The 72,089-nt window shown below is 39.6% G+C and overlaps 3 protein-coding genes across 5 annotated transcripts; 1 reads left to right on the forward strand and 2 right to left on the reverse strand.

Annotated features, from left to right (window-relative positions):
• Positions 1-2,211: 2,211 nt before the first annotated feature.
• LOC129776405 (acetylcholine receptor subunit beta-like 2) lies at positions 2,212-32,885 on the reverse strand. The gene is made up of 9 exons (XM_055782032.1): positions 32,715-32,885; positions 32,141-32,652; positions 31,943-32,075; positions 31,748-31,875; positions 31,516-31,691; positions 29,696-29,848; positions 14,907-14,986; positions 14,450-14,559; positions 2,212-2,645 (listed from the first exon to the last, which is right to left on the reverse strand). The coding sequence occupies exons 1-9, from the start codon at positions 32,758-32,760 to the stop codon at positions 2,430-2,432; spliced, it is 1,554 nt and encodes a 517-aa protein (XP_055638007.1). The 5' UTR covers positions 32,761-32,885; the 3' UTR covers positions 2,212-2,429.
• Positions 32,886-40,655: 7,770 nt separating this feature from the next.
• On the reverse strand, positions 40,656-53,727 carry LOC129778810 (importin-11). Of its 2 annotated transcripts, none has more exons than XM_055785921.1 (13): positions 53,559-53,727; positions 53,126-53,308; positions 52,787-53,060; positions 52,185-52,731; positions 51,940-52,118; positions 51,690-51,878; positions 43,078-43,289; positions 42,753-43,023; positions 42,474-42,687; positions 42,168-42,405; positions 41,755-42,087; positions 41,517-41,691; positions 40,656-41,452 (listed from the first exon to the last, which is right to left on the reverse strand). In XM_055785921.1, exons 2-13 carry the CDS (start codon positions 53,182-53,184, stop codon positions 41,330-41,332), a joined length of 2,814 nt encoding a protein of 937 aa, XP_055641896.1. In that variant the 5' UTR covers positions 53,185-53,308; positions 53,559-53,727; the 3' UTR covers positions 40,656-41,329. The 2 variants fall into 2 exon arrangements, with proteins under 2 accessions (XP_055641896.1, XP_055641895.1); XM_055785920.1 differs by having other exon boundaries at positions 53,126-53,375.
• A 4,446-nt stretch (positions 53,728-58,173) lies between these two features.
• Positions 58,174-71,191, forward strand: LOC129779873 (recQ-like DNA helicase Blm). 2 transcript variants are annotated; one of them, XM_055787616.1, is made up of 5 exons: positions 58,174-58,616; positions 58,676-58,805; positions 58,867-61,269; positions 61,330-61,882; positions 68,987-71,191. In XM_055787616.1, exons 1-5 carry the CDS (start codon positions 58,504-58,506, stop codon positions 70,180-70,182), a joined length of 4,395 nt encoding a protein of 1,464 aa, XP_055643591.1. In that variant the 5' UTR covers positions 58,174-58,503; the 3' UTR covers positions 70,183-71,191. The 2 variants fall into 2 exon arrangements, with proteins under 2 accessions (XP_055643591.1, XP_055643592.1); XM_055787617.1 differs by lacking the exon at positions 58,174-58,616 and having other exon boundaries at positions 58,691-58,805; positions 58,853-61,269; positions 68,987-71,190.
• Positions 71,192-72,089: the final 898 nt, after the last annotated feature.

Consider the following 72,089-nt stretch of genomic DNA (forward strand, 5'->3'; position numbering starts at 1 on the left):
TCAACCACTTGCAAATAACATGTTTCTCCATTACATGGAATAAATGTTTGATACAGAAAATATGATAGAACAAAGACAGACCCCTCCCCTCCTCTCCCCTTAGAGAGGGAGAAGGAGTGTCTATTCACCATAGAAACATTTCGTGCCCCCTAAATTCTTCACATGCCAAATTTGGCTCCATTTGCTTGATTAGTTTTCGAGTTATGCAGAAATTTGTTTCTCATTTGCATTTGCATTAAATTTGTCTCTATTAGGGAACACATTTCGGTGGGAACAAAAGTTCCCCCTACTTTCTTGTACTTGCAATGTCGATTTCCCCCAGCCAACTTTGGTTTTGATGTCTCTGTTAGGGAACACATTTCGGTAGGAATAAAAGTTCCCACTACTTTCATGTATTTTCAATGTCGATTTCCCCCCGGCAGCTTGGTTTTGATGTCTCTGTTAGGGAACCGCCACATGTGTCGTCAATTTCGACCAATTAGAAGTGGATATTTCCGTTAGGATAGGTCAAAAGCTGCGGAAAGTCATCGCATTTTGGTGGAAGTTTATGGTGACCATGCTCCAACTGAGCGAACGTGTCAGACGTGGTTTGCACGGTTTAAAAGTGGTAATTTTGACTTGGAAGACGAAGAACGTTCCGGACTGCCAAAAAAATTATGAAGATGAAGAATTGGAGGCATTTACTCAATCAAGATCCGTCACAAACACAACAAGAACTTGCAGATACACTTGGAGTAGCTCAGCAAACCATATCCGATCGTTGAAAAGCAATGGGAATTATCCGATAGATAGGACATTGGGTGTCGTATAAATTGAAGCCACGAGCCGTCGAACGCCGTTTTTTCACGTGAGAACAACTGCTCAAAAGGTATAAAAGAAAGCGTTTTTTGCATCGAATCGTTACTAGCGATGAAAAGTGGGTCCATTACGATAATCCTAAACGTCGGGCAACGTATAGATACTCCGGCCATGTATCAACATCGATGGCCGCGCGGAATATTCACGGCCAGAAGGTTATGCTGACGTGGAGGCGATCTGGCGTAGTGGTAACATCCATACCTCTCACGCAGAGATCACGAGTTCAATTCTCACTCCCGACATTCTTCCAAAAGTGGAAGTAAAAGTGATGAACCAGCCGAAATGTGTTGAAAGTCACTATAATAAAGAAAAAAAAAATGCATTTGAGCCGTGCACTGAAGGAAAAATGGCCACATTACGAGCAAAGACACGATAAAGTTGTTTGGCAGCACGACAATGCTCGGCCGCATGACGTGAAACCGCTCAAAACATACTTGGAAACGCTGAAATTGGTGGTCCTATCCCACCCGCCGTATTCTCCAGATATTGCTCCGTCCGATTACTACCATTTTTGATCGATGCAACATGGCCTGGTTGACCAGCACTTCTCCAATTTTGAAGAAGTCAAAAATTGGATCGATTCGTGGTTAACCGACAAACCGGCCGATTAATTCCGCAAAGGAATCCGTGAATAGCCAAAAATATGGGAAAAAGTTGCGACTAGTGATGGGCAATACTTTGTATATTAAATTTGTAACCATTTTTGTAGAATAAAGCATTAATTTCTGAAAAAAACAAGACAATTACCGGTACTTCTATTATTATTCTTTATTATTACTCCTTGTATTATTTTTTTTCAATTTCAATTCATTTTCTAATTCAAGTATCTCCTTCATCCATAGCTCATTATTGAATGAAAAAAGTGAATTGGAAAAACGCGTATTGCGAGATTTAATAAATTTGATACATGTTAAAGTAAATTTTCTTTCTTTATTCCGTTAGCCAGTCTTGTTCTCCAGTCTTTGTTTACTCGTTTTAACAGATATGATACTGACGACATTGACATTGCTAAAAATGAAAAAGAAAACATTTTTCATGTTTTCTTGTAATACAATTTTATTGTGAAAAACACTATCAAAAAGTTTTAAGATACAAACGGAAAAATAACACTTTTCAGCCTGCTTCCATCGGAAAAGGAACGCACAGAAATAGGTACATAGTTCAAATTTAAAACAACGTGTTTTACTTGGATTCAATATTGGTCGGACGCGTTGGAACGCGCTCAGCATATATTAATAATAAATAGAAATAATACAACTTTTTTTGTCTTTCAAAAAAAAACATGTGATAGTATCCGTATAAAAACAGCATTTAATTAGTTAAAGTATGTCAATTATGAGAAAAAAACAACAGTCTGGAAATAGTACGATAAGTTTATTGCAACATCTTACAGCTAAAATAACGTGATACAAATATTTATTGGGGTCGGCATTCTCTTGAAATATCCAATTTTAGTAATTATTCTAAGATGCTTATTTCTGTATGTAATCATTATAATGTTTAGATAATGTGATTCGTCTGAGTGAAAATACTTTATGTAATATCCAAACAATGATTCGATTCAAAAAACTTTAGTTCAATGTGATACGCACTATGTCCGGTGGCAGCATAAAGTTATTCTTCCGGAGAGGGATTTCACTCAACTGCTGATCGACCGGGGAACGAGTATCATACAGCGATGGACTTTGACAGATAATTCCGAACGTACCGAAAATGCAGGAAATCGTGAATACCCACAGGAAAAATCGATCCAACACCATCGATACGAATTTCCAATCTTCGACAATCTGAAAATAAAACGGGGGAAAAGTGTCGATAAATATGATATGATAAGATGTGATGTTAAGTTAGTGATAAAAATTCAAAATGAGATTGATAGAAGAAGAAAACCATCGTTATTGACTATTTAAACATCGGATGATCTCCGGATGACTTGCAGATCAATCTCAAGATCGAGTTTTTGTCAAAAATCAACACTATGGGACTGTGAAAGGGTTAGGGTTAGCGTGCCACTAACCAGTGCGTTCTTTGCTTTCTCCGATTTTTTTTGAAACTTGGTACTTATGATGGAAACTACCTAAATCACAATTTCCATTGCTATATGCTGGCGTTCTACGTATAGTTGTCCCATGTTTTGACAATTTTCACTTTTCTTCATAGAACGATATTTTCATCCATAATATTCCGGAAAAACACAAAAAAAACTATTGTTTGTTCCCAGTGTTTTAAAGAACAACAGCTCAATTGTCCCATGTTGATATTCGAGGCATAACTGTCCCACCATGTATTTTTTCTAGATCCATGATGAATGAATCGGTACAAGAATTTTATGTCACGCTTTTAGCCGGGCTAATGCACTCGTTTCTGGTTTGGAAGAACGAACTAATTCTCGAACAAGCGAATGTTAGCGAATGCCTAATAACATCGGGATTTTCGATCGTGAGTTCAAAACTCAGGACCCTCATTGACCATCTTTGTGTTGTTACAGAATAGCTACGTCCACGCAACAATCATCAGCGATGGAGATCGATCCACGGTCGAAATAAGATCGATTCATCCATACAACTGCTCTGCTCTGCAAGACACATCGGGCTGCTGTTCTATAAATAACTCAACAATGATCAATCAACTGTCTCCGCTGTCCGGTGGTCCAACTGGATAATGGAAGAACAGAAAGAATACTCTTACGCCTAAATGGCTACTGTGTGAATGTACCATATGTAATGGTATAGAAGGAATACTCATAGACCAGCAAAACCAAAGCTTCAACTTTTGGGTAAACCGATCACTCATGCTATATCATTCAAGTATCTTGGGGTCTGGTTCGACTCTAAATGTACTTGGGGGCCCATATTAGGTATCTGAGTAAAAAATGCCAACAAAGAATAAACTTTCTCCGTACAATTACCGGCATCTGGTGGGGAGCCCACCCAGAAGATCTTATAATGTTGTATCGAACAACTATTCTCTCAGTGATGGAGTATGGCAGTTTCTGTTTTCAATCAGCTGCCAAAACACACCTCATTAAACTCGAGCGAATTCAGTATCTTTGTCTCCGTATCGCGTTGGGATGTATGCCCTCAACGCATACCATGAGTCTCGAGGTTTTGGCAGGCCTACTCCCACTAAAAGATCGCTTCAATTTATTATCTCTTCGGTTCCTCATCCGGTGTAAGGTTATGAACCCATTGGTGATCGGAAATTTTGAGCAGCTGATCGAGCTAAATTTTCATTCTGGATTCATGGGCTCATATCATGAATTCGTCTCCATGCAGGTTAATCCTTCTTCGTATATTCCCAACCGTGTTTGTTTTCCTGACTACATCAATTCCTCTGTGCATTTTGATCTGTCCATGAAGCAGGATATCCATGGAACATCAGACTATCTTCGATCGAGGATCGTTCCAACGATCTTCGATGCAAAGTATGGGGATATCAATTGTGATAATATGTACTTTACTGATGGGTCCTCTATGAATGAGTCCACAGGATTTGGAGTGTTCAACGAATTTTTTAGCACCTCACACAGTCTTCAGAATCCTTGCTCAGTGTATATTGCTGAATTGGCAGCGATACACTGGGCGCTGAACAGCGTCGCCTCACGACCTGTTGAACACTATTACATTGTAACGGATAGTCTTAGCTCTGTCGAAGCTATCCGTTCAGTGAGGCCGGAAAAGCACTCGCCGTACTTCCTTGAGAGAATACGAGAAATTTTGAGTGCTTTACCCAGACGCTGTTATGTCATTACCTTTGTCTGGGTCCCTTCACATTGCTCAATTCCGGGTAATGAGAGGGCTGACTCATTGGCAAAGGTAGGTGCAATTGAAGGCGATATTTATCAGCGTCAAATCGCCTTCAATGAATTTTATTCTTTAGTCCGCAAAAATACCATAGTTAACTGGCAACGCAAATGGAACGAAGATGAATTGGGCCGGTGGCTCCACTCGATTATCCCTAAGGTTAGCCTCAAACCATGGTTCAAAAGTCTGGACTTGAGTCGGGACTTTATTCGCACCTTCTCCCGACTCATGTCCAATCACTGTTCGTTAGATGCGCTACTCTTTCGTATTAATCTTGCCGACAACAATCTTTGTGTTTGTGGCCAAGGTTACCACGACATCGAGCACGTTGTTTGGTCGTGCGAGCTGTATCTTGTCGCCAGATCGAATTTAGTAGTCACCCTTCGGGCCCGAGGAAGGCAGCCCATGATGCCGGTGAGAGACGTGTTGGCTCGGTTAGACCTTGATTACATGTCCCAAATATATGTATTCCTTAAAGCTATCGATCTTCGTGTGTGATTATCCTTATACCCTTAGTTTTTCCTTTTCCTTTTCCTTTGTGAGAGATCGGATCCCTTCTTAAGAATAAGATGAAATGTAAATACATATTAGATATAAGATAGGTTTAAGAATTAAGTGTGATGAGTGTGATTGAGAGTGTGATTGAGAGTGTCAGTGTGATCATTGTCAATATATCCTCATATCCCCTCCTTTTCCTGAAGAAAATATGTCACCCTTCTAAACTCGAGTCGACCGCGAGTAATCGGTTTCCTATATTATTAACATTAGAATTAAGGAAAAATGTTTATATACTAGTAACAATACAGTAAGGAGTTCGGCTCCTTTAAACCTATGTAACTGAGCCTGTAAAAATAAACGATTTAAATTAAAAAAAAAGAAGGAATACTGGCGAATGGCAACTGTGTAATGTGCTATTTATAGATATATGATAACCATGTGACATGTACACGATTAAAATTCGGCTCTGTTACAGCTAAAATGCTAATGAGCTAATGGGATAAAAAAAAACATCGGGATTTATATTCTGCAAAGGTGTTGCAGAACACTCACTGCGCTCACACCACTGTGCGATTCACAAGCGATATCACTACCATATACTACATACCGATGCTACTTTGCTACGGCACTAATTATGTTTAGTTTTTTATGTAAGTAAACTACCGTTTTGCGCATAGATCTCACATGTTACTTTTTGGAAAATTTCACGTTTCTTCCTAAAACGATGTTTCTTTGCATAACATTTCGTAATAAAAGCACAAAATGAATTATTGTTTGTTCCTAGTATTTAGAAAAAAACACCTAGTTCAATTGTCATATGTTAATATCCTAGGTATAACTATCCTACCATGAATTTTAAGCCTTGTTAGAGGCGAATGAACTGAAAAGTTTGAAGCCTCGTAAAGCCAAAAAGAAGAAGAAGAAGAAGAATTTTAAACCCGTAATCAAACTTGATTGATTCACGTGAGCGGATCTTGCCACATTTTATTGAACAATAAACGGATCTTGCGCCAACTCGTCTATGGGATTGGCATGACCCTCTCGGAAACTCTATGGGATTGGCATGACCCTTCTAAATTCCAGTCGACCGCGAGTAATCGGTTTCCTATTTTATTAACCATAGAATTAAGGAAACATGTTAATATATGATAGTAGATTAAAGTAGAAAAAGTAGAATAAACGATTTAATTAAAAAAAAATATGGAAAGGCCTTAACATTTTGATTATTTTTTTATATTTTTTTTACTCAAAAATGAGTCCTACAAAAAATTATATATGGAAGAGTTTTAGGAAAATAATTGAATATTCCAAAACAAATACTGAAAATTTTTTTTTTTATTCTACACTACATCGATTTCAAAAACTAAAAGTCGATTTTCTCAAAATGGTCAACTCAGATAAATTGTAGATAAATATGTGCCCTACAACTCTTCCATACATCGCAACTTGTGCATATTGAGGCAAAAAAAAATAATGCTACAGGGAAACTTCGATATAACGTCACTCGATATAACGTACATTTTACCTCGATATAACGTACACATTTCCAAAGTGTAAAGGAAATTTTTTTTCAATATTTTTTTTCTGATAAAACAATGAATTACCTGTATTGTGATGCTAAAACAAGTTTTGTACCTTCAATAAATCCCGAAATAACGCTGGTTTTGTGATTCTAAATGAATCAATCTTTAATCAACAGTACGAAGGAAAACATCATGAGAAAGGCTGGCTTCGTCTTCTGATTGAAGTTATTCATTAACTTTACTAAAACAGCAACACAATAATGTATTATAGACTACGTTTGTGAGTACTTTATTATGCTTCGATATAACGTACAATTCGAAACAACGTACAATTTTGAAAGTTACGTTATATCGAAGTTTACCTGTATTTCTTTTCCGCCACTTTACATTTGCTGCCGGTCACGACTAGTATTTTTCAAACAACTGCAGAGCCATTTTAACCAACCCCGGTGGGATCTTGGTCGTATGCTGACAGGGAAGGGGGCCTATCCGAGCGTCTGTTCACCATGGAGGTGCGGCTCAAAACAGCGTCTGATCCCCATGTTAGGGGCGGCTGATCACTGTCTTCGTGCCAGCGGGGACTCTAAAAAGAGCTGTGCACGACGGTCCTCCGGCGAGACAGGGGGTTGGTGCAGGCCCTGCAAGCCATCCGTAAAAATAAAACGCACAGGAAAATTCACAAAGAAATTCGAGACAGGACAATCGGACTAGACCTACGCAAAGAACACGGACTAGAGATTGGAAACTCGGAACATGGAACTGCAAGTCTCTCAATTTTCTTGCGAGTACCCGAATTCTTTCGGAAATATTAAGAGCCCGCAATTTCAACATCGTAGCGCTGCAGGAGGTGTGCTGGAAAGGTTCGATGGTGCGATCGATCCATGGTGGATATACCATCTATCAGTGCTGCGGCAACACACACGAGCTGGGTACAGCTTTCATCGTGATGGGGGAGATGCAAAAACGGGTGATTGGTTGGTGGCCGATCAATGAAAGAATGTGCAGATTGAGGATGAGAGGCCACTTCTTCAATATCAGCATTATCAACGTCCACAGCCCCCATCTAGCTAGCACCGATGACGATAAAGAAGAATTCTACGCGCAGCTAGAGCGTGAATACGATCGCTGCCCAAAACACGACATCAAAATCGTCATCGGTGATTTGAACGCTCAGGTTGGCCAGGAGGAGGAATTCAGACCGGTAATTGGTAGGTTCAGCGCCCATCAGCGAACCAACGAAAACGGCCTAAGACTTATCGACTTCGCTGCCTCCAAGAACATGGCCATACGTAGCAGCACAGCCATACGCAGCAGCTTCCAGCACAGCCTCCAATACCGTTACACCTGGAGATCACCACAGCAAACAGTAACACAAATTGACCACGTTTTGATCGACGGTCGGCACTTCTCGGATATCATCGACGTCAGAACCTATCGTGGCGCTAACATCGATTCAGACCACTACCTGGTGATGGTCAAACTGCGTTCTAAACTGTCAGTCGTCAATAACATAAGACACCAGCGCTCACCACGGTACCACCTACGACGACTACAGGAGCCGAACGTTGCTGCAACATATTCGCAGCGTCTTGAAGCTGCGTTACCGGGGGTAGACGAACTGGATGCTGTTCCCCTCGATGAATGCTGGAACTCCTTAAAATCAGCAATTAGCAGCACAGCAGAGACCGTCATCGGGTATGAACAACGAGGACAACGGAACGAATGGTTTGACGACGAGTGCCGAGCGCTCCTGAACGAGAAGGATGCAGCACGCGCAGCCATGCTGCAACGAGCGACTCGACAAAACGTGGAACGATACAGACTGAAACGAAGGCAGCAAACACATCTCTTTCGGGGAAAAAAAGCGCCGCCTGGAAGAGAAAGAGTGTGAGGAGATGGAGCTGCTTTATCGTTCTCGAGAATCGCGGAAGTTCTTCAAGAAACTAAACGCCTCGCACAAAGGCTTTGTGCCGCGGGCCGAAATGTGCAGAAACAAGGAAGGAGGCATCTTGACGAACGAACGCGAGGTGATCGAAAGGTGGAGGCAGCACTACGATGAACACCTGAACAGCGCGCAGACAGGAGACCTAGACGGCGTTGAGGAGGACTACACCGGTGCAATGAACAACGACGACGTACCACCCCCGACGATGGGTGAAGTTAAGGAGGCCAATAATCAGCTCAAGAACCACAAAGCAGCTGGTAAGGATGGCCTCGTAGCGGAGCTCTTCAAGGGAGGTCCGAGAAAACTCGTAGAGTGTATGCACCGGTTGATAGTCAGGATCTGGGACACAGAACAGCTACCGGAGGAGTGGAAGGACGGGGTAATCTGCCCCATCTATAAAAAAGGCGACAAGTTGGATTGTGGGAACTATCGTGCCATCACAATCCTGAATGGTGCCTACAAAATTTTGTCTCAGATCCTCTTCCGCCGCCTATCGCCAATAGTAAGTAGATTTGTGGGAAGTTATCAGGCCGGATTCATGCCCGGTTGCTCAACGACGGACCAGATTTTTACACTGCGGCAGATCCTCCATAAGTGCCGCGAGCATCAGGTCCCTACACACCACATCTTCGTCGACTTCAAGGCCGCATATGATACAATCGACCGACGACAGCTATGGAGGATCATGGACGAACACGGCTTTCCCCGAAAGCTGACAAGACTGATTCAGGCAACGATGAACGGTGTGCGGTGCAGTGTGCGGATCTCAGGTGAGCTGTCGGAATCATTTGAGACTCACAGGGGACTTCGACAAGGCGATGGAATCTCCTGTCTGCTCTTCAACGTGGCGCTGGAAGGTGTTATGCGGAGAGCGGGCTTCAACATGCGGGGCACGATTTTCAACAAGTCTAGTCAGTTTATCTGCTTCGCCGACGACGTGGACATAATCGGAAGAACACATGCGACGGTAGCCGACTTGTATACCCGACTGAAGCACGAAGCAGGGCTGATTGGGCTTGGGATCAATGCGTCTAAGTCTAAATACATGCTAGCTGGAGGGACTGATCGCAACAGAGTTCTTCTTGGTAGTAGTGTTGTGATCGACGGCGACGAGCTCGAGGTGGTAGAGGAATTTGTCTACCTTGGCTCGTTGATAACAACTGACAACAACAACAGCCGTGAAATTCGAAGACGCATTGTCAATGGAAGTCGTGCCTACTATGGGCTCCGCAAATCCTTGAGGTCCAACAAACTCCGGCCCCGTACGAAGTGTACCATGTACAAATCCCTAATTCGACCGGTTGTTCTCTATGGGCACGAAGCATGGACGATGCTTGAAGAGGACTCACAAGCGCTTGGAGTTTTCGAACGCCGAGTGCTCAGAACAATATACGGTGATGTACAGGAAAGCGGAGTATGGAGAAGGAGAATGAACCACGAACTGGCGCAACTCTACGGCGAACCCAGCATTCAGAAAGTCGCCAAGGCTGGACGAGTGCGATGGGCAGGGCATGTTGCAAGATTGCCGGACAGCAGCCCTGCAAAGATGGTGTTCGCATCGAATCCGGTAGGAACAAGAAGGAGAGGAGCCCAGCGAGCGAGGTGGTTGGACCAGGTGGAGCAGGACTTGGCAAGAATCGGTGCAGCCGGGAGTTGGAGAACTGCAGCCATGGATCGGGACTATTGGCGAAAAATTGTGAAGAAGATCTAATCTCTCAATGGGATGTAGTATCATTATAAATAAATAAATAAAGTTATCTGTACAATACACTATTACCATATCTACAGTAACTTACAGTGACTCTTAATAAATACCTAAATCTACAACATCTATTCGATACCTGACCGACCGATCAAGAGATTTTTGGCAGATGGCTATGGTTTGAGAGCTGTCGTTGCTCTCTGAATTGAAACATATTGTATTTGACTACAAAAACAAGCTGAAAACTGTACTTTAGCATCCAAGGGTCGCCATAAATCCGTTTCTACCTGTTATTGATTCTTGCTATAACTGTTCACAAAAAAAATTGAAAATTGCCGAGAAAAAATCTTGAAGCAGTTTTTGTTAGGAAAACTTTTTTGCCTTAAATATGCAAAAGTTGCGATGTATGGAAGAGTTTTAGGGTACATATTTATCTTCCATTTATCTGCCATTTCATCAAAATCTAAGATGACCATTTTGAGAAAATCGACTTTTAGTTTTTGAATTCGATTTTTTTCAGTGTAGAATTTCAAAAATTATTTTTTTTGTATTTTTTTAATTATTTTCCTAAAGCTCTTCCATAGATCACTTTTTTGTAGGACTTACCATTTTTGAGTAAACAAATTTTATAAAAAAATAATCAAAAATATTTAGTCCTTTCCATATGTTAGTCTAGATAAATTTTCGGAAAACTAAGTTTGCCAAGTTGCTTAATTAGGTAAGGTCTTCACGCCCAGAAAGTTTCATTGAGTTATGAGAGGGCCATGCCAACATCTGGTCGAGTTGGCGCGAGATCCGTCAATAGTTAATTATTATAAAAAAACGGTGTATTGCTAAACTGAAATACTTATAGCTTCTGGTATAAAATAGATAAATTTTCGGAAAACTAAGTTTGCCAAGTTGCTTAATTAGGTGAGGTCTTCACGCCCAGAAAGTTTCATTGAGTTATGAGAGGGCCATGCCAACATCTAGTCGAGTTGGCGCGAGATCCGTCAATAGTTAATTATTATAAAAAAACGGTGTATTGCTAAACTGAAATACTTAAACTTCTGGCATAAAAATATGACAGAAAACTTCGAATGCGTTTCTCTCATTTTTTTTCCAAAATATATATTTTTATCAAGGCTCATATGGCGTTAGGCTGACGGGGCCGGAGTTCAATATTTTGACAATTTTTCTTATTATCAATGTTCGTAATATTTAACCGATTACTCGCGGTCGGCTTGAGGTTAGTATTACAAGTGTTCTCGTAATTGGGATGTTGCTGTCTTCAATGCTCTGTACGTGTACCCGACACGGGATACTTCCTATTGGGATGCAGCTGACCATTAATCAGCAACGCCCCCTAGTATGTACTCCATATCTAGCGTGGTACGTCTTCTCGACTCGAGGAATCCAGGATAGAATGGTCACTAGCCGGCGCAATCATCAGCTCATCAGAATATTTTTCTCATTTGTTTGCAATTTTAATTCCGATTGGTTTAGGGCGTATTCGAAATCATTGGTATTCATTTCAAAAAATCGTAACTCAAAAACCCGATATCTGATTGGAATATGATGTTTGACAAAGTTTTTGGAAAATAGATGAACTATTTAGAAAAAATCATATTTTAAATCCACTGTTAAACAATCTGGTAGAGTGAGTGCGGGTAAGACGGATAGTGGAGGTAATATGGACATTAGAGTGCCAATGAATGTATCCGAAAAAAGTAACCTTCGAACTTTTGAACCGGACTTCCTGCAAAATGTTGATTCCCGCGATAAAATACCCTAGGAAAATTTCAACTAAAATTTCAATCGGACTTTATTTACTAGTGTCGCAAAGACGTCAATGTTTGAGTTTTGGACCCATATTACCAACATCGAAAAAAAAATCTTTCCTGTCTGTTTTAATTTCAGTAAAAAAAAGATTAAAAACACTTTTTTGTGAACATTTGGCCGATTATTTCGTATACATAATATATAATAATATATAATATTTCGTATATTGAATTGCTAGAAACTGCATTTCAAAGGTGTACCGTTTAAGAACTGCCCACACTCAAATTGCTCTAACTTTTGTTCGGTTGGGTAAAATTAATTGAAATTTTGCGTAGATATAGGTTAATATGTATTATTTACACTCTGTGCATTGATTTCATCATGTGCGCAAAAGTTTTCAAAATGACGACGAAAGACTGTGCGTGCGCGATAAAGTTTCGCACGAGTACTTCGAGAAAAAGGATCTGTCGCATCGTGCTATCGGAAAAAAAGTTGGGAATCGCGAATTCTACGTTGTCTGTGGAGGCGAATTTAAACCAGATTCTAGGAAACCTGTATGTGGCTGCTAAGGATAAGTTGGATGTTCCAGAGAACCTCCGGACACAGAAGATGTCGAAATTTGCCAACAAGTTGTTGATTTGGCGAGCGATTTTTACTTGCAGAAAGCGGAGTACAGCTTTCGTTGCATCAAGCACCATGAAAGGACAGGTGTGGGGGGGAGCGGTTTGAAGCAAAAAAGGTTGAAAACCACTGGTCTATCACACTGTTATTTTTGAGATAAGCGTAAATGTCATCCTTGGCAGACAGTTTTCAAAGACAATACCATAAAAATTTTGGACCATCGGTTAAATTTAAAAATCATAACTTAAAAAAGAAAATAAACGCCTCTCTGATTTTCGGATATGTTGTGTAAAGAAATCTCAGCCTTCAAGAAAAAATATAAAAATATATGGCGCCCATGGTCCCGAGTACATGTAAACTATAAAAAACAAATACAATCAATAGTTACAAAATCCAATTCCATCGCAAGTTCGATATTTTTTCAAAGTAGACTAGCTTCATTGGCTTCAATTTGGTATGTCGATCATCTGAATCCGTAAAGTGGTTCAATAGTTTGAAAAAGTCATTTTTGGAAAAAAGGGGATTTTTTTTTCGGACCACCCTAAAATGGAAATGTACACCCTAATGAAAAAATAAAAAAATACGGGTCTAATATTTAGCCATTCCCTATACACTTTTTTGAATCCATTAATATCAATTGATTCTGTCAGATGTGTTTCAACCACAATAATTTTTTCAATTTTTAGCCAGATAACAGTATCTTCATTCAACGCTAAAAACGAATCTCATATACAAAATTCAGGTTTCTATTTTGTTTCAGATTATAAAACGCATAAACGTAAAAATTAACCCCCGCGTCCATCCGATGAAGTGATACATAATCCTATAATAATGTCTGCACCTAATTTGTTAAAAGCACCCCTCCATGTTAGCGAGCTTCCATCGCGATAACTGTACACAAGATAAGTAAGAAAGACGTTTGTGGGGAATGAATCTGTCGATTAAAATGTAATCTCACTAGCATAGAAAACTGGTAATTTTCTACTTTTGTTCCGAGAAGATGAAACATTCTCGAGAACCTTAGTTGAAATGAAAAAAAACACTGAGTTATGTACGATCGTTTTATCCTAACGATGGATGAAGAGTTTCGTGGAATTGCATTGCATCATGCTCACGGCAACATGGAAAGACAACCACGATCATTGATGTTTTCTAACAAGAAAATGTAAACGATAACATTTGTATCTTTCATATTTTCCATGAAACATATGTATGAGTTATATTAGAGGAGAGCAGATATATTTTTTTTATTTATTTACCAGTGTAAAACGTCTTTTATAGTGATGGAACTACTTTGGCCTTTGTTTCATCTTGCACAGCCCCATGTGAAATTGTTTGTGAATTTTTCGAAAACAAGCAATTCGTGACACCACAATATATTGCCACCGGCAGACGAAGGAAGACAAAAACATTTCTTTTGATGTCTCAAACCGATTTGGCATTTCTCTGTCGCTTGCGATGCATCGCTTGCTAATGGAAGGAAGGAAGGAAGGTATTGAATTAGAGAGACTTTAAACTCTGAGAGTTCATTCGTCTCTCTTGCTAATGGAAATCATATCATTTCCTTATCATCTCATTTAATAATTCGTATGCATTGACATCACTGAATGCAACCCTGTTGGCAACTTTTAAAGCATTTAATAACTATGCCATAACTTCAATCGAAATTATCTTATCAATAGCTTCATCCTTATTCGAGATAACTATATGCAACTGAATGGAAAAAAAACAAACTCACCTCATTATCCTTATCAGCGTCCTTAATATGTTGAGCAATAAATCTCACGGCCTGTATCGCGGAAAGCACCTCCGGCGACAGTTGCTTCGGTATCATGTTATCTTGGTCGACTGCAGTTCGAGCCCAGAAGCAGCGAAGGTGTGGATAATCACACAAACACGAAATAAAGCAAATTTTAATTATAAATTATCACGCAGACGCTATGCGGAGCAAACTTTATTGCTTTGTGTTGAAATGTTAATAACATCGCTCTCAAATATGTTCAAATATCCGAGCAGAGTTTTGTGCATATAACCGGCGGCCACGCGCGACCGGAACCGTAACAACGGTAGCCAACGGGATGACACAAGACTCCGAAGTTCCGCACTGCTTACTCACGGGCGAAAAGAGTACTAATTTGGCGTGGCTGACCTGGGGATATGTGCGGCATAAAGTGGATCTTTATTCAGATGCTTACCTGAACCATGTGGAAGATTCACCCCAATGTTTTCAAAGCTGTCGCCGCCTTCTTTGAACTCGCCCGGAAAATCACTGACACTGCAAATAAAAACGGTAAAGTGGTGAAGGAAAAGCGTTAATGAACTCATTGCTTTATAGAGTCGGGAGGCAAATGGAACTTTTCCGGGCGACATCACAGGAGAAAGGACCAGATTCATGATTTGGTATGTGTGATTATATGTATCTTTTACGGCAGACACTTATATTATGTTATTATCATTAAACTTTTACGAGACCACGGAGCGTTCGTCATTTTCAAATTCGTCTTTACACAAGCCACGAGGGCAGTAGGTATATTAGAAAGAGAAGGACAAGTTGATTAATTTAGTAACGATAGCACGTTTATGAATCAATAAGAAATCATAAATAGAAATTTTGGAGTAGAAGCGTTAATTTTTTCCCCAATGGAAAAATGATTCGTTTGTTTTACTCTATTATCTGAACTCTTTTCAAAGATTTTTTAATAAATTTTGTATTTTTAAAACTCAAAGTATCTAATATATCTTGAAATCGGATCCCTCATGGAAATAGCATTTATTTACTGGGATGTCAATCCTCTAGTTTTGTTCTCTCGTTTCCATCCTACTTCATCTAGTTTTTTATTCATTTAAATCAAATGAAGCCAGACTCTAGAAAACTCTAGCGAGAGTTTCTTCGAAATAGGGAGAATGGTCCCTACCATGGACGAATTTCATGCCAAATCGTCTCAGGAGTTGGCAGCACCATCTCAGATAGAAGTGAAACGCAGGTGTAAAGGTATGGGTCATATAAGAAACTTTGCATACTTGAAACCTTCAAAAAAGAATTAGACTACTTTTTGCAAAGCCCTTTTTTTATTTTTTTTTCACAAAATTGATAATTCAAAAACTATGATGCCTGTACAATTCTGGTCAGAAGGTGAAATGTATAAAATTGTTTAAATTTTCATGAAAAAATACAAAAAAAAATTGAAAAAATTTCGCCGAAACAAAAATTACTTGAAAAATTAAAACTCATTTTTCTCAAAAACGTATTTTTTGAAAATTCTGGAGAAAAAAATATGTTAATAGCCCTTACAAGTCCTTCTATTCGGATATGAACTTTTGTCGAAGACGTCAACTTTTATAGTTACTGGAATATAAGGCAGATTCCTGAAAAAATAATGTTTTACTCGTAACATTTTTGTGTGTAAATTCTCACGTTTCACATGTTCTTAACATGTTTCTAAATAGAAAAAAGTTTTCAGAACATGTAAATTGCAATAATTTATGCATAAAAATGTTACGAGTTGAACATCAATAGCAATTTTTCGAAGAAAACATGAAAAAGTTGTTTTCAGAAGAACTTTTTTCCTTTTTATCTTTTTTCGGAATTTTAAAAACACATGTTTTCGAGAAAAATAAAAATTTTTAATTTCCAAAATATTTTTTTTTATAGAATTTTTTGTCAAAAATGTGTTTGATATTTTTCAATGATGCTATACAAATGAAACACACATTTCTTCATTGCTCCAGAATTAATCAAGCAAACGAAACCAAATTTGGCATGTAGAGGTTTCAGGGTGCAATCAATGATTCTATGGTGGTTAGATACTCCTCCCCCTCTCTTAGGGGGTGCTGCCATACAAATGAAACACAAATTTCTGCATTACTCGAAAATTAATCAAGCAAACGAAACCAAGTTTGGCATGTGGAGGTTCTAGAGTGCAATAAATGATTCTATTGTGGTTAGATACTCCTCCTCCCTCTCTTAGAGGGTGGCTACCATAAAAATGAAACACAAATTTCTGCATTATTCGAGAACTAATCAAGTAAATGAAACGAAATTTGACATGTATAGGTTTTAGGATGCAATAAATGATTCTATTTTGGCTAGATACTCCTCCCGCCTCTCTTAGGGGGGGCTGCCACACAAATAAAACACTGCATTACTTGAGAATTAATCAAACAAACGAAACCAAGTTTGGCATGTGGAGGTTTTAAGGTGCAATAAATGATTCTATTGTGGTTAGATACTCCTCCCTCTCTTAGTGGGGGCTGCCATACAAATGAAACACAAATTTCTGCATTACTCGAGAATTAATCAAGCAAACGAAACCAAATTAGGCATATGGAGGTTTTAGAGCGCAATAAATGTTTTCACGGTGGTTAGACACTCCACCCCCTCTCTAAGGGGGAGCTGCCATACAAATGGAAGACAATTTTCTGCATAACTCGAAAACTAATCAAGAAAGTGGAGCCAAATTTGGCATGTGAAGATTTTAGGGGTCACGAAACGTTTCTATAGTGAATAGACACTCCTCCCCCTCTCTAAGGGGAGAAGAGGGGAGGGGTCTGTCTTTATTCTATCATGTTTTCTGTATCAAACATTTATTCCATGTAACGGAGAAACATGTTAATTGCAAGTGGTTGAAAAATCTTGAACGAGAATTGTATCTGAAAATTATAATTATAATGATGAATTTTGGTAGAAGTACTAGGAATTTTATAGTAAAATGAAAATTCAACGGGGTCGATTAGAAGATCAATCAATGAACAGTTTTGCGATTGGACGCATGAACTTGCGCTTAGTAAAAAAACGTGAATGTTTGAAGGTATTGATAACAAAAAACAAATTTTGGGCGGGACGAAGCTTGCCGGGTCAGCTAGTCTCTATATATATAAAAATGTTGTGTTCGTTTGTGTGCGGGTCAAAAACTCGAAAAGTGCGGAACCGATTGAGCTCAAAGTTGGACAAAATATACATGACTCCGAGGAATGTTGTTATGGCATAAAAAATTGAGAAAAAATGGAGAAAAATTATCTTCTATATGGCCATAGTACGTTTCTGAAATTAAGTTTCTTTTGAAAATCGACCATTTCGTATTAAATATGAATTCTATGTGATGGAAACATCTTTTTTCCAAGTGTTTGACAAAATCGTGAACTGAAATTGTGTTTCGGAATGATTTAAAATTTATCGATTTCCGTAATCCATCTCTATCTCTATATATATATATATATATATATATATATATATATATATATATATATATATATATATATATATATATATATATATATATATATATATATATATATATATATATATATATATATATATATATATATATATATATATATATATATATATATATATATAAATGCTGTGTTCGTTTGTGTGCGCGTCAAAAACTCGAAAAACAATTAAAAAAAATGAAAATTCGACTCAACCATGCCACCACAATGTGCCACAGCAAAGCGTGGCAGAATACAGCTAGTATTTTATAAATGAGAATTTTTCGAAAAAAAAATTTTAAAAATATAAATTAAAAAAAAACTCGCAAAAAATCTATCAGACCTCCAAATTTTAGTCGAACGATGAAGTGAAATTTTTAAAAAAAAACTCATTTTTCTCGGAAACATGCTTTCAAATTAAAAAAAATAGATATGAATAGCCCATACAATTTCCAACGAGTCACACATACATCGGAAGATGATATTTTTTATGAAAATATAATTTCCTACATTTCATCTTTTGACTAAAATTTTGTAGATATCATAGTTTTTAAGTTATAATTTTTTGTAAAAAAATCAAGAAAAAATTGTTGGCGCTCTTCAAAAAGTGGTATAATGCTTTGTTGAATATTTCAAGTATGCAAAGTTGCTTAAAAGATCCATGTGTTCACACCCACGACGTTTCGCCGCTATCTAAGATGATGCTGCCAACAGCTAGTCGAGTTGGCATGAAATTCGTTCATATCTACATAATAATCTGGATTATTATAGATTTTTTCGACTTTTTAAAACCAGATACAGATTACAGATTTTTCAAAATAACGTTCCCATAATAGTAACTACTTAATGTTAATAATATTTTTTCCCATTTCACCTATTCAATTAACCTTTAACGAACGAGCGCATTTTTCTAGAACCAGTTGGTCGACGGATTTTTAAGAAATTGATCGCTTTATTTCCAGAGCGAGAAAAGGTGGATTTTATGGAAACTTCCAATAATAATAGGTAGTATACGAACAGGTATGTCGAAAAAAATTATAATGAAATGAAAATTTCAGAAAAATTATGGGAGTTGAAATAAAGAAATAGATTGTGTATGTAATGTATTTATTTATACACATTTATAACCTAACCGAATTCCTGGAATATAACGGAATGCCGCATGTATGGCGGCATTCTATTTTTTTAGAATATTTGCAATGTCGCGAGTATGGCGGCATTCGTTCGCTAAGGGTTAATATAGAGCAATTCCACCCCTAAATCAGCCGAAAAACAGCAAATTTTGACACGACTTTCTTCTGTTTTATTGAAACTTGGTACAAATGGTGGAAACTACCCGATATCAAAATTTTCATCATATGATCAAATTTAATAACGATTGATTTTTTATAAGGGCGTGTTCGGACGAGTGTTAAGAAAACGTTCTTTTTGGCAATCTTTTTTGATGCAACAGATCAAACTGCAAATATATTTTCCCATTAATTCGATATCACATAATTTATTATTGATCTTACATTTTTAGTTTCCTTCGCCTTCTGAACAAAAACGTTTCCCTACTGTTTGGTGAATTTCAGTTCAATGTCGTGGATTCGTATTAGTGATCTACATTAGACAATGAAAATGATCTATTCAAAACCCATTATATTCACAATTTGAATTCATTATCTACCTGCCGTTCTACCGCTAATTCAAATTTGAATTTCAGCCCAGTAAACTTTGCAAACACCTTTCTTCCACAATTACACGATCTTTCAAGCTTTCTTAAATTTCCTACTAACTTTCTCCAACTTTCTCTCTTAAAACTTTACACAATTTCCTTTTCACAATTTCCCAATGGCTCTTTTGTGCAACTCTCAGGTTTTCTTCCAAATAGCGAATGTTTGTTTTTTGTTTCCTCTATCTGTCTTTGACGTTTCTCGCTCCGTTCTTTTCCCCATCGGCCAAAGTCTACAGCGATGCGGCAGGAACAACACCAGTGTGGCCAGAACATTCCCCGGCCCGTAACCCTGTCCCGGGAGTCAAATCCCGATCAGAGTTACCTTCCTCACCGATTTCCATCACTGCCAGTTTCGCTGTCGCTCGCTTGAACCGTCCGCTCTTTGTTCGAATCCAAGCCTGTCGGATTCTTCCATCTCCAGAAACGATGGGTTCCTCCACTACTCCACGAATCCAGCACTTCCGGTTATTTCCTTCGACGACATATACTAAGTCTCCAGCTCGTAACGGTCTTGTCTCACCAAACCACTTAGTCCGCGTATTCAGCGATGGAACGTACTCCTTAAGCCAGCGTTCCCACATAATGTTAGCTAGCTGCTGCGAACGCTGGAAAGCGTCTCGAAGCGCCACCGCTGGGTTCGAGGTTGGTAAAACAGCACACGGTGAATTCGGTGAAGCACCCTTCAAAAAATGATTCGGCGTTAGTGCTTCTGCTTCGTCAGACTGTTGAGAAACGTAGGTGAGTGGACGAGAGTTGACTATGTCCTCCGCTTCAACGATGGCAGTCTGCAGAATTTCGTCCGTTATTCGTCTACCGTCGTCAAGAACAGTTCACTGAACGTACGAGGCGCCGTACGAGGCCATATGAGGTGCTGCTGGGGGGTTAAACGTCCATTTCGTTCTCGCACTCGTAAGTTGATCAGCACAGTCGTCTCCGATATTCCTCACAGCCTCTATTATTTCTTTGCTGGCGCCTCGCAGATTCGTCCCATTGTCGGAGAAGAACTCGAAGGGCCAGCCTCGGCGACTGGTAAACCTATCGATCGCCATCAAACACGACTGGGTTGTCAATCCATGAGCCACTTCCAGGTGAACCGCACGTGTAACCATACAGGTGAACAACGCTATCCACCGTTTCTCCGTCCTGCGACCAACGGTCACCTCGATCGGTCCCAGGTAATCCACACCGACGTAACTAAACGGGCGAAGATTCGTCGTGAGCCTCTGCACCGGCAGCGGAGCCATACGTGGAACTTGAGGTCGACTACGGTGTACCTTGCACCAAACGCATAACGACGACACCTTCCGAACTACTGCATCCACGTGCGGAATATAGTACAGTTGCCTCAGTTCGTTCTTCACCGCTTGACGGTACCCATGACCGCTCTTCTCGTGGTAGTACTGGACAATCAATCTGGTAATCCTGTGATCGCTTGGAAGAATCACTGGAAATCGCATATCAAACGGAAGGAATTCCGCTCGCTCGACTCGGCCTTCCATTCGTATTAAACCTTTTGCATCGACCAACGGTGTTAGCTTGTACAGCGGACTGGACTTCTCCAGCGCCATCCACTGATTTACCGGGCGATCCTTGTTCCTCTTGAGTACCTTCAACTCATCTATAAAGCATTCCGCCTGCGCCGTCTTCATCAGAAACAATTCCGCTTTCTCATACTCGTTCTGCTGCAACGGTATGTGAACCGACGCAGCGGACCTCTGCTTCAGCACCTTTAACTGTCTGCCTGTTGCTCGCAGAGTCTCAATCGGCAGCCCTTGAATCTTCCTCCTGCCGTTAGACACAAAACGGAATACGCAGGCCATCGTACGTACCAGTACTGTCCACTTTGAAAAGCGAAGAGCGTCCACGAGAACATCCGGTACCTTCACATCGTGCAGCAACAAATGAACGATTAGCTCCTCCGTTGAGTTTGCTGGCGGTAATTCCTTTTTCGGCCACTCTTCTACTCTCTTGTACAAAAAGGAAGGACCTCGAACCCACGTACTATCCGGATGCATTTCTGGGTCCTTACCCCACTTCGTAAGCTGGTCTGCTACGTTTAACCTTGTCGGAACCCAGCGCCAGTCCGTCAGCTTTGTCAGGCTAAGTATTTCTCCGATCCTAAATCCGACAAACTGTTTGTATCTGCGCTGATCAGACCGAATCCACGACAGTACCACGCTTGCGTCGATCCTGTATACCACTCTATCAACCTTAAAGCTGTGGCTCTCCAGCACCGTCCGTGACAACCGAGCTCCAAGGACAGCCGCAAGAAGTTCTAGGCGAGGGATCGAGATTTGCTTCAGTGGGGCCACCTTGGACCGACTCATAACCAGGGCACACCTCACCTCTCCACGAACAATGGCGCGAAAATACGCCACGCATCCGTACGCTGTCTCACTCGCATCAGCAAATACGTGAAGTTGCAAGTCCGTTATTTCGCCTGACTTGGCGTTCCCAAAGTAACTCCGAGGCAGTCTGAACGATCCAATATCTCGCATCATCTGTATCCAACATTGCCACTTCGTGAAAGATACCTCGTCGATTTTATCATCCCAGTCACAACCAGTCCGCCAAAGATCTTGAACCAGCATCTTCCCGCACACGGTGATCGGAGTGAGAAATCCTATAGGATCGAATTGCGCCATCACGAAACTGAGGACAGTCCGCTTCGTCGGATGTTCTTCTCCACAAATAACTTTCAGAAACTCTGACTTAGATACGGTGGCAAAACAGAAAATGTCTTCCACCGGCTCCCAAATGATGCCCAGCACACGTTCGTACTCCGTGCCTTTGTCTCTGGAAAAATGTACTGCTTCGTTTGCGCTACGCTCGCCGAGGGCCTCTAAGAACTTCTCCGAGTTTGACACCCAGTTTCGTATGTGGAAACCTGCCCGTGAATGTATGTATTTCACTTCTTCGGCTCTTTGGATCGCCTCCTCGATGGTGTCTGCGCTGTCGTAATAGTCATCCACATAGTGCTTTTTTGTAATTGCTGCGGCTGCCTCCGGGAACTGCTCAGCAAATTGTTCTGCATTTAGGTTCTTCACAAACTGCGCCGAACAGGGGGAGCACGTGGCGCCAAAGGTTGCTACGTCCATAACGTACACTTATGGTGCCCCTGAATCGTCGGTTCCAAACAGAAATCGAAGCGCTTGTTTATCCATAGCTCGAATTTTCATTTGGTGGAACATTTCTTGTATGTCTCCCCCGAAAGCAACCGGGCCTTCTCGAAAACAACATAACACTTTCGGTAGGGGCACTAACAAGTCCGGCCCCTTCAGTAATTCGGAGTTCAGTGACACACCTCCGACAGACGCAGCCGCGTCCCAAACCAGACGCACTTTGCCGGGTTTCCTCGGATTGACCACCGCGTTCATCGGCAGATACCACACCGCCGAACAAGAAGTATCTTTCATTTCTGCCGCTGTTATTTTGTGAGCATAACCCTTAACTTGATAATCCTCGATCTGCTGGCACACGTTTCGCTTTAGTTCTGGATCTCTTTCTAATTTCCGATCGAGGGACTTCATCCTCCGAACAGCCATTGGGTAGCTGTCGGGAAACTTCCGCTCATCTCTTCGCCATATCAGCCCCGTTTCGAAACGATCGCCTACCCGTTTTGTGGTAGCTTCTAGGATTTCTCGAGCGCGTTTCTCGTCAGCTGGCTCTGGCATGGCGTACAATGTAACCGCTGCTTCTTCCATCGCATACTGCTCTCGAATAGCGTCGTGTAGTTCTTGGTTGCTCACTGTTGTGACGGAATGCAGATTCAAATACGTGTGAATACTGGGTTTCCGCTTCTCCAAACCATAAATCGTCCATCCGAGTTTTGACCGATCTGCTATCGGTTCGCTAGGCTTTCCAACCCGTGAATCTAAGGGTACGAACAAGTACAGGTTGTCTAACCCAATCAGAATCGTAGGCGTGGCTGATGAATAGTTATTTACCGGTACGCCAGCCAGATGCTGATACTGTTTTGCCACTTCCGCAATTCGTACATTCTGCTTTGGCAACTGTAGTTCCGACACCGTTCTAGTGTTGAACAGTGGAAACCTTTCTCGTGAACCCTTCGCTGATATCATCAGTTCAACCTTTCTTGAGCCATTCTCAAAGCGATTAATATTGCCAGTCCAAGTTACAATCAGAGGCTCCACAGCGCCCTGCGCCCTCAGCAGCTTGGCTACCGCAGCATCCACCAACGTAGCAGATGACCCTTCATTCAAAAACGCCACAGTGTCGAACTGCCGATTCCCAACATATAGCGTTACCTGTATCTGGCGGAAAAATACTGAACACTCCGTGTCCTTAAGCGCGTTGCACTCCGCTTTCTGCAACTGTACAGATTCCTCAACACGGTGTAGCAGAGGATGATGGTTCCCCTGGCAGTTTCGAATCGTGCATCGGATCTTCGAAAAGCATCGCCCATTACCGTGTCTGTTCAGGCAGAGTCCACACAGTTTCTGCCTCTCGACTTCCCTCAATCGCTGCGCAATATTCATTCGTCTGAACTCCTCGCAGAACTTGATGAGATGGTCCGACCGTTTACAAATCCAGCAAGCCTTGCTGACTGCGCTTCGAAATGCTTCATTTCGGTTCTGCTCTAATTCATGCACATGTACGAATTCTTTCTTCTTGGGATTTCCTTTCCCGGACTGCAGGTGTTCGTGCACTGACAACGTAGCAAATTCCGTAACTTCAGACACGTCGGAGACGATATCGTTCGTAAAGTTCGTGAACATTCGCAGTGGACTCTCCACCTTGTTGCGTTTAAACCGGACCCAATCCAATTTGTAGCTTGGGGGCAGTTTATCGACCAACTCCTGCACAAGCATCGGGTTATTAAGGTGTTCGTGGAGACGAGCAGTCTCGAGATGGTCGCACAACTGCTTGACCGTAATCCCAAAATGGATAAAACTTTCCAGCCGATCCACTCTCGGAGCTGGTGCATTCCTCACCTTCACCAAGAGGGCTTGAGCAGCTTCTCCGGTTTACCAAACAGGTTCCGAAGATCTCGAATCACGTCCGGAACAGAATCCGGCATCACGAGCCGACTTCTCACCGCCTCCAGCGCGTCACCAATCAAGCAGTCCTGTAACCGTTTCAGATTTTCCTAATTCGAAAACCCACAGGCCTCTGTCGTGTACTCAAAACTACTAATAAACAGTGGCCATACTTCAGGTTCCCCCCTAAACTTTGGAAGACTGTGTGACACCGCTTTCCGGGCTGCCAACTGATCCCTTGAAATCCGGTTAACCCTGCGCCCAAGCCTATCTTCTTCTTCCCTAGCATTTTTAATCGGTTTCTCATTATCTTCGCTATCGCTATCTCCCTCTTCGTTCTCAGTATCCTCGATCTTACCGTGAACTTCTTGTTTCTTTGGCAGGACCGGAAGCCTATCATCTCTATCGTCGCGCTGTGGTCCTCCTTTCGGGAAAGCACCTCGGGGATCCTTGGTTGTGGACACTGAATCGCCTTGTTCTTGCTGCTGCAGCCACTGCTTAACCTTTTGCTTCGGTTTGTCCTCTGGAGCATCATCGATTTTGCCCCCAACTGTGCCTTCTTGCTCTTTCAGCACGCTGACTCGATGGATACTATTCTCCATTTGTCTACGAATAGCATCCCGTTTCTCCAAAAAATCGCGTTCCGCCACGAGTTGATCATCTAGCATTTTCTGCTCGAACTCTAGCTGCTGTCTCTCGACTTCACGCTGGAACTGCAGCTCAAGCTCGCGCATTTCCCGTTCCTGCTTCATCTGCTGCTCGAACAAAGCTTTCTTCCTAGCGAGTTGTATCTTCCGCGCCTCCATCTGCTTCGCAAAGGTCTCCTTCAACAGCTGTTCCTCTCCAGACTGCTGCTCAGTCAAATCCATGACGGAACCAGCTCCTTGATCAGACCCTGCATCGCTTTTCGAGCCGGACTTCTTCGCAGGCTTCTTCTTCGTAACGGGCTCCGGAACCTTCAATTTTTGAACGTCATGCCGCGCGCACTGTGGGCAATACCAGTCGATTTTGTTGACATTCTGATCAACACCAGCGCAAGAGAAGTGAGCCCAGCGCTTGCACTCATGACACTGGACCCAATTGATGTCCACAGACTCATTCTCCGTTTTGCCACAAAACAGGCATTTTTCATCCTTCGCAGAGGGAGAATTCATTTTGTTCGAAAATAAAATTTTTTATTTTGTTCGGACGAGTGTTAAGAAAACGTTCTTTTTGGCAATCTGTTTTGATGCAACAGATCAAACTGCAAATATATTTTCCCATTAATTCGATATCACATAATTTATTATTGATCTTACAATTTTAGTTTCCTTCGCCTTCTGAACAAAAACGTTTCCCTACTGTTTGGTGAATTTCAGTTCAATGTCGTGGATTCGTATTAGTGATCTACATTAGACAATGAAAATGATCTATTCAAAACCCGTTATATTCACAATCTGAATTCATTATCTACCTGCCGTTCTACCGCTAATTCAAATTTGAATTTCAGCCCAGTAAACTTTGCAAACACCTTTCTTCCACAATTACACGATCTTTCAAGCTTTCTTAAATTTCCTACTAACTTTCTCCAACTTTCTCTCTTAAAACTTTACACAATTTCCTTTTCACAATTTCCCAATGGCTCTTTTGTGCAACTCTCAGTTTTTCTTCCAAATAGCGAATGTTTGTTTTTTGTTTCCTCTATCTGTCTTTGACGTTTCTCGCTCCGTTCTTTTCCCCATCGGCCAAAGTCTACAGCGATGCGGCAGGAACAACACCAGTGTGGCCAGAACAGGGCGTATGCAGAAACAGTGATTTTTCTTTAAAAAAAAACCGTAACTCAAAATTCTCATGTCAAATTAGGATATGATATTAGATAAAATTGTTATTAAATAAATGAAACATTTAGAAAAAATAACATTTTAAATGAACTGCCAAAAAATCTTTCTGAAAAATTAAATTTAATATGAAAAACTTTCTTATTTCAAAACAAAACAAAACATTGTTAAATTGGAAGGGCTATCCAATAAAAATATACAAAACAAATATCGAAGGGGAGGGGTGTTTTGAGATATAAAGGTTTTCAATATTAAATTTAAATTTGGTGGAAAAAAATTTAACAGAACATTTCAAATGTTATTTTTCCTAAATGTTTCATTTATTTTTTAACAACTTTATCTAGCATCATATTTCAATTGGACACCTGTATTTTGAGTTACGATTTAAAAAAAAATTGAAACTGAAATAACTCGAGAACTAATCAAGCATATGAATCAAAATTGGCATATAGAGGTTTCAGGGATCGATAAACCATTCTATGGTGTTTCGACACACCTCCCCCCTCTTTAAGGGGAGGCTATCATACAAATGAAACACAAATTTCTGCATAACTCGAGAACTAATCAAGCAAATCGAGTCAAATTTGGGATGTGAGGGTTTTGTTTCTATGATAGTATGACGCCTCTCCCTCCCTGGAATGGAGAGAGGGACCCGTAAAAATAATACACATATTTCAACCAAACATATTTCAACCAAACATATTCCAACCAAACATGACAATTGAAATTTTTCGGAAAACTCTGAAGGAAAAGGGGAAAATGGGGGGGTTTCGGAAAATTTAATTCGCATATGTTGTATAATTACATAGTGACAAGCGTTGTTAGTCCATTTGATGCTTGCGCTAACGAAATTATTCTTTGTTCGAAAGGCGAAATGGATTCCAATGCGATAAAACGCACTCCTATATCTTCTTCTATCTGTATAAATCAGAATGGATAGCCGAATGTTTTGTTAAGAACGATTTATGCCATGTAACGGAGAGACATGTTATTGGCAAGTGGTTGAAAAATCTTGAACGAGAATTGTGTCTGAAATTAATCTGATATTATGATGACGAGTTTTGGTAGAGGTACTAGGAATACTATAGCAAAAGGAAATTTTAAAAGGTAGATTAGAAGATCAATCAAAGAACAGAATAATATGCAGGGCTCTTCGACTCGACTATCTCATTTCATTCTTCCCTGTCATTGTATATTAAAGTGAGTCCCCTCAAAATTCATTTCTCTCTCTCATGTATCACATATGCATGTATTGATGTTTGAGTTCAACGTAGTTTGATGTATAGTACAGGTGAGCTAGATTTGTTTGTATCGTACACGAAAATTACTCACATATAAAATAGCGTGCAGTGTTGAGTTCAGAAAGACTAACAAAATTGTGAATTTCGTTGATGTAAACCCGTTTATCTATATGTTTGAACTGGGAGACAAAGTGAACTGAAATTTTGTTTAAAATTCCTTCCAAACTGCACGATATTCACTAATACTAACACGAAGACCTTTATAGCATACCTGGTAACTGTCTAAGTTCGTTGGAAGTTCACGGTGGGTAAACAATGAAGCCGTCCGTTAATTTTGCATCAGAAATCAAGTTTTGGTTTCACTTTATATGGACGTTAAAATAAGAGGGAGTAGTAGTGTGGATTGAAGTCAGGTTGAATGAAGAGGCAGATTTGTATTCATTAGTCACGTCAATTAGAATAACCATTTGCTAGAATTTTATCAGTCATCCTCGCTCGACAATTCATTTCTAGTCAATTCAAAGCATGTTGACGACAAACCCCAAAGTAGTCTTAGTCGAAGTCGAAGCTACTGAGAGGAAAGTCGATTTTCATTTTTCAGCTTCGAAGACTTCGGGCCCTGCTAATATATACCACATTTCATTCGAAAAGATCAATATACATAGTGCTCCCTATACCTCCCATTTAACAAATTACGATAATATATTAGGCTGTCAAAAATGTCCTGCGGTATTTTTTTTTTGAATTTTCATTTGTTCATAAAATTTGTTACAATCATCTGTTTTAAGTCAAATATGCGCCGTTTTGTTCGATGACTTGTTCCCAACGAGATGCCAACTTCATAATACCCCTGTTATGGAAGCTCGCTTCCTTATTGGCAAAAAACTCGGACAGCCAATTTTCACAGGCCTCTTCTGTGGCTAACTTCTGACTACCTAGCTCGTTCGCCATGAACAAAAACAGATGGTAGTCACTTGGTGCAAGGTCCGGACTATACGGCGGAAGCAAAAGAACCTCCCATCCGAGCTCCCGGAGCTTCTGGCGCGTCACCACAGAAGTGTGTGGCCTGGCGTTGTCCTGATGGAAAACAATGCGGCTTCTGTTTATCAAAGATGGCCTCTTCTTCATGAGTGCTACCTTCAAGCGGTCCAGTTGTTGGCAGTACAGGTCCGAATTGAGCGTTTGGCCATAGGGAAGCAGCTCATAATAGATTATTCCTTGACAATCCCACCAAACACACAGCAGAACCTTCCTGGCCGTTAATGAGAGCTTAGCCACCGTCTGAGCCGCTTCAGCGGGCTCCGACCACGACCGTTTGCGCTTCACGTTGTCGTAAGTGACCCACATCGCCAGTCACCATCCGCTTCAGAAACGGGTCGATTTTGTTGCGATTCAGCAGCGATTCACATGCGTCGATACGGTCAAAGATGTTTTTTGCGTCAACGTGTGTGGCACCAATACATCGAGCTTCTTTGTGAATCCAAGCTTCTTGAAATGGTTAATAACGGTTTGATGACTTATCCCCAGCTCTTGGCCGATGCTACGGCTGCTACTATGCCGGTCTTTCTCGGCTAATTCAGCGATTTTGTCGCAATTTTCGACGACAGGCCTTCCGGAGCGTTGCGCATCTTCGACGACCTCTACACCAGAACGAAATCGTTGAAACCATCGTTGTGCGGTGGAAATGGAAACTGTATCGGGTCCATAAACTGCACAAATTTTATTGGCAGCTTGAGATGCATTTTTGCCTTTGTCATAGTAGTACTGTAAAATATGTCGGATTTTCTCTTTATTTTGCTCCATATTTGCGACACTATAACTCACGAACGACTTAACCAAACAAAACACTGTCAAGGACTATATTATAGCGCGCAAAAATACCTTCCCAACAAGCTTTAGTATGACTCGATACAATGAATACAACTAGAACTACGCGCTTACAACGACACATCGCGGAAATACCGCAGGACTTTTTTGACAGCCTAATATTATACATACCTCATTTCTATCTCATTCGTGTATCCGTTGCTCGGCGTCGAATCATCGTAGTCCGGTAATGTATACTTCGCCCGGCGCATCATTAATATTTTCGGCATAATTTCCAAAAACAGACGCTTTACAATTGGGGACATTTTGTGCGTCGAAGTACTCCTGTTTATGGAATAACATTTGAGTTGAAAATGAAAAGGAACAATAATGCATAGTTGTATACACTGAAGTCGCTTTTTACGAGGTTTTTTTATACGCGGTTTTTGGAATTTACGCGGTTTATTTTTACGCGGATTTCGATTTTTTTACACAACACGTATCAATTCGTAAAAAAATCAATATGGTAATTTTGGAATTTACCCGCTTTTCTTTTACACGGAACGTATCCCCCGCGTAAAAAGTGACACCAGTGTATTTTAATAATAGAACACATGTTAGTATGACAAAAATTGTTAATTTTCACAGCCATAGCTACTAAAGGGTGTGTCACATCAAATTGCATCACGGAAAAAACGCTGTAGAAATTCGCCAAGTAGGCCGATCCTTTTGAAAATTTTAGACAGTAAAATAAAAACTATTAAACAACTTTTGGCATTTTCTTTTTAATCATACTTCGAGCCCAAGCCCGTATGCTCGCACCTTCCTCTTTACCCCGTCCATAAGGTTCTGTACAACGTCAGGTTGTAGTTTTTTTTTTGAACAGAAATCCATTTTCTCTTGAAGTCCGCCTCCGATTTGACAACTTTTGGGTTCTTCCGGAGGGCCTGCTTCATAATCGCCCAATATTTCTCTATTGGGCGAAGCTCCGGCGCGTTGGGCGGGTTCATTTCCTTTGGCACGAAGGTGACCCCGTTGGCTTCGTACCACTCCAACACGTCCTTTGAATAGTGGCACGAAGCGAGATCCGGCTAGAAGATGGTCGGGCCCTCGTGCTGCTTCAATAGTGGTAGTAAGCGCTTCTTTTGGCACTCCTTAAGGTAAACCTGCCCGTTTACCGTGCCGGTCATCACGAAGGGGGCGCTCCGCTTTCCGCAAGAGCAGATCGCTTGCCACACCATGTACTTTTTGGTAAACTTAGATAGTTTCTGCTTGCGAATCTCCTCCGGAACGCTGAATTTGTCCTCTGCGGAGAAGAACAACAGGCCCGGCAGCTGACGAAAGTCCGCTTTGACGTAGGTTTCGTCGTCCATTACCAGGCAATGCGGCTTCGTCAGCATTTCGGTGTACAGCTTCCGGGCTCGCGTCTTCCCCACCATGTTTTGCCTTTCGTCGCGGTTAGGAGCCTTCTGAACCTTGTATGTACGCAGGCCCTCCCGCTGCTTGGTCCGCTGGACGAATGAACTTGACAAATTCAGCTTATTGGCGACATCCCGGACCGAACTTCTCGGATCACGTCTAAACTGCTTAACTACGCGCTTGTGATCTTTTTCACTGACGGAGCATCCATTTTTGCCGTTCTTCACCTTCCGGTCGATGGTTAGGTTCCCGAAGTATCGTTTTAGTACTCTGCTGACCGTGGATTGGACGATTCCCAGCATCTTACCGATGTCCCGATGTGACAACTCCGGATTCTCGAAATGAATGTACAAGATTAATTCACGACGCTCTTTTTCGTTCGACGACATTTTTCCAAATTTACGAAAAATTGACAGTGAAGCATGGCCAACGTGATCTATACACTCTTATCTGATTATAAAACCAAAGCTGAAGATATAATTCCTAAAAATTAAATTTCTACAGCGTTTTTTCCGTGATGCAATTTGATGTGACACACCCTTTACATAACTTCTATTGGGCTTCAGTATTATTTCAAGTGTGGACGCACTCACCTGTACCAGACATTCAACACACAAACGGTCGTCCATACGGATAATGAGACCAAGATCATTGTGAACAGTAGATATTTCCCTAGAAGCGGTACGGCCAGCGAAGTAGGGGGAATGATTTCAGCCAACAGCAAAAAGAACACCGTTAGGGACACCAGAATTGAAATACACAGCGTTACCTAGAAATTTAACTATGTATAATACAAACGAAATCCGTATCCTATTATTTCACCACCTTTTCTCCGGAGTCACTTGGCAAATAGAACACCAAGACGGTTAAAAATGTAATACCAACGCACGGGATTATTAGGTTTACAGTATAAAACAAAGTTTTTCGTCTCATTGTCAGTTTGAAAGTAATATCTGTTGAAAAAACAGATCATCAAATGTGAAATAGGTTCAAGTTCTTTATCGACATTTTAGTACTAACCGGAGAATGGTTCAGGACAACATGGATAATATTCCTCATTGCGACTAGCGGGAACTTCAAGTATATCCCATTCCACAGACAGGTAAAATTCGCTAAGATCTATTCCTATCTGAACTAAGTTGCTGCCAGGAACCTAGGAATATGACGGTTTTAGATATACTCAAATGTTCCAAGTAGCATGTGCTTAAATAATGCTACCTGATCCAGATGTCGCAACTCCACCTGGGCGCCGTTATATGTCCAGGAACCAAATTTCATCAAACATGTCTGTTCGTCATACGGGAAGTACTCCACATTCATCTCACAAGACGATTTATAGATAGCTGGTGGTTCCCAGAATACCTCCCCAGTATATTTCAGTGTAGCTTTCGTCATCAGCGTTACCTCGTAATTGCCGTCCCAGTTATTGTACAACACTATATCAGGTAACCAGATTTGCTCCGAGGGTACATATAACATTTCCACACCACCATACTCTTCAGGATCCCATTTGAGTTTGTAATCGAACCATTTTTGTTTCACCCAAAGATTGGTGGTCATAACCTGGTTTCGTAAGCTGACCTCAATCAATTGGGATAACTTTAGCCCTAACCATACTGTTAGTGTTTCGGTGTTATTCACAACGGGTCGTATCAAACGATTATAGTTGCTTAACAAATCGTCATACAACCTTTTAGCATCAGGATTCGCCTCGATGTGTACGACAGAAGCTGAAAAGGGTGAAATTTGGGTCGAACGATATCATTCACTAGGATTTTGTAACTAAACCTACCTTGAGCACAACTTATAGCCACTAAAAGTAGTAGAAGTGACTTCATTGTAACTTTCTGGTAATAATTGCTTTGTTAGTGAACAAGTTTTTAAGTTTTGAGATGAAAAATTAAGGTTTTTCAAAAGAAACGATCCACTCCCTAAAAGGGATCTGCAGAAAGTGAATATGTAATGAGAAAAATGATTGGGATGCTGTAAATCCGAGTAATCTGAAAAATCAATAATTTTGAGAGAAAATTTTGATATGCTCTGTATACTTCTTATTGCGCATGCTTTTGTTTACAAAACAATTCATTCAAACCACGTGGTTTTGTTTATATACGTGCTCGCCGGCTATACCGGATACATATTGTTGTTATGATATTCTCAGCTAGTCATGTGATGTGAAATCATTCGCTCCGTTCATATGGATTAGGTTTACATCAAAGCTCTCCTACATGGGTAGGGTAACACTTTTCTTGTTGCTGCTCTGAAATTTTTCTGAATCTTAAAGATTTTCTCTTTTGTTTCATATGGATATAACCGTCCATGAACATTTGAATACTTGGATAGGACCGTAGACTACCTGCTTCTCCATTGGGCCAAAGTGGCTTCTGTCATGCGGAGAAGCTTGATTTTTCAATACACGGTATCTATCGTTGCTGCAACTTTTGCTGAATTACTGTTGCGCTTATAGAGCGGGGAATTTTGATAGACTCAAAAATACAGTACAACCCCGATTATTCGCGGAATAGTCGGGCAAGGTCACCGCGTATAACGAAAATCGCGGATAACGCAACAAAATGATAAAAATGAGGTGTAAACACAAAAACAAATATTTTAGCATGAAAACTATGCTCCACCAATACAAAAAGGATTAAACTATCCATTTGTGAAGTCGTGTACACCAATGGACAGATAATATGAAAGCCATGACCAAAACAAAAGCGCGAGATATTTCGGAAAGGTCTATAGAATTACTATGGAACTCGCTCCGCGGATAATCGTGGTTCTATTGTAGCTCAATTGATCACGTGACAATTTGTGCATGAATATTGTTAGTTGCAGCATGAATAGGGCGATGAGTGTTTTTGTAGTCTATCTATTGAAATTGCTAGATTGCACATTGCGCAATGGCTCAGGAAGTGCATTTAAGTTGAATTTAGCATCTAGAGCTCGACAGTTATTCTCTAGACAAAAACTGTATTCAACAAAGTTGTTACATATGATAAAGCGCTCATTTTTATGTTGTCAAAAATAGGATGAGAAAAAATTTCGATGAGATAAAAAATCTAACTTTCTTATCGTATAGACAGAGGTAATCATATTTCGGCAATGTTGTAGTCCTAGTTATTTTAAGCAACTTTGTACAAACTTTGAACAAAGTGATTTTCTATTTCTTAAAATAACCGATATGGCACTATTTTTATAAGTTGCGTTTATGCTCTAACTTTTATATTTCTAACAGTTGCAAAAATCTACTTGACTATCACACAGCACCATCTTTCAATGGATGCGTGTCAAAATTTTACAGCAATCGGTCGATTGGTTCGTGAGTTACAGCATTGAGAAGGAAGCAACTTTTGTTATTGTGAAAAAAATGGAAAAATCCGAATTTCGTGTATTGATAAAGCATTGCTTTTTGATGGAAAAAACACAGTGCAAACCAAAGCATGGTTTGAAAAACGTTATCCGGACTCTGCTCCAGCTATTGCAACTGTGGAATATTACCGAAATTACCGAAATTACCGAATTACCGAAACTGAGGCATATTTTGAGGAAAACCCGAAAGAGTACTAAAAAAATGGTATCGAAAAGTTGCAAGATCGCTATAATCGCTGTATCGCCCTCATAGGCAATTATGTTGAATAATAAAATTGAATTTTGCAAAAAATAGTTTTACTGTGTTACCTTATAAACCTTTCAGCCGAAATGTTACAACTCTGTAATAAACATGCGAAAAAGCAAATATGTTTATTTATTTATTTATTCTTCGTCTTCGAAACTATAACGTACAGACTGTAACTTAAACTAATCTAAATGCCTAATTATATTAACAAAGACATCCTTGCTGATACAGAAATCAAAATTCTCATAAACAGCGTTAAAAGCACGGATACATGCACTAAAAGGATTGTTGTATCCATAGTTTGTCCTGTTGGCTGGCAGCCGAAGAGCATTATGGTGACAAAGAGCACGAGAGGGGACGTTTATGTTGATACTCTGAAGTAATGCCGAACAATCCAAACGATTTGTGAGAACGTCAAAAATGAACACTCGCTGCAGCTTAAGACGTCTGGCCGATAATGATTCCAAACCAATCAGCAGGCAACGTGATGTGTACGGTGGTAGCTCTGCAGGGTTAGCCCAGGGAAGCTGGCGAAGAGCGAATCGGATGAAGTGCTTCTGTACTCGTTCAAGTTTCAGACAATGTGAGACGTGATACGGTGCCCAAACTGGCGCTGCATATTCCATAACACTGCGCACTACCGAGCAGTATAGTGATTTGAGAGCATATACATCTGTGATGAATGCTGTATGGCGACGGATGAATCCCAGTGCAGAGAAAGCCTTGGCTGCAGTTACCACAACATGTTCACTGAATCTCAGCTTACTATCCATTATTACACCTAGTTCACGTATGGAATTGACCCGATCAAGAGCTGTCGAATCGATATGGTAACTGAATTCAACAGCAGTTTGGCAGCGGGTGAAAGAGATTAATTTGCATTTATTGATATTCACGTTCATACCGTTTTCATTACACCACAACAAAAGTCGATCTATGTCAGTTTGCAAAACTTGACAATCCAGGACTGATGTAATCACCCTGAAGACTTTCAGATCGTCTGCGAAGAATAGTTTTCTCGATGACAGACGGTGGGCGAGATCGTTTAAATATAGAATAAAGATGAGAGGCCCGAGTACGCTTCCTTGAGGAACTCCAGATGTAACGTCGAACGGTGCAGAGACTTCGTGATCCACTTGTACGAAAGCTAATCGCCCAGTAAGATAGGACCTTAACCAATCGACTATCCAACTTGGGAAGCCCAGAACTAAAAGTTTGTCGACTACAAGGGTATGCGGAACCACGTCAAAAACCTTCGAGAAGTCTACGTAGATCGAATCTTCGAAAGCTTCCTGTTTTGTGGATTGGGACCATCTTTGCAGTTTTCCACATCGACGGGAACGTACACTCGGCTAATGAGCGATTAAAAATTAGCACTATAGGTGCAACCAGTTCAGCTGCACACCTCTTGACAATGAACGGCGTCAATTCATCCACACCGGGTCCTTTGGAGGGGTCCACGTCGTTCAGCGAAAACGTCCCTGGCAGAAAAACGAAAATGTGGTAGGTGCACATCATGTAAAGGTGTAAGACTACTTGTTTCCGAATTGGTTGTCGCATACATCCTGGATTGCATTTGTGTGCGAAATATATTTGTCTGAACATGACGATGGCCTGAGGTATATTCCGACAACATAGAGTGAGCGGTTTGCTAACTTGATACGGATAATTGTTTGTTCGAGCTGATCACAATTGTCCGCAGGGATTGCGCTGCATTGATGGGCCATCTTGACGGCAATAAGCACTCCGCCACCTCTTGATAATTCGCTTGTAGAATCACTTCGATCGCATCTGAAGATGGTATAGTCTGATGACAGTTAGCTATCAACGATGTCAGGTCGAAGCCATGTTTCTGTCAACACAAGAATGTCGTAATCGCAGCTGGAAAGCATCAGTCGAAGCTCGTTCGTTTTGGTACGCAGTCCCCTGACATTTTGATAATACACCGACAGAAAGCGATTGGTTGACGTATTATTTTTGTTGAAAATTAGAGCTGATTCAACATGTCCGTTTCAACATGTTCAGGGCAACTGAAATCCGAAAAAACTTCAGGCCGGAGAGCGGAAGAACAATTCAAGGACTTGCCTGCGAGTGGATTTAGGAAAACCCTTTCCCTTTCCACGAAAACAGGGCCGGGATGACTCTGATGACATAGTACGACTGAGTTACATGTTGTGCGATAGCTATCGGTGGGTGGCGCGACTGTTTCGGGTGGGGTGGGGTCTTCCTTACGGCTTTCGCAGATGCATCCCGGTGAAGGTTGGTCGAAGATGAAATGGCTTTTATTGCTGACGTTTCGCATGATGGAACTCAATTTCAGATGTGGCGTTTCAAATGGTCCTATTTGTGTATGTTGCGGTATCCAAACTGACGGGAATGTCATGTGAGTTGGGCACAGTTGATCATTAGCGATGCGTACACTGCTGCAATCCAAAGAAACTTCAGGCAGAAAAAGTGTTGCGCTATTCAAATACTTGCCTGCGAGTGGATTCCGGAAAACCCTTTCCCTTTCCACAAAAACAGGGCCGGGATGACTTTGATGGCAGGATACATGTGAGTGTCGAGATGTACGTTTTCTATCGGAGGTTGGCGCGACTGTTTCGGTGGGTAAGGGTCTTCCTCGTGGTTTTCGCAGCTGCATCCCGGCGAAGGTTGGTTGAATATTAGTGTATTGTCCGATTGTTCGAAATTGGTGTTTGATCGTTGTCCACAAGTTTGTGCGGTGGTCCATGCGAGTTTTTTGCTCGGTCTACAAATTCTCGGAATATTACTCCTTCCGGCCACGTCGATGGAAGCAGCGCAAGTTGTTGCAGCGATGGATCGAGACCGATTTTAAATGAAACGAACGACATATTCGGGCTTCCTTTCCTTTCGAGACCAAACGAATCACATCACACGGTGATGATATATCAAGACAGCGAGCCACAATTTTTTGCACATCATCGGATGAAATGAGAGGCTGAAACCCCGATAAATATATCCAAAATTTGGGGGGCTTAGAAGCAGGCACAATAGAACCAATGGACAGATCACTGTTCTAGTGCCGCGATCCGTTGCCAAAGATGATGACTCGTTTTGCTCCACACGAGGCCGTTTTACTCCCGGCTTAGGCCATGCACGCAGCGAAGGTGTGAACGATTGATATGTTTATTCACTAGCCGTTTGCGCTTTAGTCGACGCGAGATCATCAACTTTCTTACCCAAATTATCGACTGCAGTAGCGAGCAGTTTTACTTGGCTCGATAAATCATCTGACGCAACCACAGCGGCAGGAGGTGCGCTTTGAGTTTTTAATTTGTCTTCCAGGTAGCGTTTAGCATTGCGGCCTTTTAGCTCAGACCGGCACTCAGAGCAAATGAACATTGCTTTCCCTTGAGTGAATAGGTCTCGACTGGCACGGTGATTGAATCCACAACATTGTTGGCTGATGTGGAACACGACATCGCAAAAGCCACAGCAAATTGGTTCAATATCATTCACTTCCAATAGACATTCTTTGCATTGTTTTTTCGCCATCGGTTTGCTGGGTGATAATGTTCAACGAAATATAGCTAGGCGGGCGGATGACAGATGACAATGGGAGATGGTGTTGTTATGAAGACGAATTCGACGTCGATAACTTGCAGATTGCGCGGAATCGGAATGTACTTCAGTGTCCAAGGATATATTGACGAATAATGTTTACAAGCACAGTGAAACAGAAACGATATAGTCAATGTAACAGTCACAAAAACAATAAAATTGTAACACGATGAAATAGTACTAACAACAACAATAAACAGTGATGCCAGAGAGAAGGAAGATGTTCTAGGAAGATATAGTTATAAGGCTGCGTAAAAGATGGCTGCCTGTGAAAATCATGCTTTTGTTTTCTCAAAAATCGGCAAGAACTTTCCGGACAACCCGATCCAAAATTTTTGTTTTCATTCTTCCTGATTTTTTAAAATTATAGTTGGCAACCCTGATGATGGTTAATAACGCGAACTAAATGGGAACAATATTTCGCCAAAATACCGTAGAACAGCAAATTTATCCACATTACGAAACACCCAATCAGGAACCGTCAGATTCTCTAACATGTTGGTGAGTTCAAGAACAGAGAATTCCATAATTCAGTTTATCGGCAATCTCAGGAAAATTAGACCAATGAATTTGGAGACATTTTTCCATTTCCAACACGCACCCAGTCGAAAGTAAAAAAAAAGAAAAGCAACATTGAGATTCGAAACAGAGACATCGCGATTATTAAACCTGCATTAAGTAACTACTTCTTGACCACTGTACATACAAAAATTGAATAAAATTTGGGTCCTGTTATGATGCGTGCTCCCGTGGCCGAGTGGTTAGCGTTAAATCTAGTCGGGGGAATTTTTCGTTGAAGAAATTTCCTCTGACTTGCCCTGTGGTCATGCGTATTCTAGAGCTTGCCACTCAGAATGCTTTCAAGGCGGGTTATTTGGCACAGAAATCTGAACTAAGTACTAGTAAAAATGACGCAAGTAATACTACGTTGAGACGGCGAAGTTCCTCTAGGAACATTAGTGCCATTTAAGAAGAAGAAGAAAAAGAAGATGATGATGCGTTACGAAATTCATACAAGACAAACATAGAGAAGCACAGCAGAAGTGAATCGTGAAATATCATTAATATGAACACCTCATAGAAAAGAAGCGTAATTTCAATTTCGTTTTCATTTTTCGAAATTTATTCTGAGGTAGTCCCCATTTTACGAGAATAAGGAATCGAGGCAAACCACTGAGATGACGCGATGCGAGTCAACCGCCGAAATGGCGGACAAACCTGTTTCCAATGATTGCCCTGTTAGTTTGAAACATTGGATACGACACTTTAGCAAGGTCCGACCGAGCTTTAGCTCTATTTAACAAAAAAGCACAATGAAAGACACAATTTCTTGAACCAAACTACCAATGTTATGGCTCAGTTTTCGCAGACACGGCTGAATCAAATGGGACTCGACATGTTTTATTTGAATCACCATTTTGTTCAATCTGAGAACACTTCAGAGTTTTATCGGAATCGGTCCACGGGTTCTGTAGATATGGCGCGAACAAGATAAGGGGCCACAGATTCTACAACCCAAAACAATACGACACTCCCGTTTGGAGTATCAAACTTCGTGATTTTTCAAAACTAGCTTGTTTGTGATTAATTCAAGCCTATATGACCTAATTGACGTAATCCACATATGTTACGGATCAGGTTTGCGAGAGACGTGGCCATTTTATGACCAAAACCAAATCCCATCATGCGACATATCGAACTTTTTGAGGTTTGTCAAAACAAGCTCATTGGTGACCAGTTCAAGTGTTTTTGACCACATTAGAATAACCTGAACGGTCTCCGGATGACTGCAACTCAAACTTTAAATCGAGATATGAGAAAGGCACGACAACACTTTTAGGTGGATTCAATCAGAGTTGGTTGGCATTTATATTACCCTAGGTGAAAAAAGTCAGCTTATTTGTACGTGCATATGAGACTGCCATACGAATGAAACACAAATTTCTGTATAATTCGAGAACTAGTCAAGCAAATGAAATCAAACTTGGCATATAGAGGTTTTAGAGGGCAATAAATGTTTATATGGTGGTTTGACACTCCTCTTCCTTTTTAAACGTAGGAAGGGGGGCTGAATAACTCGAGAACTAATCAAGTATATGAAATCAAACTTGGCATATAGAGATTTTAGAGATCGATAAACATTTCTATGGTGGTTCGACACTCTTACATAATAATGAAAATCGTGATCTTGAGTAGCTTCCATCGTAAATACCAAGTACCAATAAAATCCATAAGGATCGTGTCAAAATTTGCTGCTTTCGGCTGATTTGGCTTGGAGTTGCTCTATGTGAGGCCAAACATTATACCTACTGACGTCATCTTCCGGTCAGACCTAAAATCTCTCATCTCGCCCACGTATTGTCTCCGGATCTTCCCTCGCATGACCAGAATGACACCTTAGTATAAAATAAACTGAGTTGGAGCACAATGTGACATCGTATGGAATCAAAAGGAATATTTTTAAAATGCGTTCGAAAAATTGATGAGTGATGAGCAAACGTGAGATTTTCGGACTATAAAAATAACACAGAATTATTATACCTGGAGAAAAGCTATATTTACAATTTCCTCACAATCAGTACATAACAGAGATGTGAATAGCGTACGCTCTCTCCCATAACATGTTCATAACATAAAACAAATCTTTATAGAATACTATTAACACGAAAAACCAAAATTTTGAAGCCAATTTTTAAATGACTCAGAGCAAACCAGTTTAAACCATAACTCAATTATCAACAAATAAAAGTGCAGAGAAATAATGAAAATCTATGTCCTTTTCTTTGCACTTAACCTTGTTCATTGTGTTTCAAGCAAGTAATGAATATTCAATCTAAAAGTATAGAATATTCAAATTGAATATCGATAATTTTGCTTATATTGGTCTGTATTTGTATAGAAGTATAGGCTTGTATAGGCTTTATTTATTCTAGAATCTAGTTCTGTAACAATAGAATTCCAACAAATTTCTGACAGCAGTATCCTCAAAAGAATATTCATTCCATTCATTGGTTTGGACCAAAAATTCACAGATAAACAAAACCGAAAGTGCACCTCGTTAGCATTATCATTACCAGTATGGAAATGAACAAGACTAAAACACACTGAGTTACGAACAGTATTTTGGAATGAATCCTACGCAAACAATGAGTTAAAAATGTGCTTCCTATGCATAAGGTCGTCATCCTCCTCCACTATTGCAGATTCTATATAGGAAATTGTACTCCGAGTGACACGAAATCACTTAGTTCCTTCAATATTTGAAGGTCGATTCGAGAGAGCAATGTTTGATAGCGCTCCGCTCCAATACTGGATTTTAGTGCAATCAACTAGAAGAAACACATATTCATAAGCATAATTGAGGTAGAGAACAAAACAATGCTTATACCGCACCTGGCTTTGGAGATAATCCTTTAACACTATCACATGTATTGGATCCTGTAAGCAAACTTTCCTACAGCGATCATAGTGAGGAGTCTCATTCTGTAAATTCTCCGTGTCGATGAATCCGTAACCATGCATAATCATTCCGATTTCATCTTCGTTATCGTCAGCCAATATTAGAAATCTGTTTGGAAAAAAAACAACATGAGTTTTTTGCCGGATGTCAATCAACTGGGTGGAAACCTACTCTACTTTCGCTCCACTTTGTTCATCTTCATTGGTGATATCATTGAGCGTTTCACTGATATTGGTCATGATGCTACTGAAGTTGTCAAAAATAATATCGTTAGACACCGTTATTAAGCTGGTCAGTGCTAAAGCCAGTAATTTTTTCTCGTGGCTCCTCCCTACTATCGGCATATCATTCAACCATGTGGTTAAAATTTTTTCCAGCGCATCCGGAATTCCCATCTCCGTCAGAATCATGCTGAACGTCACCTGGTCCAATATCAGCACGCGAGCGATCATTTGCAGGTAAATTTGGTTGATCTGCAGGAATCCCTCATGTTCATAGTATTTCCTAAACGAATGGATAAAATTGGAAGTTTCATTCGTAGACGCACTCAAAATATATGATATTTAAGCTACAAACATTCTTACCTGAACACTTCGACTAGATAAGGCCTTAGTAGCTCAATGGAATATTTCCTTGCAACCCGAAGAATCGTGAGGAAAAGCCGATAAATCACTATCACACCTTCTGCACGTAAATCAGACAGAAGATAGTGGCATGTCTTGATAATATCTTTTCCGTAGCTTGGAAGAAAAACCTCGGGACAAAGAAACGAATAGGTTTCCGTTATCGCCAGGCACGTTCGCAGATTGTTGGAGGATTGCTCTGTAATTATGGTCACACTCAAATATAAATGATGACATATTATAATCTTAACAGTTGATTCTACTCACCTATAAGCGGTAACAGATTATCACATAGCTTCAACAGGTCGTTGTTCATCGCTTTGCTGTACTGAACAACGATTAGCCACAGCTCTAGCCCTTCGTCCAGCAGATAAACATGAGACGGTTCGTTTATGTTTGTACTCATCTTGATTATTTGGTATATAAATGCGACTATCGGTTCCGGTGTGGGTATTTCGTACAACGCCTTGATGATTTGAAGCTTCAAAGAGACAACACATTCAATGAGGATAACTGTAATTGGCTTTCTAGTGCCAGTTTTATTACCAATGTGGAAATGATGGCACAACGTAGCATATCATGTTCACGACTTTCTTCCCACAGCATTGGAAGATACTGGATAAGGCTTTCCACTTCCAGCTTGATGGACATCGACATCTTCTCAATGATGAATGACATGACATAAAGTACGGTCATTTTCGTATCACATTCATTGGATTCCTTGAGTAATGAGAACAAAAGCGCGATAACCGGTTCTAAGAACTCGAGGAACTGTTCGGCGTCGAATTCGAAGTCGTCCATGATATTTTTCAATGTCCTGCAACATAGTTCCGTTAGCAATTTACTTAAATGGCTCGAACGAGGTACTTACTTCGATGCTGTCAGACGTACGGCTAGGTCTTCGCTGGGCTGCAGTAGTTCCACACAGGCCCGATAAACCTCCGGTCGAAGTGATTTCGAGAATCTAACTCCTGTCCATCGTCCAATCAACCAAATAATACGCTTACGGATTATGCGGAAATTGTGAGTTTTAAACTTTAGTTCCTCGAGCAATTGCTGTGTGAACCACTCGTCGAAGTTTATCTGAAACAAAAATATTCATCACACTTAGACTTAGAAAAAACACTAGAAACGAACCTATCCTATAGCTTCTGGCAAACGTTGCATTGCTGGTACGCACAAATCTAGGTAAATCATTCTACAAACGAATATTCTTTTTGAGGTGATCGAAAAATTTAACTGACTCTTCCGCAGCCTAACGCAGTGACTGCACACGAGCGTCCTCAGTACTGGTATCAAGCCAAGCCTTGTCGGACCTTCGAAATAAGTACTATTGTATACAAAAGACATCGCTTCCAAAAACAAAACCACTGCTCTGGTTGGTCAATTTGCCGTTGATAATCGTCTGTTGTGTTAGGATGATAACGAGGTAACATCGTGCACCAGAAAGGGCCAACTTTAAATAGTGACCAATAGCGATGTTTGTTTGTCCACAGGCAACAAATGCACGCTTCGATGGGGACACGCATGATAAGGGTATTTTTTCGCTCTTTAAAAAGGTAAAGCTACTATGCATAAGAACTATTCCGGATAACACACATTTTTCATGATTCATATAGCAGAATATAGCGATTTTAGAACAGATTCGAATTAGAATACGAATATTTATTAGATTTGTTCGCATATGAACCTAAGATTCTTCAAGAAAGCATAAACTTTTCGAGGAAATTTAAAAAAAATCGATTATCGAAATTTCATTGACAAGTTTGATCTCTTAAAAGTCAAATGTAAAAAGAAAAAAATTATATAATTTTATCGTAAAGTATAAAAATGAAGTAAACAATATTCATTTCGTTCAATTGTTGTCTCGTTGGTAGAAAATACCGGCATGCCATTTTTAAGATGGATGGCTTAATTTATAACTTGCTTGGTCCCGTTCATGAATCGGGAAATCAACAATACCCCAGCTAATTTCAATGGAGCTGATGTACCGGCCTATTTGGAACCGGGGTATTTCGTCGTTGTTATTCAATCGAGGAGTGTTCACATTGGTATTCTAAATTTGAAACACAGACAATATGACTTCCTTTATTCACGGACTTGCAAATGTTTTTCTCATTACTCTTCACCGATCTGCAGAACTCGACATTCATATGAGCATATGAGCGATTTTACAATTCGATCGAAATCGACTTTTGTCCTCCTAAATCCGTTCGACTTGTCGCAAAACAAACGTCAAAATTATTCATTCGTATTTGTGGTTCAATTTACTCGCTATCAGAATGGCAGACCCAAAAGCAATTTTAAATTGTTTAAATTTGAATGAAAATTATTATTCGATGTCGTTTTAATACTTAGTTTGGAGGGAAATCCGCTGTGCTGAGAAGAAAACAGTCTCTGTAGCGCGTGACTGACTTGATGTTTCCATTACGTGCATCCGTACATTATTCGTCAAGGCATGGAAAAACGACAAATACTTAGTTTGTTTTAAAAGCATGTTTATTCCACTATAAAATCCATTACCATTTTTGCTTCACGAAGCTCAATGTCGTCTGTGTTGAACTGCCTGGCAAGGTTGCCACATTTGCATAATTCGATTGGACTTGAGCCGAACGGATTACAAAATGCAAAATTGTAAAATTCGAGTAATTCTGACTCGATCGGATTTCAGTAATTGATCAGTAGAAATATCTGGAATTTCTGACGAAATCACACTATCAATTTCCTCAGGGCGTATTTTGTCGACCAAAATGACCAAACCAAAAGTTGCTTTTCCCATTCAACCGAATACATCACGGGTGCCCGGTGCACCCGGGTGCACGATTTTAGGGATGCAGAATGAATTTAAAATGATTTTTCTTACGTTTCCCGTTTTTTTTTAAATAGTTAAATCAGGAAAATATCATTTTTTAAAGGTTCGTGCGATAGAGAGATGCATGCAGATTGTATTCATATAAATTCGACATAAATCGATTCAGTAGAACTTGAGATATCGTGAACGCCAGTTTGAAAAAACTAGTTTTGAGAAAAACGCGTTGAAGTTCATTGTTACGGCCGTACCAGGTTAGATACTGCATTACTAAAATGGTTCTAACTCGGTAAATAATAGTATTTTCGAGAAGTCCTCTCTAGATTATGTTCTTGAATGCCTAAACTACAGAAATAAAAAGGAAAAAAAATGATTTTTTTCGAATTTCTAGACTAGAATACTGGCTTAAGATTACACATCAATAACTCAAAAAGTTTTTTAAATCCTTCCTTCGGATTGGTTCAGATTAATCACGGAAAAAACTATGGGTGGGTTAAACCTATGAAATAACCACAAGGTTCACTTAGAACTACCGTCGACTTAGTAATCATTTGTGTTTATTGATTAAATTATTGATGAAACAAGTGATTGAATGAAACAATCTCCGAATTCAATTGAATTCAACACATTTACTTCGTAAGTACAGAGTTTGAACAAATCCCAATTTAGGTCAATTCATGCATTGTGAGAAATTACGTTCTTCGTTACAAGTAAATCTAATGACTATGTCTGACCGAGTCCTTTTACGTATGGCATGATGCCTATGTCATTTCATTAATTTATCGTGGACTTCCAAAATATTTGAACGGAAGAAAGATCATTGTGTTCTATATTTGTTCTATATTATTAATTTTGACTTGCACGTTGAACACTATCATTGAATCAATCAACATTTTCGCAGCTAATGGCTTTTCAAATTTTGCCTAATCATGAAACGGTATGCGTAGCAGTTCAATGAGCTGAAGACATGAAAATATATTTCTAATACAGTCTTGAATAACCGATCTAAAGAGTTATGTTCGTACCCGCTCTTGTAACCCATGCTAGGAAAACACATTCCGGAGTTTAAAAATGCATGCCGCCGTACCGCCGACTTGCATTTATCTGCAATGCTGATTTCCCCAGGCTCCTTGGTTTTGATGCCTTCGTTAGGGAAACACATAACTGAGTAGATTTCCGAGTGGACACGCGTTTATATACAGATTTGTGTGATTTCAATAGTTTTTGAAGCAATTTTTAAACTATTGAAACATGTTTTCGGGTCAATAAGTAACAAGCTCCTAACTGTTAGAGATTTTATCTCTCGAATGAAGTGATTATCATTACAGATGAAACGGAAATCCGGTTTCTATCCGGTATCCGGCCTATCCGGCCAATATTTGCTATCCGGCCGGATACCGAATAGTGACTTACTATCGGACCAGATACCGGATATTAGAAATAAATCAATAATATTTCATTAACATAAGATAAATCATAACAACACAACTGATTAACATAATTCATACATAATTAGAAAAAAGGTTTGATTACTGAAATGCTCGAAAATGCTCTGAAAATCTCAGAAGATTCATCACTAGATATTTTATATACTCTCAAAAGATTTTCTGCCGGGCTGTTTTCGTTTCAAGAACTCCTAAATAGTGTGACTTGAGCTTCGGGCCCAAGCAGGTTGCAATTAGGTAATTTGGATCTCCTTCTAAGTGGTTGAATGACTTTTCAATCCAGCGTTTGAAGATGCGAGGTAATCTTGTTGTTCTACGCGCAGTTTCATACTTGAAAATAATTGATTGATGTTCTCTGCTTACTTTAAATTCGTTGTACTTACTCTTACTCGACCAGTATTAAAACTATTTCAATATATCCACTAAACTTATATCATTGCAATAGAAAATCTTATCAGAAAAAATATGTTCAAGACTTCTTACTTTATTAAAGAATATTCATTCCAAACGAAAAATTTAATGATCGTTCATTATTTTTATCTCTCTGTTTCGTATTCGTAAAGATCCGAATATCCGGCTGAGGGATATCCGATATTCAGTATCCGACCAAACCACTATTCGTTCCATCACTAATTATCACACCACTCCGATCAGCCGGCAAAGAAGTATTAACGTTCAAAACGTTGTACTCCGAACGTAACGCTCTCCTTTTCAAAAGTTTGCACTTACACCTCGGTACAGATATGAAAGACGTAGTCCTACGTCAAAACTACGAAATGTATAGTCTAACCAAGTTGTAGCTCAAGCTTAAGATTTGAGCAATATCGGAGCTGTACTATTAACACTTCATTCCCGACTCTCGTTGATAGATACTCCTGCTCCTCATATCGTATCGACCAAAAGGAGCAACCAAAGTGACAGTGATTCCGCGGCGTCGACTCAAAATTTGAAAAAAAAATCCCTGATATTCCAGTATTTCCTCAGAAAAATACAGACTAGTAGACTAGTAATAAAATTATCTACTAGTATTTAACTGTAGTTCCTGGAACATTTAGTTAGCTTAAACAAGTTGATTTTATAACATCTGTCAATATCTTCCAATACATGAATTGTTTGTGATTTTAATTGAATAAAAGGACGACTGAGAAGAGTCGTAAAAGATTTAAACTTATATTTATTAATACAGTTCCAAGTTCTCTTGAAGGAGTCTTAAACACAAGTACGGAATAAGTCATTTTCATTTTGATTCGGATAAATGCTCATGCTCGCGCATAGAAGAGATCCGAAAGAATTCTGCGTTTTCCAAAATTTTCTTCGTTCCACCTCTAGAGATTTCGTTTCTACTCCCTGTAGCCATTTCAATCATTCATTTGAAGCAACAGTTTCATTCTTCCGACTTTCCTTGTATTCTAGATGAAGAGAATGAGAATTCCAAGCTCGTTGAGTTAATTAACTCAACATTTTTATTGATGCTATCCTTCCAAAGGGAAGCATACCATCATAAACTTGTCGCACAGCACAACCGTTTTCTCCCATATGTTTTCATAAAAACATTCGTTATTAATGGAAAAGCCCTCTCGAAGTTGAGGTTTCCACACGAGAGAGAGAGAGAAGACCATTTTTTGTAAAAAGTTCCAAGTACAGATCATAATGAGCAAACTTGTTTTTGTTGCTAGCAATATTGTTTCAGTGATAAGTCTGTTGGAGCTCCACTGATGCGTCCAAAATCTGTCAAATATCAAAATAGTCAATTTTTATCAGAATCAAAGACGGAAAGAACAAAAATACATTAACGCTTCATAAGCTTCAAAACCAGTATTTCGCATCCCAGACGAAATTTCAAGATTTGTCTGTCGTAAAATTTTGACTATTTTTTTTCAATCCTTTGATGAACCGTGTAAAATATGCAATCCGAAGCTATCCAAATTCAAGCGTTTTGACGTAGGACTACGTCTTTCATTTCTATACCGGGGTGTAAAATCAAAGTTTCGAAAACGAAAGCGTTACGCCGGAGACCGAGATTTTGAGCGTTAATAGCTCCTAAACAACTGAACGAAATGGTATGATAAACACTTCATTCGAAAGATAAAATGTCTACGCGTTTTATACTTGTTACTTTCTGATCCAAAAACTTGTTTCAATAGTCTTAAAATTGTTTTCAAAACAGGCTCTTGAAATCACCAATCGAGATATAAGCGAGCGCCGCTCGGAAATCCACTCAGTTCTAATTGAACAGCGATTGGAGCATGTTGTCGCTGTTGTGGTGAAAGTCTTCGTTTATCATGAAAGCACGGATGAACGGTGTCACCAAGAGCCTGTTTGTGCACCTTAGGCCAGAAGGGAATCCATCAGTAGGAGAGTGATGCCACAAACGGTTCCCTGGGAAGATCTCGAAGCAGCCGCTACACACACACATATATACACGCGCGGAATTCTTTCCGTTTGGATGCCATTCAGCATCGAGAAAGATCCGGAAAATAATCTGCCAGTTCCTCTGGGAATTTAAAAATACATTCATGTGAAAGAGTTTATTTGGATGTATTCTATCCATGTAACACTGTTACCAAATATGTTTCAATCAAGTTCTATTAACAGATGGTTATCGAGTTAGCATTAACCACTGGTGGGCTTCCAGTATCGAGGAAAATGTGGAAATATCTAATCGTTACTGAAAATAATCTGCCAGTTCCTCTGGGAATTTAAAATAACATTCATGTGAAAGAGTTTATTTTAATGTTTTCTATCCATGTAACACTGTGACCAAATACATTTGGTTTTGTGATTTTTCAATCAATCGCAATTAACAGAATAGCTTCTGAAGATTATTCTTCCCCATCAGTAGGATATTTCCGTATATTGTATGCGCCCGCAATCGATTATTGTTCAGTCGCCGAAAGTTCCGAACTCAGAGAGTTCATTCCCCTCTAGTTTGCCTTCCAAATTGCCATCGTAAACCACGCCTTCTCTCGATTCAATCACGCACAAAAAGCATACTTAAGCGATATTCTGGTGGTGAGATGCATTCATTTTTCGTGAGGACATCGACAAAACAACATCGTTACTGAGGGTGCTGGACGACGAAAGATCGAGATCTGCCCTGAAACGCAAGCAGTTTGTTTGATCCTGTGAGGGAGCACAGAGAAGCCGATCCTTCAGGAGAAGAGAAAGTGACCATCGAAGCAGCCGCTACACACACCCATACACGCACGGAATTCTTTCCGTTTGGATGCCATTCAGCATCTAGAAAGATCCGGAAAATAATCTGCCAGTTTCTCTGGGGATTTAAAAATACATTCATGTGAAAGAGTTTATTTTAATGTTTTCTATCCATGTAACACTGTGACCAAATATGTTTCAATCAAGTGCTATTAACAGATGGTTATCGAGTTAGCATAAACCACTGGTGGGCTTCCAGTATCGAGGAAAATGTGGAAATATCTAATCGTTACTGAAAATAATCTGCCAGTTCCTCTGGGAATTTAAAAATACATTCATGTGAAGGAGTTTATTTGAATGTTTTCTATCCATGTAACACTGTGACCAAATACATTTGGTTTTGTGATTTTTCAATCAATCGCAATTAACAGGATAGCTTCTGAAGATTATTCTTCCCCATCAGTAGGATATTTCCGTATCCAATATTGGATGCATAAAACCTTGTGCCTCCAACGTAACGCTCTCGTTTTCGAAGTCCATCAAATATTCATTCATTCAGAATGAACTCAGATTCAACAAATGATCTCTAAATCAACGATAGTCCTACGTCACCCTTGCGGTTATACCATAGATATAACCCACTTCCTGTTTTTCTTCTTCATTATGCAGCTCGCGTAATATGACTAATTCACGTTGGTATCGTCCATCAACACAAGAAGGTTGTTCAAATATATAATTACCATGCCTTTTTTTAACACTGCACGTTAATATCTGATGCCTCCCATCAACCTTCAACCACTTCTGAGTGCGGTTCGAGGTGTGGCATGTTGTGGTAGCGCCATCTTGTTGGAATACAACATTTGACTTCGTACCATACTACTCTTTGATCCACGGAAGAACATACTTACTTAAAATCCCGATTTATACCTCCGTGCTTACACTGCCGCCTTCTGGAATGAACACCGGGTTCATTTTTTTGCCATCGGAATCGCCGATCTCTAACACCGTAAGGCTAGCAGAATGCTTGGTAAGATACACGCTTTATGCTCTTCTGTCACGTCTTTTCCCAATCGACTGTAAACATGCTCACGTCGATAAACAGAATTACCGGATTTTTTCGCTTGATGAAGTTCAAGATTTTCTTACATCGCTCGACTCGTAGCTCTCGGATGGATCATATGAGTTTTTTCCATGCCCCTGATTTCGTCCCCACAATCTTTCTATACGATCTTTCATGTCGTAAAGTCAATAATCCCATATTCCTTCGTCATGTTGCTCATAGAACGCACTAACCTCGCCCAAATCTTCCTTTTGATGGCAGCGGTAACCCTCGGAATTCGAGATGACCTCAGAGTCCAGTGGCCACCTTCGCGGATAGTTGTTCTTTCTTTTCTCGGTCTAAGACCCTTTTCACGGTCCACTGGGACACTCCCCAGGCAATTGAAATGTCTTTTTGTGACATTTGTGTGTGAGACAAAAAAACGAATACGCTACCACTTCGTTCCCAGTGAAACATTTGCCTTCTCAACGTAGGTATTACTTCCGTCATTTTTATTAGTAGTACTTAGTTGAGATTTTTTTTCTTGAATGTATTCTAGAGTGGCAAGCTCTAGAACAGCTGGACTACAGTGTAAGTTGGAAGAAATCACTTTGATGTAAAAGCTACCAGCCAGAACGGGAATCGAACCCGAACCCCCGGCATGATAATGTGTGACGCTAACCAATCGGCCACGGCGATGCAAACATTATCATGCATACGGTATTCGCCAGACATTGCTCCCTCTGACTTTCATCTATTTCAAAAACTCAAATAATTTCTGTGTGAAAAGGGTTTTTTCACCAAATGGGAAAGTGATTGCAGCCGTAAAGGATATTTCAAAGTTTTTCCGAAAAATCATCTTTGGAATGGGACACATTAATTAGAGTTTCGCTGGTAAAAAATGTATAGAATTTAAAGGAGAGTATACTGAAGAATAATGTCATTTTTGCATGCTAAATTGCTAAAATGCTAAAACACCTACAGGTTCTCTAATGTCCCAAATACATAGAAATATAATATAATTCGCTACCTACCTCATCGAAAAGGTTGAATACAGCCAATCCTGTAGCGTTATAGATAGAATCCTTTATCAGTAGATCGCTGATATTGGATGATTCGGTCAACGTTATCGATTGGGACTTCGATATGAACTTTTGCAATTCTACTATCAGCATTGGGCTATACTTCTGGAAGAGAATCATGTAAAACGCTTCCGTACATGACTGCAATTGAAATACAATATTAGTACAATATGGACTGCGAACTATGCTATACTCGTATCACCCTTAGGTTGTACTTCCACGAATCTCCACCTTCGTCCAAAACGTAACTCTCCGGGTCACTGTCCCACAACTCAAACTCTTCCGATGTTAGCAAAAAATAGTGCATAATTATCTTCTCGAAGATATAGCTCAGTCTTTCTGGAGTGAAGAATTCATTTTTCGCCTTGTTGATGATTTGTTCTGTTCACATAAATGGGTCACAAAGTAAATCCTAAATTCCTTCAGGCTACCAAACAAGCGACTTACCCTTGTCGCCATCCACGTTAATCAGACTATGAGAGAGTATTCCCTTGATCAGGTTCAAGCACTGTATTGCAAAGTTCGGGAATGTGATTACGTTGTCCTCAAAGATGAGATTTGTGCCTTCGTGGAAGACGTAATGAAAGGAAAAATTGAAGGCTGCTGGAATGAACTCAACAAAAGATGCTGGATGTGTTTCGAAGAACAGATTAAGAAATTTCATATGCTTGATAATGAACTTCTCAACCTGTTCGGTTAGGTTTTTGCTGACATTTTGTTGTTTGTCAATTTGTTTCACCCGCAATCGGCAGTCCAATAGTTCTTTCAGTCGCTGGAATACCACACGTATAAATAGCATGCATTTGGGTGAGAGATGTGGTCCAGGAACGCCATAGATTGTTAGTTTCTTAAGAATCCTAAGCGATATTATCGCTTTCTCGAGGTTTGCTGCGCACATCTCTAATGCCGCTTGTCCTTGAATATTCGTATAGAAAAGTTGCGTGAAAACATCCCACAGGTTCAGTATGAAGTCATACAGTTTTGTTGTCAATTCCTGGAGAGTAGAACAATTATCACGTGAGAAAATAATCGATTTTTTCACGCATTACCTCAAAGTGTATTCTGTCCCTTTGCAACCGTTTAGAGGACAGAACCTTTACTACTTGCAACAAAACTAGCAGTCCACGATGCTGCACCAACAAATCATTGTTCTGAACCACTTCCACAAGCGTTGGCACCAGCTCTATCCACTCCTGTGGACAGTCGTATCTCGCAATGTTTCCAATCAGTACTGCTATTTGCACGGCAATCGGTTGTACCGGTTCATTGAATTTCAAAAGCAATATTTTTTTAATCTCGCTTTTCTCCTCGAACGCTATGGCACTGAAAGTGGGAACGATATTGTCACCTCCCTACGTTTTAAATAAATTAAATCAATCTCCACTCACTTAGGTGCATTCTTTCTCCAATATTTGAGAACCCCGTTCTTGAAGTACAACGACGCCATCCATCGAACATTAGCATCGATGGACTGATCGGAAAATAGTTTCACCAATGTTAAATGAAATCCCGGCTGAACTTCCCACTCAGCCAGCTTTTGCTCCGCCGGTTTCAATAATTGTGCATCCTGGCTGCAAGCATACATGAGGGCTTCGTAAACTGCCGATTCAGCTGACATTTCGATTTTTCGATGCTGATCTATCAATAACATTGATTTCCGTAAGAATTCAACAATAATGAGTACATCTTTCACATGAATTGTTAATACATATTGCAGGAATTCATCATTCTGAAGACAACACCCTGGTCACCAATGTTAGTATAATTTAATTTTGTAATAGGTTAGGTCAATATGTTGTTTTCCCCATAAATATATGCTACCTTTCTGTTGTATTAACAAATTTAGTCACTTATCTTAAATTCATGATACAGAAATATAGAATATTTAAATGAAATCGCTTTTTACAAATGTACAAAATGTTATTGTTTTCACAGGACTCGTCGTTCGGCGAAATTTGCACTCACGCTCAAAATTGCGTAGTCGATTTGACAGTTATCAAGCAGCGAAGAATGAAATACAAAAATCAGCTGTAAAGAGTGTGTTGCTAAACTGCTCAATCTTTCATCATAAGGATAGCGCCGTTTACAATGCCTCAAAAATCTTGAATTCCTGAACATTCGTTCTTCAAGAGTGTTGATAGATGCGGAGTAATTCGAGATTCGACACAAGCAGGTGAGCAGCAGTTATGCCAAAGATATTTAGTTTGAAAATTTTTCCGGTTCAAAACCATTTCTAAATGATCATAAGGTTCATCCTTCCAGAGGGTTCAGAAAATAAAATAAATGATCGAGTGAGTTTGATTCTTTTTCATCTGTTATTTTCCTGGAATTAAATACATTAGTACAGAACAAGAACAACAGATGTGCCATTCACTCATAAGCTGTTCATCCGAATCGCTTCATTATAGTGAGCGGTTTCGGATCGGCTCGCAATAAAAAAACGCAGATCATATCGGAGCTGAAGAGCTGAGACCGTTGCCGTTGAGCTGATGAGCTGATGAGCTGCAGAGCTGCAAACTGAAGAGCTGCGGAGCTGTGGAGCAGCAGAGCTGCAGAGAGTGTGAGTTGTGAGATGGGAAAGAATTATCTGTCTCCCGCTCTTTGTGATATGTAGTCAGTTTATTTTCGTTTTCATTAGCTTTAGATAGAAAAAGGTTTTTAATTTGAAGATATTTGATCGTTCGTTTTTTAGTTGTATTTTCCATTTAAACGCATTACAAAATTTAAAAATTATATTATATCAATAACTGTTTACAAATAAAATAAATATATTATATTTTATTTAAGCATGACTACGGGAACACATAAATTAATTTTCGCGTGCTGAATCAAAACAATTCAATAATAACCCGGCATCAATGCTGATGATTGATTCGTAATGGATTGATAATGGTGATGAACTACCAAGTGGAACAAACAAATTTTTAGAATAAAACTAATTCTAATATTTTCGCGTTTGCTAATCTGATAGATACAGATGGTAGCTGTCTCTTTGGACCTTTGTCATCGTGTATAACTATTTCGCGTGACGCCTATTAATGGAAACATATTTATTTTATCATTGCGTGTGTGGATATGACGACCCGATAGGAACTAGGAGAAGAGGCAATACGGTACGACCAAGTAGAAGCCGACTTGCGGATCCTACGCAGACTGCAGACTGGCGACAAATAGCTTTAAACCGAGACGAATTTTGTGTACAGCACAGGCCACTGGGGCCTTTTGCTGATTAAGTAAGTAAGCAAGTGTGGATTTCAAAAAGAGAAATATGGAAAGAAGGAAATGTAAGAAATGTGAATATGAGGGAAACAAAATATCTTGAATATTCACATTTTTAAACGGTTTCATTTGGCAACTTCTGGTTCTTCTGTTGTTTAAGTTCAGTATCTCCTAAGTTGGATTTCAGCATGCTGTAGTTGTTGTATATTATATTATTAAAATTTATATCAGTCTTAGTTTGTATATACACGAAAACCTGTTTTTGTGCGGAGGATAGGGACCACACAAAAAATAGCATGAAAAATCGTACTAAACTTCATCAGTAGCTAGCATAAAACAAAATCGCATAAAAAACCGCACAAAAACAGGTTTTACTGTAATTACAAATACAATTAGCTTATTTTTTCCTTTATGTCAATTAGGAAAGCATTCGTTTTCAATGTGCCATGGTAGTTACGTTTCATATGCAATTGTGTGGACAACCGCAAAATTCCACTGAGCTGAAGAGCTGTTCAAAATGATCAGCCGCTCACCATGATGAGCTGATTTGCCCATCTCTAACAAGAACGTACCTGAAGAGCGCTGATTCCAGAAAATGTTGCTTTGTTTTTTTGCTTCGTAATTTCGAATTTCGAACGTTTTTTCGAGCTCTGGACAATAACACAAAGAATCGAAATTGTATCAGTTACAAGCTGGTTCTCAAAAAAAAATTGTTCCACGGCGTACAAAAATCCAGTCCTTCTTTTTATTCTAAAATCGAACAGATTCTGAACAGTAAAGATGCCGTTGTCGCACGGATCTCGGACAAGTCCAAAACATGTTTTTTTGACAAAATGGTGGCCGTTTGAAGAAAAAAATCACTTTAAAACTTTTACTATGTAGACATGTATACAGATTGTATTCTTATGAAAATACATAAATCGGTTCATTAAACCGCAGTTTCGGTTTCGGGACAAACATCGGTTGCAAACAAAGAAACGCAGCTCTCAGAGATACCAGATGGGATAAAAGTATTTACTGAAAACATTGAATATAGTTAACCCTATCACAACCAACACAAATTGAGAGTAGACAGCATAAAGCTAGGCTTGCGTTTAGGGTTCACGCATTGTTTATTGTTTGGAGTCAATATTGATGCAAATATGTTCGGTATTTGCAATGGCCTGTAACCAATGATTCCGTTGGTAGGTTTCCTTTGAAAAATGACGTTTGGACACTCATCCGAAAGCTTTATTTGGCGATTTGCATTTAAAATCACTGCTGCAGGATCACGCGTAGCACACATTTTTAATTTTATGTTATGTTTTTTATGCTTATGATTCTCTATGCTGGCTACAAAAAGATGGCGGCTTAGCAGCCCTACTCAAATTGGTTCATAATTGGGTGGGAATTACCAAAATTGTATATTCTCGAATGATTGTACTGGTTGTTATGAAGTCAGCAGGGCTGCCAGGTAAATGTTTCAAATAGTTTCACACAACTAGAGATGGGCAAAACGCTCCACTTTGATGAACAGTTCAGTGACCAACCGTTCACCTAAGTGAATTAGTTCTTTTGAGCAGTTCACTCACTCTTTCGTACATTAGAGGGATATGCCAAAGCAAGTATAAACAAAAGTTAGATGTTATGTAGGACTGTTCTGTAAAAAAAATAAAATGCTGTTTGCTAGCAAATAATTATATGTCCGAATTTTGTTAAAAATATCTTAGCAGAATAGAAAATCAAACTATGATTTTGAAATTTTGATTTAGTTTGAGCCGTGGTACAGTCTTTTCAGTACAAACTAGCATTGCGCTGCTTATCTTACAATGTTTTACAATAACTTCTATAGCAAAACTGTATCAAACGCGAACGACTTTCTCGAAATTATCGAGCACAATATGATATAATATAAAAACATTTCATTTCAGCGACGCAAATTTTTATTTGCTGTTAAAAAAGACTGTTTGAATCGTTTCGCTTTCAACTGTTTTTTTTTGTGAGGTAGATTTGCATATCTCACTGAAATATTACCCTAAACTTAAAAATATGAAATTCAAACTTTATTTGATAAATAATCGAACGATCCAATTTAAGAACCACCGTATCCTGAAATATTGCGTTTTATTATGTAAACGGCAACACCGACATCTTATTTTTGTTATTTCATGGGGATATCGTTTACTTCCATTCGTTAATTTGATAACTATTTACCTTGCAGCAGCATTCAACTATCAGAGCCCCCGCACACTACAGACTTTTTTTCAGCCGACAGTTTGGTCGGATCGGCCTACTAGTGCAAAAACCGACCCAACTGAATCAGTGTAATGTGCGCACATGCATACCTCTCCGTACTCATTAAGAAGCCTACCGAACTACAGACTGATCGGTCGACAAGTCAGTCTGCAGTCTGCGGGGGCTCTTACTCGTTCGCTCGCCTCCCTCTTATACACCGATCACCATACACAGTTCGTTCTGAACTGTATATACAGTTCAGCCAGCGGTCAGTTCGTTCTGAACTGTATACGCAGTTCCGCCAGCGGTCATCGTACACAGTTCGTTCTGAACTGCATACACAGTTCATCGTTCATCGTACACAGTTCGTTCTGAACTGAACTGTATACACATTTCAGCCAGCGGTCTTCGTACAAAGTTCATGTGAGCTTTTGCCCAGTGAAAAAGAACGACCGTTCGTTCACTCTATTTGGTGAACTAGTTCTTTTGAACAGTTGATGAACGGTTTGCCTATCTCTACACACAACGCTCGACACATCTTCACATGTTTTATATCGTTGTTGGTTTATGATTCGTTTCAAAAAATCGACCTCCAAAAAGCTTTCCGTGAAACAATTATGCTTTCATTCATTTTTACAATACTGTGTCTTCACAAAATTACGTCTTTTCGCAGTATGTCTTTACATCATGAAATTCACACATGTCTTCAAATCTGGCATCTCTGCTATCAAAGCACGGCTTACAGAGACAAGGCTAGCTACTACGGATCAGTCATTTTTTAGTGACGTCATCTGAGTCGTTGAAGTAAACAATGTGTTCTTATTTTTTATTTTTCGTGCTTTGTAAGTTTGTGCGTTGATAATATAGTTGATTATATTGACCACCATGAATAAATTGATAAAACATTTATCCACAAAGAACATAATTCTCGGTTTTTCGGAAAGCGAAAGAATCTCTTTTTTGGTCCGATAATGTCATTTTCATAATTTATACACCCGCTCACAGCGCATTGAACCATTTTCGATTTTTCATTTCAGGAACATTTACGCGTAAGTCGGAAAACAAAATACAACTGGCGACTGTTTACACTGACAATTCGGATGACGTCATCAAAAAATGTTTACTCGCTAAAGAACTAGCCTTGTCTCTGTAAGCCGTGCTATCAAAGCATGTGTCACAATTGTGCAAAACAAAAGATAAATAGCGGTATAAACAACATATGCAGCGCAATGTAAACCTGTGGAGCAGTTCTACTCATATTTTGTTTCTTATTTGGAATTTGTTTGTGAGATAAATATATGTATCAATTGTTCCTTAATGTGAAATAGTTAAAATGTCGCGAAAGTCTTTTTGTTCTACATCGGCATCTTCAAGATCCGATCCAAAGAAGCAAACAAGTTTAATGGCATTTATCTCAAAAAAAGACAAAACTGAAGAAAACGAATGGTAGGTTTTAGATTCTTGAGGAAAACGTGCTCTTGTTACAAACGGCTTATTTTCACTAGTACTTCTACGATCAATATCAACGGTATTGGAAAAAATGTGGAAAAAGCTACACAATCCAATCCTGCAACGAAGTCGGATGAAGAGGCCCTACTGCGCTCACCTAGCATTTTCAAAACTAAGTTTCCAAAGGTTGGTCGGTTGTCGGTTCCATTAAATGTAAAATGATTATTATATAGTTTCTCATTCGCAGACTAAACGGTCCAATACTATTGAGATTGTCTCGAGTGATTCTGACAATTCACCCGTTAAGCCAAAAGAAAATTTAGTACGTAAACTGCAAGACAGCGATTCGAAAAGTGTTGCTACTGAATCAAATACTGCTGCTAGTAATCCTGATGAGTACGATCTGCTAGTTTCGAAGTACTGTTTAGAGGCCAACACAGTGTCTATGAAATTAGAACTTGATTTGGAAAACGATTCAAGCTATCGCAAGGCAACAAAGAAATTAGAGGAAAATTTGGCGAAGGTGAGCCCCTTGAAAAATCTGTCACAAACAACTTCGCGAAGTATAGGGAAATTCGAATACAAAACTCCTAAGGCCGCATCTTTGCTCGCTGGTTTGAACGAAACTTTAAAGAAGCCTATCGATCTAAATATGACACCGGTGAATGACGGCGACGATGCATTTGAGAATAAAACAAATAGACCTTCCAGTTCAACCCCCCTCAGTGCGATAAATGTGCCTGTGAGGTCAAACACGATAATTAGCGGAGTTGAACAACAAAATATTAAAACTCAGGATAAAGCTCCTCTTGCTGGTTCATCTAATTTTATTTTTAGACCTAAACTTAGAGCAGCATTACGAGACGCTTGTGACGAAAGTCCGGATACTACCAGTAAGTTATTCACTGCAAATAAGAAATCACAAGAAGATAGCACAGCTTTTCCAAAAGAAATAGCACCATTGCCGATGAAAGCAAAAGATGAAAAGAAATTATTAAGTACTTCCAATAGTAGTGGAAATTTGGATCGCATTCTGAGTCCAGCAAAACAGAAACCATCCGTTCGCTTTGATCCCGAGCTGAATGAATGTATAGTTGAAGTGCTCAATAGTCCACGATTTACGAAAAAGGGACTGTCAAAAACAGAGATTGAGAGTCAATGTCAGTACCTGAAAGAAACAAACCATCTATTACTCGGAAAGTTTTTTGACATTATATCGCAAATTCCGGTCGAATTTTTTGGCTCAATACCCAAATTTGAGATGGCCACATACAGTAAGCTCAAGTCGTTGATAGAAAATGTGCGCGGTAAAATTAAGGTTAACGAAAAAGCATTGGACAATTTTAATGATCTGAAGAAACCATCGATAGGATCCCGTAAAAGTCGAATCGAACCCTTCAATGATTCGGTATTAAATGACACAGACAAGACACCACTAGTTCTGAATGCTTCAACCATGCGTGTCTCGAACAAGCATCCTGTTCGGGATTTTGAGAATGACTTAGCTGGAATTTCGACTCCTACCACAAACATTAGCGATTCGCAGAAAAAATCAAGCGGATTCGTTTTCAAGAAACCCCTAGCTGGGACATTGCATAGCCTGAATGATAGTAAAACCGACGAAAAAATTGTAGAAACGCAGAATCCTGTGAATGAAGATGAAGATGATGATGACATCGAAAGTATTATGGATAGTATCCGCGAAGCAGAGTTAATCGACAAGGGACGATCCAACCAACGGAACTTGAGTTCAATAGATTTAGTAACACCGCCTGGTTCATTTCGCCGAACAGAGCCACGCATAACTTTTAACGCAAACGAAACATCTCTTCGTAACACACAATTCATAGAAAACGTGGAAACCCAAGTGGATGATGATGGATGGCAGGTTTACGACCCATCTCAATTCGAGGATAACAACCCGCGAGTGTCCAACGATTTTGTTAGTGTCTCCGACTTTCAGCGAAAAGAACCAAATAGGGATGCTGAACTTTGTCGACTTCTGGATGATGTGGATAATCAGGCGCCAATTGGCTCGAGCAGTTCGAACACTCAAAACTCGCTAGGAAATTTCCACTCAGGAGTACGCAACGATGGACTTTCCGGAGAATTCGATGGCATGAACTACCCGCATTCTGAACAACTCAAAGTAGTTTTTCGTGAAATATTTGGTCTCCGTTCTTTTCGACCCAATCAGTTGCAAGTGATAAATGCTACACTGCTGGGGAATGATTGCTTTGTGCTGATGCCGACAGGGGGCGGAAAATCACTTTGCTACCAGCTTCCTGCCCTACTGACGGAGGGTGTAACGGTTGTTGTCAGCCCGTTAAAATCTCTCATTCTGGACCAGGTCAACAAACTGAACTCGCTTGATATTTCTGCCGCACACTTGTCGGGAGAAGTTTCGTATGCGGATCAGCAAAAGATCTATGTCGATCTAGAAAGGCCAAAGCCCGTTCTAAAATTACTATATGTTACCCCGGAGAAAATTTGCTCATCCGGTCGCTTCCAGAACATTTTGAGTGGTTTGTACAGGATGAAACAACTCGCGCGGTTTGTGATAGATGAAGCACACTGTGTATCGGCCTGGGGACACGATTTTCGACCGGACTACAAGAAACTATCGGTTTTGCGGGAACAATTTCCTACCGTGAGAAAACAAATTACTTATTCTGTAAATTCCAATTTAAAGCAAAAAAATTTTTCTCAGATCCCTACAATAGCGCTTACCGCAACTGCAAATCTTCGGGTGAGAACAGACGTGGTAAAACAGTTGAGATTGCAGCCTAACACCAGGTGGTTTTTGTGCAGTTTCAACCGGCCAAATCTGAAATACATCATTCGTCCCAAGCAAGGTGTCGCTACGAAAGCGGAGATCATAGATCTGATCAAGGGCAAATTTCCCCGGGCATCCGGTATTGTATATTGTTTATCGAAGAAAGATTGCGATCAGCTCGCGGGAGATTTGAAAGGCGCTGGAATAAAAGCGAAAAGCTACCATGCTGGATTGTCTGATTCCCAGCGAGAATCGACGCAGAAGGATTGGATAACTGATAAAATCAAAGTAGTTTGCGCCACGATCGCATTTGGTATGGGCATAGATAAACCGGACGTCCGGTACGTCATTCATCATTCGATGCCCAAGAGTATTGAAGGCTATTACCAAGAAGCGGGGCGAGCGGGCCGAGACGGCGAGTTGGCGACATGTATACTGTTTTACAACTACTCGGATATGCTGCGTTACAGGAAAATGATGGATCGAGGTATGTTTGGATTTCGCATAAACTGTGTAATATTTCGCCCGAAATCATTTTGCCCCATCCCGATGCTTGGATTAGTTGATCTGACATAAGTCACCTCGCAAAATTGAAAATTTCGTTTTTTCTTTCCAATTCATTAATTTGTAAGGCTCAAACGCATAAGCTTTGCGGAGTCACTAATTTACGATAAATAAAAATTTTCGACTTAATTCTAATGCCTCAAGGGTATTCAAAAGGTACTCTCTGGCTGCTTAATTATCCGTACATTGCCATTGCATGACCGATGTCATCGTAACCGTTTCCACACCAACAGACATTCCCCTTTATTCCGCGCGGCGAATGAGGTGAGATGGCCCAAGTCACTGCATTCCTGCAGGCGAATGGCGTGACTATAGTTTGTCACTAGGTGAGATTTGAAGTCGTGTCCTCATATGTTTCGACTCGGGTTTCAAAAAGAAGTTTAAAAGTAATGTAGCTTCCACAATGAAGCGAGGAACTTTGCTATCTCACGTCACTCGCCGCGTAGAATAAGGGGGATTGCCTTGAACAAGATTTATTCTGTGGAGATGCACATCTAGTGAGTACACTCTGTCCAACTTCTATAAGACCAGGTGATGATCTTGCTGCTTTGTGTCATTGTAAACAATGTTTCCATTTATATTCTAGTGTGTAAATATTGGTGACTACCATAGGGCTCTTGCTACACATATATGCAGAGCATCTGTTGGGCAAACATCATTTATTTACATTCGTAGCTTCTATGCAGCAGAAACGGATTCATTATCAAACGACGTTATAGTAGATGATTTAAATATAGTTGCAATCTCTCTATTAGCGCGAAATATTTCATAGAACTAACATTAACTTTGTGAAACAGTTAGACAAACTATTTACCGGACAAGAGCTTTTGTGTGACGCATATTGCTTAACTTACTAGCACCTATTTCGCGATGTTCATTTGGCGACTTTCCCACTAGATTTGAATCGAAAAATAACAGGAAAGGATTATCAGCATGTTCGGACCTAGATTCAAGACACAGAGGCTCGAGCTCACGTTCGAATGCTTCCTTGTATTTTCCATGAATTAGCCAATTGATGGATTTTCTTCGTTTCCGATCATTATAACCATATTTATTTTCCGATCTTATAACCATATTTCACGTCTACGCAGAGCATTCAGGTACCCAGAAATCATATCTGAGGGTTGGTTGATCTTTCTGGCTGAATATGTTCTTAATTTCAATATAATCATCTGCTTTTTTGGCGAAACTAACCACCGATTAAGGATATCTTCATACGAATATTCATTATAGTTTGCTTCTTCACGAGACCAGGGCAAAAACCACAAAGCCTAAATGGGAGCACACTTTACCTAATCCGGCTATACAATCGCAATGTGCGATTTGGATTGTTTCTGTGAAACTTTTTGAATAATCAATCTGCTTCCATTGATATGGATCATAGCCATAACAGAAATTTCTATTTTTCTCCGTGTATATGGCTTTGACGCTAATAGTAAATATTTTTATGTAAAGAGACATATATTCGCATGTTATTAATATAGTGTAGCGCGTAATTTCTATAACTATTCCGCCAAAATAATTATTTAAACAAAGCTCAATCTTGTCGATCCATATAAATCCTATGCAGCGATCTCTTTTGCCTGCCCAACAGATCACTAATACATATGCACGCTGCAAGCGCCCTATACACTGCATGATGTTCATGTGTGTGTGTATGCAAGCGCTGAGCGTAAACGAATAGGGCTCTTGCTACACATACATGCAGAGCATGTGTTGGGTACACCTCGTTTGTTTACATTCGTAGTTTCTATGCAACATAAGCGGATTTATTATCAATCGGCGTTCTTGTAGATGATTCAAATATAGTTGCGGTCTTTCTATTAACGCGAAATTAATCATAGAACTAACATGAACTTTGTGAAACAGTTAGGCAAGCTATTTCATGAACAAGAGTTTTTGTGTGACGCGTATTATTTAATTTACTAGCACCTTTTTCGCGATGTTCATTGAGCGACTTTCCCACTAAATTTGAATCGAAAAATTAGCAAAATTGGCAGAAAAGCTTCCTTCCTTCCGGATGCTTCCTTGTATTTTCCATGAATTGGATAATCAATGGATTTTCTCCGTTTACGATCAACTTTCTTATAAACATATTTAACTTCTCCGCAGAGCATACTGGTGCCCATATCTGAGGGTTGGTTGATCTTTCTGGTTGAATATGTCTTCAATTTCAACATAATCAACCACTTTTTTGGGGGAACTAACCACCGATTAAGGACATCTGCACACGAATGTTCATTATAGTTTACTTCTCCACGAGACCAGCATTCAAGGGCAAAAAGCATAAAGCCTGAATGGGAATACACTTCATGTGTTGAAAGTCACTATAATAGAGAAAAATATATATATATTCACGTAAAGAAACATATATTCGCATGTTATTAATATAGAGTAGTGCGTAATTGTTATACTTATTTCGCTAAAATAATTATTTAAACAAAGCTCAATTATGTCGATCCATATAAAGCCTATGCAGCGATCACTTTTGCCTGCCCTATAGATTACTAATACATATGCACGCTGCAAGCGCCGTATGTTTTCCTAATTTTCAAGTGTCAAGTTTGTATGAAACCAGTTACATTTTCCGTTGTTTTAGTTGTTTTGATCCATTACTTACCATCTCACATCGGAAGACGTCTGAGTTTTGCCAAATCTCACATTACCCAACAGTGGGACATGATATGTTGTGACAAAGAATGGTTACAAATACATTTAGCTATATAGCATAACGAAAAGTTCTTCAATGTATAGGTTGTCTTCAGTGACGAAAAAAAGTTCAATTTGGATGATCCTGATGGTTTCAGCGGGTACTGGCGTGATTAACGGAAGAAGGAACAGTATCTTTCAACCAGGAATTTTGGTGGAGGCTCGTGCATGGGTTGGGCGGGATTCTGTGCAACCGGAAAGCTCAAACTAGCTTTCACATCATTCAAGGATTACATACATGTTCTAGAATCCTCTCTCCTACCGTTTTTGCGTGGATATCGTCACAAAAAAATCACACTCCTATATTCTATACCTACTATTCATACCAGCAGGGAAACTAAACAATGGATTAAGAACCAAAAACATATTTTTTTAACTGGTCCTTTTTGACTGGGATACGCAGAATCTACACTGAGGGAAAACGGTACACCACGGTTGAAGAGCTCAAGGCCGCAATTTCGAAGACATGGAAAAATATTAAGAGATTCGTTCAGCAGAATTTGAAAAATAGTTTTCCAACACGAATTTTCCAGGTTATTAGCCGAAATGGCAAGGTTGCCAATTATTCATAATATTTATGAATTTTGAAATGGTCTTATAAAAACTGGACATCTGAAATTATCATATTTAGGCACAAGAAATAAACAAACAACTCTTTTGAACGAAATTTACCCTAAACATACTTTATTTTAAGCATTCAACAATATATGAATGTATCTTGTTGAAATTCTAACTGTTTGTGTTGCAACGAAATAGAATTCTCCACGAGACCAGCATTCAAGGGCAAAAAGCATAAAGCCTGAATGGGAATACACTTCATGTGTTGAAAGTCACTATAATAGAGAAAAAAATATATATATTCACGTAAAGAAACATATATTCGCATGTTATTAATATAGAGTAGTGCGTAATTGTTATACTTATTTCGCTAAAATAATTATTTAAACAAAGCTCAATCTTGTCGATCCATATAAAGCCTATGCAGCGATCACTTTTGCCTGCCCTATAGATTACTAATACATATGCACGCTGCAAGCGCCGTATGTTTTCCTAATTTTCAAGTGTCAAGTTTGTATGAAACCAGTTACATTTTCCGTTGTTTTAGTTGTTTTGATCCATTAATTTGGAAAATGCCAGAGGGAAAAGTGCTCACAGAGAAAGAAGAAAGACAAATCGATGCATTTCACCATGAAAATGTTGGTATCAGAGAAATTTTTCGTCGGATTGTACGATCCCATCAAGTAGTGCTCAGTAGTGGCCAATCCTCAAGGATACGATTAGAAGGAGAAAGCTCCACGTAAATCAAAGCTCTCTGTCCGGGATAAGCGGGAAATAGCTAAAATAGCTTCGAATTCCTCAAAATCGCTTATGCAAATAAAGCAATATTTCAATTTAAATGTTACTCGGGTGACAATTCGTCAAGTTTTGATAAGAAAAATCCTCACATAAAGAGGGTTTAAAAGGTTAAAGCTCCTTATCTTACACCATCTCACATCGGAAGACGTCTGAGTTTTGCCAAATCTCACATTACCCAACAGTGGGACATGATATGTTGTGACAAAGAATGTTTACAAATACATTTAGCTATATAGCATAACGAAAAGTTCTTCAATGTATAGGTTGTCTTCAGTGACGAAAAAAAGTTCAATTTGGATGATCCTGATGGTTTCAGCGGGTACTGGCGTGATTAACGGAAGAAGGAACAGTATCTTTCAACCAGGAATTTTGGTGGAGGCTCGTGCATGGGTTGGGCGGGATTCTGTGCAACCGGAAAGCTCAAACTAGCTTTCACATCATTCAAGGATTACATACATGTTCTAGAATCCTCTCTCCTACCGTTTTTGCGTGGATATCGTCACAAAAAAAATCACACTCCTATATTCTATACCTACTATTCATCAGGGTGGTCTTATAGAAGATGGATAGAGTGTAGTGGTTGGACATAAGTCTACTCACACGAATGAAATAACGATTACGTCCAAACCTTTGAACCACGCTCTCGAAACATTTGGTGTACATGAATGTAACCACCGCCCAAGAATTCCAGTATCCCAATCGGTTTGTCAACTCTAAAGCGAACTGTGACGCATTAGTTGGGAAAAAAATCATCGTATGAAATCTGTCTATTAAACAATTCGCCTTCCTAGGCACCCACCTTTGCGAGGGTGTCCACCTTCTCATTGCCAGAAATTGAGCAATGAGAGGAGACCCATACAAAGGTTATCTTATAAGATCTTTCGATCAGTGCACTCATCTGCTGCCTCACTTTTGTGAAGAAATAGGATGGGTGCCTTCCAGTTTTCATCGACTGGAGAGCCTCAAGCGAACTGAGACTATCCGGGAAAATGAAGTAATGGTCTGCAGGCTTGTTGGAGATCATCCCCAATGCGAAGTCGATTGCTGCCAGCTCAGCAGCATAAACGGAACGAAGTTCCTGCATTTTACGGAAGGCGCAAAAGTTTTCATTCAAGACACCGAAGCCAGTGGATCCATTGAGGCGAGACCCATCAGTGAAGTATCTTTTCATGCAATTGACTTTTTGGTCTTTCGATTAAAAATATGGGGAATGGAAATTGATCGCAGCTGATCCGGAATCCCAAGAGTTGCTTGTTTCAACGACAAATCGTATTCAATTGAAGAACTGCTAATGGTGAAGTGTGCACGGTCTGGAGTAAACAATGGAAAACAAATGTCTGACGAAATGTAGTCGTGATAAATTCTCATAAACCGAGATTATATATTTAGATGAAGAATTTTTTCAATGTTTTCTATCAAAAGTGTGTTTGTGACTTCGCATTTCACAAGTATTCTGAGAGGAAGTTCTCATAATAGGGATGTCCATGTTCCCAACAATATTAGATCCTCACTCACTAACTATCAAACGAGAGCCGGAGTGGCTCGTGCTGTGTCAAGAAGTCGTCTCCATTCAACTCAGTTTTGGGCTGTTTGTCACCAGGCGTCTTAACACTTGCAAGTCACTTTCGATCTGGTCTAGCCATCGTGCGCGCTGAGTTCCTCTTTTTCTGTTGCCGGAGGGATTGCTGGAAAGAAGCGAGACGTTTTTTCATTAGAACGATTTCGCAAGATTTCCATAAATTTAGTTTTATTTATATTCAACTTTAATTGCTTATACTTCAACCATCTACTTAAAGAACGCAAATCTCAATTCAAATCTAAAACGACCTGATTCAAATCATTAGCTGCAATGAATAGCACAGTATCATCTGCAAAAAGGTTAATATCAAAAAATGTCGTTGATGTACATAATAGATAAAAGCGACATTCATGGTAATGCTATAGCATTCTTCGAAATTTTTCAGTGAGTGGTATGTTCTTGATTTTTTGTTTTGGTCATGGATTTTACATTATCTGTCCTCTGGTACACACGACCTTACAGAATAATTGACGCAACGTGACGGGACGGAACGAGAACGTGACGTGGATGTTGTATGTGAATCACAAATTACATTAAAAATAACAATGCAATTGATTTGAATGAACTAGAATTCATATTGAATTTGAATGATTAATGAAATTAATGAAACGTTTTCATTAGAACGATTTCGCAAGATTTCCATAAATTTAGTTTTATTTATATTCAACTTTAATTGCTTATACTTCAACCATCTACTTAAAGAACACAAATCTCAATTCAAATCTAAAACGACCTGATTCAAATAATTAGCTGCAATGAATAGCACAGTATCATCTGCAAAAAGGTTAATATCAAAAAATGTCGTTGATGTACATAATAGATAAAAGCGAGATTCATGGTAATGCTATAGAAATCTTCAAAATTTTTCAGTGAGTGGTATGTTCTTGATCTTTTGTTTTGGTCATGGCTTTTACATTATCTGTCCTCTGGTACACACGACCTCACAGAATAATTGACGCAACGTGACGGGACGGAACGAGAACGTGACGTGGATATTGTATGTGAATCACAAATTACATTAAAAATAACAATGCAATTGATTTGAATGAACTAGAATTCATATTGAATTTGAATGATTAATAAAATTTTAATTCTGTAACATAAATACTTATTATAAATAAACTATATTTTAACAAAAAAAAAATCACACTTAATCGGGGTTCTACTGTATTTAATTACCACGGCGTGACATCACTATGTGCGGGATACAAATTATTTAAAATTCTATATAGAATATGAACTGTTTTTGTTTCTCAATATACAACTTAAGCAACAATAAAAAATAGAACTGAACTAGAGGGCAAATTAAGTGGAATGAAAAAAAATATTTTTTGGCAAAATGTTTCACAAAAGTTTAATTTCCTAACACGTTTTCTCTTCCAGACGGTGGTTCCATCTCTTATGAAGCCAAACAAGTGCACATACACAATCTTTTCCGAATGGTTAACTACTGTGAAAATGTGGCAGATTGTCGACGGTCGCAGCAGTTGAATTATTTCGCGGAACATTTCACACGTGAGCAGTGTTTGACAAATCGCGCGTCTGCTTGTGATAATTGCCTCATGCAAGGGGAATACAAAACCGTAGACGTCACGGACGACTGTCTGGCCATCGCAAAATGTGTACGGGACCTTTGCTGCGGTAGAAACCGATTCACACTTTTACACCTGGTGGATGTATTCAAAGGAAGCGAACAGAAGAAAATCCTTGACAATAATCACCATCGAACTCCTTACCATGGACGGCTTAAGAGTTGGGAAAAGAATGACATCCAAAGGCTGATGCACAAATTGGTTATCGAGGATTATCTGAAAGAGGATCTAATTTTCGCTAACGACATTCCACAGGCATATTTGAAAATTGGCACAAAAATAGAAAAACTGATGAGCCGAGAAGTTCGTATCAACTTCTCAATTAAAGAGAAAACCTCAGGAAAAAGAGTTCAACAGATCGACCTCGAGGGAGAACCAAGACTTGACACCCAAAGTAATGCACAACTCAAAGAATTACAGGAACGTTGCTACAATGATTTGCTGGATATTTGTCGTACACTTGCTGCGGAGAAAAATGTCACGCTTGCCTCTGTAATGAATATGCAAGCGCTCAAAGCTATGTCAGAGAGACTTCCGGAAACACAGGCAGAAATGTTAGCTCTACCCCACGTCACAAAGGCAAACTTCGAAAAGTATGGCCAACAATTATTAGAGATTACTCAAAATTATGCTGCCGAAAAACTTTGTCTCATGTTAGACGCAGAAGCTGGCGGTAATAAAGCTGCTAACGATAGCGCCAGCGATGCTAGTGATGATCAGACGGATTGGAACCGGCTAGCTCGTGAAGCTGGAACGAGTGGAACTGCTGGATCTGGAAAACGAAGAAAAAGTTGGGGGTCGGGCGGTCGCGGAGCAAAACGTTTCCGAAGAGGTGCCAAATCGAAGACAAGGGCACGCACGAAATCAGCAGTTGGACGAGGTGGTACAACTGCGAAAAGGGATTCCACAAGAGGTGGTGGTAGTAGTCGTGGTTCACGGTCGAGAACTTCAGGATTTGGATTGTTGCCACTCCCGGACAACCGGTAGTATAGGATCTTCACTAGTTGTATTAGACCGTTGTTTTTTTATACATCCGCGAATAAAAAATGTTTTTTTATTAAATTTTCGTTTTCCGTCTATGAGATCACAGATATCAAACTTCAGCATCGCAGGGTGGGAAATAAGTGTTTTACTTTACATTTTAATATTCTTTGAGTTCAAGTTCATTGATGATTGTATAATATTAGGAAAGCTTTCGACCGATCATCAGCTTTACTGATGATGGCGAGAGCGGAAGAACTCACTCTCGCTTAAACTATCTACTAAGATAAGGAATAGTAGTAGCAGTAGTTTTCTACAGTAAGGCCCAACTCAGATGACTTAGGGCCCGCACTCAGTTGATTTAGACCAGTTCCAATAAAACCCTTGTAACGATCAGACGTACTTTGTCAACTTCTTGTTTAATGTTAATCGTTAATAAATCATTAATCGCATCCGTATTGTTCGTATCACGTGTTCTTTGTAATAAGTATAACCGTAATCCAGTGACCTTTTGACGTAGGACTACGTCTAACCGGAAGATATAGGGGGTGAAATGGGAATCTAGGCACTGAACAAGGAGGAAAAAATGCAAGATTTGGAACGCTTATAACTCGAGCATTTCTCAATAGATCGCAAAAGTTTTTGCATCAATTGATAGGAAATATATCTACGCATCTATCATAACGAATAACATTTCATTTTTCTTGAGATAAATAATTTAATAATTGTGAAATATCAAGCATTGCCGAAATGCACTATGTGCCCATTTTTGATTGGTCCATTTTGTGCTCCTCAAATCGTACCGACCAAAACGGGCAACCAGAGCAGCAGCGAAACAGAATGAAGCACGATTGGAAAGGAAAAAGAAAAAACAGGAAGTGGGTTATATCTATGGTATAACCGCAAGGGTGACGTAGGACTATCGTTGATTTAGAGATCATTTGTTTGAAGTTGAATCTAAATCCATTCTGGATGAATGAATAAATGAATATTTGGGGGACTTCGAAAACGAGAGCGTCATGTTGCAGGCACAAGGTTTTATGCATCCAATATAGGATACGAAAACCTTGTTCTGAAGAATAATCTTCAGAAGCTTTCCTGCTAGCTGCACTTGATTGACAAATCACAAAACCAAAGGTATTAGATGGATATTTTATGGATAGAAAACATTAAAATAAACTCTTTCGCTTGAATGTAATTATTTTCCAGCAACGATTAGATATTTCCACATTTTTCTCGATACTGGAAGCCCACCAGTGGTTAATACTAACTCGATAACCACCTGTTAATAGCACTTGATTGAAAAATATTTGGTCACAGTGTTACATAGATAGGAAACATTCAAATAAACTCTTTCACATGAATGTATTTTTAAATTCCCAGAGGAACTGGCAGATTATATTCCAGAAATGATTAGATCTTTCCGGAACTTTCTCGATGCTGAATGGCATCCAAACGGAAAGAATTCTGCGCGTATATGTGTCGATCCTTCGCCATCCACCTCCTCCAGCACGATATGCAACGATGTTGTCTTGTCGATGTCCTCACGAAAAATGAATGCGTCTCACCACCAGAATATCGCTTAAGTATGCTTTTTGTGTGTGATTGCATCGAGAGAAGGTGTGGTTTACGATGGCAATTTGGAAGGCAAACTAGAGGGGAATGAACTCTCTGAGTTCGAAACTTTCGGCGACTGAGCAATAATCGATTGCGTGCGCATTCAATATTGGATACGGAAATATCCTACTGATGGGGAAGAATAATCTTCAGAAGCTTTCCTGCTAATTACACTTGGTTGATGTATTTGGTCGCTGTGTTATTTGGTTAGAAAACATTAAAATAAACTCCTTCACATGAATGTATTTTTAAATTCCCAAAGGAACTGGCAGATTATATTCCAGAAATGATTAGAT

This window comes from Toxorhynchites rutilus, chromosome 3 (genome assembly GCF_029784135.1).
Source record: "Toxorhynchites rutilus septentrionalis strain SRP chromosome 3, ASM2978413v1, whole genome shotgun sequence".
NCBI classification, from domain to species: Eukaryota; Metazoa; Arthropoda; class Insecta; order Diptera; family Culicidae; genus Toxorhynchites; species Toxorhynchites rutilus.

Bases quoted from the DNA above. Each gene is read 5' to 3' on its own strand.
- LOC129779873 (XM_055787616.1), top strand. From the start codon at position 58,504: ATGTCGCGAAAGTCTTTTTGTTCTACATCGGCATCTTCAAGATCCGAT. The intron at 58,617-58,675 runs GTAGGTTTTAGA...TATTTTCACTAG, and splicing joins AAAACTGAAGAAAACGAATG to TACTTCTACGATCAATATCA. The intron at 61,883-68,986 runs GTATGTTTGGAT...TTTCTCTTCCAG, and splicing joins CAGGAAAATGATGGATCGAG to ACGGTGGTTCCATCTCTTAT.
- LOC129778810 (XM_055785920.1), bottom strand. From the start codon at position 53,355: ATGTCAGCTGAATCGGCAGTTTACGAAGCCCTCATGTATGCTTGCAGC. The intron at 53,061-53,125 runs GTGAGTGGAGAT...TCCCACTTTCAG, and splicing joins TGGAGAAAGAATGCACCTAA to TGCCATAGCGTTCGAGGAGA. The intron at 51,879-51,939 runs GTGATACGAGTA...TTTCAATTGCAG, and splicing joins CGTGGAAGTACAACCTAAGG to TCATGTACGGAAGCGTTTTA.
- LOC129776405 (XM_055782032.1), bottom strand. From the start codon at position 32,760: ATGAAGTCACTTCTACTACTTTTAGTGGCTATAAGTTGTGCTCAAG. The intron at 29,849-31,515 runs GTGAGTGCGTCC...TTCCATAAACAG, and splicing joins GTGTTGAATGTCTGGTACAG to GAGTACTTCGACGCACAAAA. The intron at 14,987-29,695 runs GTATGTATAATA...TTTTATTTGCAG, and splicing joins ACGAATGAGATAGAAATGAG to TGTCAGTGATTTTCCGGGCG.